Here is a 72,089-nt window from a genome sequence, read left to right as displayed (position 1 = left end):
TGTTTCCGTGGTCCATATGTACTGCTTTGTTCGTTGTTGCTTCCTGTGTGCCTCCTATTTTATTTCTTTTATTGTTATTGGCATTTATCCCACCTAGTCGGTATTGTGATATGTATGCTCGGTGAGAAAGAGATAAATGCATGAAGGGTGTTTCCGTGCCAATTGATTTGATTATATATATATATATATATATATATATATATATATATATATATATATATATATATATATATATATATATATATATATATAGGTTAGAATGAGACAGGTGTACGAAGGTATCACCGTGTCATTCGATGTAATATCTTGAATATATTTCTCACACCAGGAAAATTATGAATTTGCTATTGTGATTTCTCCTAGTAATCATTTTCTGCCTCATATAGTTGTTTCATTATACGCTTATCTGTTATGTTCTATAATTGTTTCTATTGTTAGTATATTGCACAGGTTATAACGGTGAGTATCATTTTACTAAAACTCCTTGTCACTACTTCGACGAGGTTAGACAAAATACTTACTGAGTACATGGGGTCGGTTATACTCATACTACACTTCTACATCTTGTGTGCAGATTTTGGATGCTGACATTGCGGTGTATGACGGGAGCTGGCATTGAAGATGTTTCCGCAATCCTGTCATAGCTGCCTCTTGTTCTTGGTAGCTTTAGAATTATTAATTTGTTCATGTATATTTCAAACAGATGATGTATTTTATCTCATATTAGCTTTGCAAATTCTAAATCTTAGAAGCTCATGATTTGTACTATCAGTCCTTGTGGAGTGTATTAGAGTCGGTTAAATATTAATTGAATCAAATTGTTGTTATTTGGCTTACCTAGCGGGTGAGTTTAGGTTCCATCACGGCAAGTTGGATTTTGGGCCGTGACAAGTTGGTATCAGAGCTCTAGGTTTATAGGTTTCTATAAGTCATTAGCAAGTGTCTAGTAGAGTCTTTCGGATCGGTATGATGATGTCCATACTTATCTTCGAGAGGCTACATGTCATTTAGGATAATTTTCCATCTTTCTTTCCTTATTATGTGGAATTGATTTAGCTTGAAACATAACTCTTTGAATTCCTTTCATGTATTTGTGTGCGCATGTGAGCGCTCGGTATCAGCCATGCATCGCCGGCTTGTGATTCCCGGGATGAGGTGCAAGATATGATTTCTGTGTTTTGGTGATGGGCCAGTCTGTAGGACTTGAGGCTAGGGTTAGTCTGCAGCTTAAGCTCAGTAGTTTCGGTTGTGAAAACTTGTGCGTTTGGACTTATGCGACTGGTAGTGTCCCTATGAGTGGAATTTGTGCCTCGATGAGCGGTTGAATTGCCTATGTGATGATTTTGATGTGACTACGTGATGTGTTCATATGGCTTGAATGTGATGGAAAAAATAGGCTATTGGGTGCTTGGTGTCTGTCTTGATTTGATGTATAGTCTCGAGTATGAATGTGTTGAAGGATCTCTCACGTTGTTAAATTGTGGGACAAATTAAATTCTCATGTCTTTTAAATGAGTTTGGACTCAGAAAGATTAAGTGATTGCATAGTAATTGTGGCTGCAAAAGGGTATAGCAAGATGCCAATTTGAGGCTAAGCAGGTGGGTTATCTCCTATGGAGTAATCTACGTGGGTGTGTTCCTTATAATGTTGAGTGGAGAGTTTCTTTTCTACCAGCGGGGTGTGTGATGAGATTTGAATTTAAATCTGGTTGAGAAAGTTGACTTGCCTGTCAAGAAAATGAATGTGAGCTTAGCGGATGATTGAGGTATTATATGGTTTGTGTCACATGAGATCATGAAGGATTTAGTCTAATTTCGATGCGGTATTATGGCAGTAATAAAGTATGGGCATTGTGAGTTACCAAATATTTTATTCTACGGCTTTGAGCCAAGTGGGGGAGCCTGCTATTGACGATTTTATTTCATGGTTATATGTTAAATACTAGTTTTGGTCTGCGGCATACTTGTGAATCGGTTAAGACTTGCAGAGAGTGAGGTCGAGGATGACTCAAGAAAGGAAATTCCTGGATACAGGTTATATTACACTTTATGAGTATATGAAAATCATGGAATGATTAAATTGTTATTTGTGAAGGATGTAGTGCGCATGGAGTATGAAATTGATCGGTTGCGTTAAGGTGGAATCTACTTCTTTGGGTGTTGTCGTGCTGATGGGGCAAAAGTCTTTTGGTCGTTTGGGCGGTGCAATTGAGACTTGAGCAGAGTGGATGACTCTCGAAACATTTTCAATGGATTCAAGATGTATATGTAGCAATTGATAATTTTTCGGATTTGTATATGGCTAAGACCTGAGGCTTGTATTTGATGGTGCTGGGACTTGCAGTAATTCTGTATCATTATGGGTTCTACCCTTTAGTATCATAAAGGTAAAAAAAAGAACAATTTTAAAATTCACATAAGGTCTCTTCAGAGCGGGTGTCTCGATTGTGGTACTTATAGGGTGCCTAAGAAGCAATACAACGGCTTATGGGCCTTGGGGCGGTGTGTTTATATGCTAGGATCTCTTGTGGTGAGATTTGGGTAAGAATTCTATCTAAACTTGGTTGAGGCACTAGTTGCCTGAATTAATTATGATAACCATGCGCTATGGGTGTGCATATGTGTGGGCTTGAGCCCATGTGCGAGCACCAAGGAATTTATTCAAGCTCGGGGAAATGCTAAGGCTAAAATATGCGTAGAGTTGACTGTAAGCTTAAAGCTATAATGTTTTCTCATAATTGTACCATTGTTGTGAACTATTTGAGCTACACTTGAGGTTATGAAGAGGTTAACTCCCTGAATAAATTTGGTAATTAAAATTGTTGTGTTAACGTGCCGATTAGAGCTATAATAGCACACATTGCACGTGCCTACACTTTAGCATGTCATTTATACCAGTCCAGGAGCATGAGAATCTTATTTCATTCATCATATACATGTATACTTGTTTAACTGCTCTTGTATGATATGTTCGTACTGGAGGCCTATGACTATGCCAGGCGGATTATGTTATTGGCACGTGAGTTATCCGTGCGGATTCATATATTGATATTATTGACACGTGAGTTGTCAGTGCGGGTTCTATTGTTAGAACGTGAGTTGTCCGTGCAGCGTGTGGAATTTGCGTTTCCTTGATCGTTTATCTGATTAATTATTTCTTTCCTCTTCATGCTATGATATTTCCTGATCAGGGCAATTTGAGAAAATTATACACATGTACACACAGATATTCTTCTCATGGAATTTGATGAGTTTGTTTTAAATAATGTTCTGTGCCATTTTTTAAAAAGGCAGGATTACATCGGAATAGCTAGAATAATTGTGTTTGATGATATATGGTCATTGGACCTAGAATGGATACTATCAGGTCTGATTACAGCGTGTTGGAAGAATAATTTAGAATTTGGCTTAAATAATTGGCTATGGTACTTGTTCAACGAGGGAAAGCTCTGTGACCTGTTGATCTGGTGAGTGGTTGTGAGTTCCTGTATGTTTATTTCATTATCCATAGTGTACGAAGGTTTTGGAACGAGGTTGTGTGGAATATGGGGTTTAATACTAGTACTTAGTTGGTTTAGAGTAGTTACTGTGATCAGAATGGTACTGCGAGCATACGAGTTGTGTAGTATATTATGTGATTATATCTAGGGTTATGGTTATGGCTTGATACAGCTTGTTCAGACTTATACAGTGTGTAGATGTGAGATTCGTGTCTTGTAAGAAATTCTGGATGTTGGAAATTTGGGTTCTAAGTTTTACGGACTAAGGTTAAAGTAATGATTTTCAATTATATTGTGTTGTCATGCCTATATGGAATAGGGTAGCATGGGATCACCCCCGGGTATGTGCGTGGTAAGGTGGAATAGTGATTTGATGGCTTGGAAACAACTCTTAGCACTTCAAGGACGAACGTATGTTTAAGTGGGGGAGAATGTAACGACCCTGTAACACCCCATGTTTTCGTACGTGAAAGTACGCCATAAATAAATTGATAAAAGCTCATAAATGAGACGTTACATCTCGTATTTTCGTATGTTAACGTTTCATCGTAAGTTAATCGACGTAAGTTTGGAAATGGGATTATTTTGAGATTATAAGAATTTTTCTATTTCAAATAAGTGACGAGTAAATTCGTGAAGGTGAGAGGGTAAGCAAATCGAAGAAAATGAATTTCGTCGAAGTTTGAAATTTTGGATAAAATACGACCCGAGCTAAAATACCCGGTATTTATGGACTAGTATCATACAAGGTACTACATGGCTGTAATAGTAAGGTGTATAAAGTGTATTAAAAGTGAGAATTATTTTATGTAATTTGAGATAATTTTTAATTATGTGAGTAATTGGTTAATTACTGGATTAGTAGGGGATTAATAAGTTAATTAAGCTAATTAAATAAATCAAGATCTTGGATAAGCTTGGCCAAAAACGTGGCAGCCAAAAAGCTTTATCTAAATATGACTCTTAAGTCATATACTTGGTGTCACAATTAGGATATTTTATGGCCAAGTCATCACAAAAAGGTGAGGTCCACAAATCTCAAATAAGAGGTTTTTAATACATCTTCTAAGTGACAAAAAGTTGTTATTGCTAAGATAATCGAAACCTCAAAAGACAAGAGCTTTTCATACCTTGATTGCTTAGGAGTTTTCATACGGATAGAACTCAAGTAATTCATTTGAAACTTCTTGATGCGATAAAGCGTGATAGTTGCGATTCTAAGGGAGTACGGTGCAATCTTTCTCAAGGATATCATACGAATTTTCCCTACTTCGATCCGCCGTTACGTGTTTCGTCGCAAAAGACGGTGTTAAAGGGATTGTCAAGAGAATCGGTTCAGGTATGTTAAGGCTATGTCCTTCCTTCATTTTGGCATGATCTCGTAATAATATGTGTTTGATAACGAGGCATAAAGAGAAGTTCATACTCCCGAATTTATATACATTATCCTAGTCTCATAAATTATAGTATTCTTCTTATCGGGACTTCATATTTAATTGAGTAATGTCTTCCTCCAGTCAAGAGAGTAGAGAGTCTATATATACAGTATTACAGTATTTTCATTACCATCGAGCTATAATCGATGAGCAGGCCCCTATTGGGCAACCTCTTATTAGATGGTAAGTTATATACCGAGCCTACTATGGGCGAGCGCCTATGAGCGAGCCCGGTTGGTCGAGATACAGAGCCTAGTATGGCCGAGCACCTATGAGCGAGCCTACTACGGCAGAGCAGTTATATATATACAGAGCCTTATAGGGTCGGACAGCTATTTTACTTACTATATTGAGAGAATTGAGTCGGTATCAACAGGTAAGCATATCTTCAGATTATCAATGACTCCCAGTTACTTTCAGTTATTATATTATCAGTTCCGTTTCAACTTTCAGTATATTTCCTTACATATTCAGTACATTATTTTGTACTGACGTCCCTTTTCTGTGGGCACTGCATTTCATGCGTGCACGTTTAGACAGACAGACGGGTAGACCTCCTCATTAGGTGTTACCTGAGTTCAGCTTGATCGGTAAGCTCCATGCCCTTCGGAGTTGCCAGGTCTAGAGATGTATGTACATCTTGTGTATATATGTATATATGTTATGAGTAGGTCGGGGCCCTGTTCCGATCATAGTATATCCATCAGTAGAGGTTTGTAGACATATCTTGTTAGTTAGTGCAGTATGTTGGGATTGTTGCCATTTTATGTATATTTTATTGGTTTGACAGCCGTAGTAGTTATGACGGCCTTGTTTGCCCAGATTTATATTGATGTTTAGTCAGTATTTGCAATTGTCTTGCAATGTAGCCCATGGAAAAAGTATGACATTATATGTTCAGAGTCCCTTAGTCGCAAGTTGGTACGCAAGGATAGGTGAGGCACAGGGTGCCGGTCTCGCCCCCCAGGCTCGGGGCGTGACAAAAGTGGTATCAGAGCAGTTCTGTCCTAGGGAGTCTACAAGCCGTGTGTAGTAGAGTCTTGTTTATAGGTGTGTCGTGCACCACACTTATAAGCCGTAGGCTACAGGGCATTTAGGACTGTCACTCTTTCTTCTTACTCTAGATCGTGTGGTAGAGCTCAGTTGTAAGAACTCAGTTTCCTAAACTCTATCTTATTCATAATACGACAATGCCTATATGTAGAAAGACAGTTGGTAAGAGATTGAATGTGGCTATGGAAGCGTTGAGTCAGAGGAACTCAATTTTTCATGATGCTTATGATAAGTAAATATAAGGTCTTCAGCAGATCATGTGTGTACTAAGATGTGTAAAACTTCTTGATAAGGATCCCTAAGGCAAAAATGTCTATCCACCGTTATGGTAAAAAGCAATGAGAGATTCAGAAGGTGGATACAAGCTTCAACAAGTAAAAGGAGCAAGATGAGAAGGGTACGAGGCACAAATTAATGAAGATTAACGATATTTATAACTCAGACAGAAAAATATAAGCATTGTGAGTTACCTTCAACAGTAACAGAGGTATGTATAATTGGCCACACACATCTCTGGTTATGCCCTATGGGGGCTAACAGATATAGTTTAAGAGAAGGACAGGATATTAGGATCTAGCTGGGGTTAGAGTAACCCAAAATAGTCGATGGATTGTTAGCGTTAGCTTACATTTTCGAAAGATAGTAAACATGGTTATAGTTCTCCTTGTGAGACACTCAAATGGTGCACTATAGAATATTACAATTAGATGTGAATACTAGCATGTTCATAAAATTCAGAAGATAGGCACTGAAAGACTGGAAGGGATAAATATTACCTTAGAGTGGCTTCCGTCCCTAGGGAGCTAAAAGCGAAAGCATATTTTGTTGAAGTTTTCAGAACAAAGTGATAGACAGAAATATTAGCAGGGAAATAAGAAGAGAGATAATGAAGCAATATGAGTAAGATGTGAGACATGGATGACAACGGTAGATCAAAAAATATTTACAGTATTACAAAGTCTATAGTCAAGTGAATGAAGACGAGAGGTGACAGGCCTTGAGACAACAAAAGAGTATAGGACATAAAGTCATATCCTCATTTCGAGAAATAAGTTTGTGACTCCAACGCGATTACCAAAAGGAAAAGTTAGACCCCAGAGTAATAGAAATCAGTATGGGCTAGTGAACAAGATAAACTAAACATGAATTAGAGACTGAGTGATCTGATAATAGTCGGCATCATGAGAATTTCAGATTGCATTTTGGTGATAATAGAATGGACGACAGAAGAATAACTTTTAAAGGTCATTCAGGAAGACTCTTTCCTAAAACAAGCAATGTAAGCAAAGTTAAGCTTAAGGGATTGTATGTGCCAATTATACTAAGTGTCACCCTCGCGAGTAAGAAATTGTGTAATCCTTGGTACAGAAGGATTACCGCAAGGCGAGTAAGGGTCATCGAAGATGTGAAAGGGCGCCAAAGATGAAGAGGTAAAACATCTATAGGTAGGTCGTCGTAGCTCCAACTTGTAGTACTCCACTAAAGGGGGAATATGGAGTGATGTTGTATTAAGTCATAATTAAGTAGTTCTAGTAATTATGGAATGGTAAGGGAAGAATGCGATTATAAAATTGAAAAAGGGATGAGATTGCACTTATTCAAAGCCTATAGATATGCTACAATTCCAGAACATTATGCAAACACGGCGTCAAGGAAAGGAAGTAAGGGTCCTTGCCCGAGATGTTATTGATAGATAAGGAGCCAATGCGAGACGTAAGTTAAGACAAAGGAAATAACCCAAGATAGATTACGTGGAATACTTATATGAGAATGGGCCAACGAGTAGTTAGTAGTTGATTCAGGAAGAGCCTAGTTATGGCTAGACGAGAGGTTACAGAAAAATTAGTAGATCATGCAAGATGAACATAGTAAAACCCGATATAGTGAATTCAGCCTCGCAGTTATGACATTATAATACTTGAGAAATATTCAGATAGGAGTTGGGGTAGTTAAAGGTACTATATGAGTGTTATGAAGATAAAAGAGAGTGCCACTTGGAAGATAGTCAAATATAAAGTTCAGAAGCAACCCTACAAGCACAAGGACGTAGAGGTAAGTAACTACGAATAATTATAGGCAAGGAAAGGACATGAAAAGGTCCGTCGAGTATACAATGTAATAAGCTCACAGATTTACAAGAATTAGAGGATCCTCCCTAAGTACTACAATGAAAGACTAGCTGAGGAAATAAGGAAGAAGGCTTAAACCTAAGCTCAGTGACCTAAAGAGGAAGTGATCTTATAACAACAGTCTCATAACAATGTTGTATGCACTCCATAAGAAAGTGGCACCTACCATGGCTAATGGGCGGAAAGTAAAAATCAGAAGTGATATTCAAGATTATATGAGTTGTATGGAATTCCAATATGTATGGGCACAAAGATAAGTTAAGTATGCACGAAACAAGTGGCAGAACAACCAGGAAAAGCAATTGCTTGCATTTAAAGAAAGTTGAGAAGGAACGAAAAGAATTATTCGATTAATGATCCAGAGTTAGTTACATTATGAACACACTTAAGAGTTCAGAGTATTATCCATGCAGCATATATGTTGACATTCATACAGCCGTAGAAGACTCTGGTATAAGTTCAAAGAAAGAATTTAGCCCAGGGCATAGACAAAGGATTGAATTGTTAGAAGATTGTATCATGGATATTCCATAGTGCCCATGAAAGGCTAAAGTAATGACTAATACCAGGAGCTGCAGATCGGAAGATAGCTTAAGCCTACATGAAGGCTGATCAGAAGGAAGAGGAAACCAAAGAGTTTAATCAACTAAGTAAATCAGGAGTCTGATTATTGGACCCAGAGAATTATAAAAATCATGATTGAGAACTTAGTGGAATCAATCTTAATATCAGAGGTGCAATAGAGATAGAACAACAACCATATTCTATAATGGCTCTACGATAAAGCCAATTAGAAAAGTACCAGCCTCATAAGAAGTTAGTATGAAGCTCCCACCGGATTGCATATGCGCCAGAGGTGCAAGTATTATAATTAGAGTTTCAAGTTGTGGATGTAAACCATACCTATGTGGAAGTGGGGTTATGAAAGAGATAGAAGATACGATGCGAGATTTTAAGGTAAGCAAGGTAAAGATGAACAACATACGATATACTCAGGTGCAGAAGGCTGTGAATAATCCATACTTCAGATAGAGGGCTAGAAGTATTAGGATTCAGTATCCAGGAATGATAGCGGTGTCATTAGTGGCATATCTTCCAGCCTATGGTTTCTGGGCACCGAGAGATCTATTCAAGAGAGTAAAGAAGAGTTGGAGACGATACGATGTCTAGCTTGATGCTCCATAATAACACAAGGAAATCTACATTGCAAGGAAGTTGAAGGAAGGCTGCGAGTAGCATAAATGGATATGTATGGGTCGCAAGCTAAAGTATGATAGAGCGACAAGGTTTTAGGAAGACAAGAGTGAGGACAAAAAATGGTGAGTGAGAAGGTAACGAGAAACGGATGGGTCCTCGGGATTAAGCCCATGAAAACAAGATAGTTGATGGCTTCTCTAAGTTATAGAAAGCTCAGTATAGCCTGAATGAACTCAAAGAAATCTAAGACTAGTAGCAGTTGGAAGAGATGGAATACTGCCCTGGTAGTAGAATAAAGGTGTAATTGTGATAGATAAAGGATGACGGTTGAGCCTTCGATGGAGTAATGATTTCATGAATTGTACAGAATTAAAATACCCATGTAAGGTAAATCACATTGGGATGCTATGAAATACAATTATGGAAGTATAGTATCGTATCGACCCCAGGTGGATCAGGAAAATCACTTCAAATGTTCCACGATGCGATGCGAGCCCTAGTGATTACGTAAGAGATTTCAAGTTACCAGTGGTAGATTATAGATAATATTGAGATGAATCAACAATGGATGAACAAAAGTTACAAAGTATGAGATGAGATTAGGCCATCATTCTTAAGATGAACAGTAATGATGAAGCATTATAAGGACTTAGATTTATACATATAGGATGAGCAACGAGAGTAACCTGGAGTTTGGTAGCAGACCTCAGTAACGATAAATCAAAGTAAGAGTTACGGTATAGTATGACCTACCTTGGTGCAGTAAAGTCATACAGATGGATAAACGAATCTACTAAACAAGATATTGCAATATTCGTAAGTTCAACAAAGTATCGAGCGAAGAACCTCATTGTACTTATAGATCCCCAGAGGGACATCTTATTAAGCTCTGTATATGTTCACAAAATGAGGCCTAGATTGTCTAAAAACTGAAGGAAAAATGAGAGAAGAGTCGCATAGGCGCACATACAAGAAAAAAGTCGTACAGGCTGCATGACAAAAGGTAGCAAGAGTTACGAGATTGGAAGTATTCCGACCACAGACCGTGGTGTGAGAAAGAGGCCTAAAGGGGGGGAATGCCTTGGCCTTTGGATTTATTCAAAGAACAGTTGCCTAAATGGCAAGAAGAGTATTAAAGTATTCGCAAGAGCTATGGGTTACGACAATGATAAGTGCATCAGTCAACATTCGAGGACGAATGTTCCAAAGGGGGGAATGATGTAACACCCCATGTTTTTGTACGTGAAAGTACGCCAAAACAAAATTGATGAAAGCTCATAAATGAGACGTTACGTCCCTTATTTTCGTACTTTAAAGTTTTGTCGTAAGTTAATCGACGTAAGTTCGGGAATGGGATTATTTTGAGATTATAAGCATTATGCTATTTCAAATAAGTGATGAGTAAATTCGTGAAGGTGAGAGGGTAAACAAATCAAAGAAAATGAATTTCGTCAAAGTTTGTCATTTTGGATAAAATACGACCCGAGCTAAAATACTCGGTATTTATGGACTAGTGCCATACAAGGTACCACATAGTTGTGATAGTAAGGTGTATAAAGTGTATTAAAAGTGAGTATTATTTTATATAATTTGAGATAATTCTTAATTATGTGGGTAATTGGTTAATTGTTAGATTAGTGAGAGATTAATAAGTTAATTAAGTTAATTAAATAAATCAAGATCTTGGATAAGCTTATCCAAAAACGTGGCTGCCAAGAAGCTTTATCTAAATATGACTCTTAAGTCATATACTTGTGTCATAATTAGGAGATTTTATGGCCAAGTTAACACAAAAAGTTAGGGTCCACAAATCTCAAATAAGAGGTTTTTAATACATCTTCTAAGTGACAAAAAGTTGTTATTGCTAAGACGATTGAAACCTCAAAAGACAAGAGCTTTTCATACCCTGATTGCTTAGGAGTTTTCATACGGATAGAACTCAAATAATTCATTTGAAACTTCTTGATGTGATAAAGCGTGATATTTTTTATTCTAAGGGAGTACGGTGCAATCTTTCTCAAGAATATCATACGAATTTTTCCCTACTTCGATCTACCGTTACATGTTTATTCGCAAAAGACGGTGTTAAAGGGATTATCAAGAGAATCGGTTCAGATATGTTAAGGCTAAGCCCTTCCTTCATTTTGGCATGATCTCGTAATTACATGTGTTTGATAACAAGGCATAAAGAGAAATTCATACTCCCGAATATATATATATACATTATCCTAGTCTCATAAATTATAGCATTCTCCTTATCAGGACTTCATATTTAATTGAGTATTGTCTTCTTACAGTCAAGATAGTTGAGAGTCTATATATACAATATTACAGTATTTTCATTACCATCGAGCTATAATCGATGGGCAGGCCCCTATTGGACAACCTCTGATCAGATGGTAAGTTATATACCAAGCCTACTGTGGTCGAGCGCCTATGAGCGAGCCCAGTTGGTCGAGATACAGAGCCTAGTATGGCTGAGCGCCTATGAGCGAGCCTACTACGACAGAGAAGTTATATATATACCGAGCCTTATAGATCCGGACAGCTATTTTACTTACTATATTGAGAGAATTGAGTCAGTATCAACAGGTAAGCATATCTTCAGATTATCTATGACTCCCAATTACTTTCAGTTATTATATTATCAGTTCAGTTTTAGCTTTCAGTATATTGCCTTACATACTCGGTATATTATTTCGTATTGACGTTCCTTTTCTGGGGGCGCTGCATTTCATGCGTGCAGGTTCAGACAGACAGACGGATAGACCTCCTCATTTGGTGTTGCCCGAGTTCAGCTTGATCGGTAAGCTCCATGCCCTTCGGAGTTGTCGGGTCTAGAGCTTTATGTACATCTTGTGTATATATGTTATGAGTAGGTCGGGGCCCTATTCCGATCACAGTATATCTAATCAGTAGAGGCTTGTAGATATATCTTTTCACTTAGTACAGTATGTTGGGCTTGTTGGCCTTTTATGTATATTTAGTTGGTTTGCCAGCCGTAGTAGTTATGACGGCCTTGTCGGCCCAGCTTTATATTGATGTTTAGTCAGCATTCACAATTGTCTTGCAATGTGGCCCATGGCAAAAGTATGACATTATATGTTTAGAGTCCCTTAGTCGAAAGTTGGTACGCAAGGATAGGTGAGGCACCGGGTGTCGGGCTCGCCCCCCAGGCTCGGGGTGTGACAGACCCGACAGGTAGTTTTAAGTATTTACTCTCCTTTAAACTATTTTAAGTCTTGAATAGCTTCATATGATGTATTATGACTAGTGTGTATTATCGGATTTGGTTTTCAGGTGCTTCAAGATTAGTTCGGATGAATGAAATTCATGCTGGAAGCTTAAATGAAAAGGTTTGACTGGAGTTTGACTTTTGTGCAAACGACTCTGGATTAGAGTTTTGATGGTTCCAATAGCTCTGTATGGTGACTTCGGACTTAGGAGTGTGTCTGGATATTTATTTTGAAGTCCAAAGTTGAATTTGGCTTGAAATGGCGAAAGTAAGAAATTTAAGGTTTGGAAGTTTGACCGGAAGTTGACTTTTATTATATCAAGTCCGTATTGTGATTCCAGAAATTTTAGTATCTTTGTTATGTCATTTATGACTTGTACGCAAAATTTGAGTTCAATCTGGATTGATTTGATATGTTTCGGCTCGAGATTTGGAAGTTGAAAGATTTAAAGTTCATTAAGTTTGAATTGAGGTGCGATTCGTCGTGTTGATATTGTTATATGTGATTTGAGGCCTCGAGTAGGTCCTTAATATGTTTTGGGACTTGTTGGTATGTTCGGACGGGGTCCCGAGAGGCTCGGGTGAGTCTCGGGGTGGTTTCAGACCATTTCTAGGCCATTTTTAACTGCTGATTTTTTGGCTACAGAGGTGTGCATCACGATCGCGAATATTTGGTCGCGTTCGCGAAGGGCAAACAACAGTTTGGGGCCTTGTGAATCGTGAGCGCGAAAGCCTTTTCGCGATCGCATAGAACAAAATCTCTGTTGCACTGACCCGACTTTGAAAGCTTATATCTTGCAATCTATAAGGAATTTGAGATGATCCAAAAATAAAAGTTGTAGCCCTTGATGTCTAATTTTAAGAACGTCAAATCATTTTACATTTGGATTTTTGTACAAAATTTTATGACCATTATACTATAGGATATCTGGAAGAGTTGGGGAGTTTTTTCTTCACGATCGCGATTGGTTTTTCGCGATTGCAAAGGGCAAATTTTGGGCTGGAAAATTTTGTGCTTCACGATCGCAAAGAGTAAATGCCTGGACAGAAGCTATATTTTGAGGTTTTGGCCATTTTAACATATTTAGAGCTATGAAGCTCGGATTAAAATGAATTTTGATGCGATATTCACCATATGGATTGAGATAAGTGATTCTAACTCAGTTTGGTTAAATTACATGAATATATTGTTGTTTTCATCATTAAATTAGTGTTTTGGGTTGAAAATGGTAGAAAATTTCATAGAGTTTAATTGAGGATTTGAAGGCCGAGTTGGGGTCGAATTTGAGTAATTTTGGTATGGTTGGACTCGTGGTTGAATGGGGGTTCAGATTTTGTAATTTTTGTTGGATTCCAAGACGTGGGCCCCACCGTTGACTTTTCGAGCGGAGTTGAGAAATTTATAAATTGTTAAATTGCAAGCACTGGAGTATATTTTGATTAATTTGCACGTTTTTTGGCTAGTTTCAAATCGTTCGGCTTGGAATTGAGTAGATAGGAAGGCGTTCGGAGGTTGGTACGCGCGGAATGGAATTTCTGGAGTATTGTTTAGCTTACTCGGCAATGAATTCGGCTTGTTTGAGGTAAGTGTTTTGCCTAACTTTGTTTAGGGGATTTTTCCTACTAATTGCCATTATTTGTTACTATGACAACCCGGCCGACCGTCTTGAGAGTTATAGCCCCGATCCCCTATTAATTGCTTCTCCCATATCTATATCTGCTATTGTGACTTTCCGGGAGGTTTCATTTTGGTTTTTGGAAGTGTTTGGGACACTTAGTCCCTAAGTGGAGGTTTAAGCCTTAGGGTGGGCACCGTAGTCGGAACTGTATGAAGGCGACTCCGGAATAGAGTTCTGTTGATTTTGTTAGCTCTGTTGGGTGATTTTAGGCTTAGGAGCATATCCGGATTGTGTTTTGGAGGTCCGTAGCTTATTTAGGCTTGAAATTGCAAAAATCGAATTTTTGGAGATATGGACCGGTAGTGGAAATTTTGATATCGGGGTCGAATTCCGATTTCAGAAGTTGGAGTAGGTCCGTAGTATTGAATATCACTTGTGTGCAAATTTTGAGGTCAATCAGACGTGGTTTGGTTGGTTTCGGCATCGGTTGTCGAATTTAAAAGTTTCAAGTTTCTTTAAGTTTGAATTGGAGGGTGATTCATGATTTTGCCGTTGTTTGATAGGATTTGAGGGCTCGACTAAGTTCATATGGTATTTTAGGATTGGTTGGTATGCTTGGTTGAGGTCCCGGGGGCCTCGGGTGTGTTTCAGATGCTCAACGGGTGAATATTGGACTTAGGAAAGTTGTTGAGTTCTGCTGGTCCTGGTGTTTCGCACCTGCGGAGGGGAGACCGCAGGTGCGGACTCACACGTGCGGAAGACCAGGAGTAGATGCGGAAGTTGGAGGCTTGACCAGGGGTCACAGGTGCGAGGAAGTTCCGCATCTGCGATGCCCGCAGATGCGCCCAAGGTTTCGCAGGCGCGGAGAAAGACTGCAGGAGCGGACAGTGCTCCGCAGGTGCGGCCCCAATGCCACAGATGCGGACCCAGCCCCCTTAAGTCATATCCGCACCTACGAGGGATTTTCTGCAGGTGCAGCATCGCAGGTGCGACAGTAAGTCCGCAGGTGTGGAAATCGCTGGGCAGAAAAGGGGAAGAATCGAGGGTTGAGGTTCATATTCACAAATTTGATTTCTGAGCTCGGGAGAAGGCGATTTCTTGAGTGATTTTCAGAGAAAGCTTTGGGGTAACGATTCCTAACTTATTTTTGGTTGTATTTCATTAATCTATCGTTGTTCTCTTCATTTAATTAAGGATTTCGAGTGAGAAAGTTGGGAAAATGGGGGAAAAGTTCCCCAACCGAATTTCTGAGTTTTGAGTGGGATTTAAACATGCGGATTTGGATAATTTTGGTACGAGTGATCTCGTGAGTGAATGGGTGTTCATATTTGGTAACTTTTATCCGATTCTGAGACGTGGGCCCGGGGAGACTTTTTGGGGCATTTTTTTCTAATTTCTTGCCTTAGCTTTGATTTTGTTAGCTAGATTAGTTTCTTGTAGCTATATTTATGTTATGTAATTGGTTTTGGCTAGATTTGAGCCATTCGGAGTCGGGTATTCGTGGAAAGAGCATTGTGACGGATTGATTTGAACTTGGTTTGAGGTAAGTGGCTTGGCTAACCTTGTGTGGGGGAAATCCCCTTAGGATTTGGTATTGTTTGATATGTGAGCATCATGTACGTAAGGTGACGAGTACGTACACGGGCTATTTGTTGTAAAACTCCATTTTTTCACTAAGTCATAACTTGTTTTCTCCTTATTTGAACACACTAGCATATGTAACTATGTTGTTTAGACTAGAATATCATGCCTACTTGTTTAACTACTTATTTGAACTATGTGAAGCATGTTTAGTGAAATTTCCTGCTTTCCTTGACTTAAACTTAGTCTAAACTATAGAATTTCCTGTTGTAATTGTTATTTCAGTTGATTGCGCTGCATATTTACTTTGGGACTACGGAACGGTATTCCGGGAGATCCCCATGTACTGCATATTTATTTTGGGACTACGGAACGGTATTCCGAGAGATCCCCCTGTTTGCATATTTATTTTGGGACTACGGAACGGTATTCCAGGAGATCCCCTTGCACATTTACGTTTGGGACTACGAGATGGTATCTCAGAAGACCTGTTATTATCAATGTGTTCTGAGCTGTTGTCTTTCATTTGATTCTATTCCTACTAGGTTTCTGTATTTATTTTACTGTGATATTTCATTCTGCCTTATTTCATTATATTTTTACCAGTAGATCCCTGACCTGATCCCGTCACTACTCGATCGAGGTTAGGCTTGGCACTTACTGGGTACCGTTATGGTGTACTCACGCCCTTTCCTGCACATGTTTTTCGTATGCGGATCCATGTTCATCTTACCAGCCTCATCACTAGTTGCAGTCGTTGCTGCTTATTGGAGACTTCAAGGTACATCTGCTCGCGCCCGCAGATCCTCAGAGTCCCCCCCATCCCCCTATGTTCATCTTTCCTTCTTTTTGTAGAAATAATGTATAGAACGGTTAAGACTTCTTAGTAGCTTATGACTTACGGTATTCCGGGTTTTGTCATTGTGTTCATTGACGACATTCTGGTATATTTCCGGTCTTGGGAAGATCATGACCAGCACCTGAGGACAGTGCTTCAGACTTTGAGAGAAAAGAAGTTGTATGTAAAGTTCTCAAAATATGAGTTCTGGTTAGACTCCGTGCCATTTTTGGGTCATATTGTGTCGAGTGAGGGGATCAAGGTGGATCTGAAGAAAGTGGAAGCAGTGTAGAGTTGGCCCAGACCGTCCTCAGCTATAGAGATCCGGAGTTTTCTTGGGTTGGCGGGGTATTATCGTCGGTTTATTGAGAGATTTTCTTCTATTACAGCACCTATGACCAGGCTGACCCAAAAGGGTGCTCCGTTTAGGTGGACAGAGGAGTGTGAGGAGAGCTTTCAAAAGCTCAAGACAGCTTTGACCACAGCCCCAGTATTGGTATTGCCTTCAGGTTCAGGGCATTGTAAAGTTTATTGTGATGCGTCGCGAGTTGGCCTCGGTGCGGTGTTAATGCAAGACCGTAGGGTGATTGCCTACGCGTCTAGATAGTTGAAGGTGCATGAAAAGAACTATCTTGTCCACGACCTTGAGCTAGCAGCTATTGTTCATGCCTTGAAGATTTGGAGGCACTATTTGTACGACGTTCCTTGTGAGAGCTACACTGATCACCAGAGTTTGCAGCATCTGTTCAAGCAAAAGGATCTGAATTTGCGTCAGAGGAGATGGTTAGAGCTGCTTAAGGATTATGACATTACCATTTTGTACCATCCCGGGAAGGCCAATGTGATGGCCGATGCTTTGAGTCGTCGGGCAGAGAGTTTGGGAAGTTTAGCATATCTACTAGTAGCAGAGAGGCCTATGGTGTTGGATGTTCAGGCCTTAGCCAGCCAGTTTGTGAGATTGGATATTTTTTAGCCGAGTCGAGTATTGGCTTGTGTGGTCTCTCGATCTTCCCTTTATGATCGTATCAGGGAGCGCCAGTATGATGACCCACATCTTCTTATCCTTAAGGACACGGTCTAGCACGGCGATGCTACGGAGGTCACTATTGGGGAGGATGGTGCATTGAGGATGCAGGGGAGGTTATGTGTGCCCAATATAGACATTTGCGTGAGTTGATTCTCTAGGAGGCTCACAGCTCGTGGTATTCCATTCATTCGGGTGCCGCGAAAATGTATCAGGACCTGAGGCAGCACTATTGGTGGAGGAGGATAAAGAAGGATATAGTAGAGTATGTGGCTAGATGTTTAATTGCCAGGAGGTGAAGTATGAGCATCAACTACCGGGTGGGTTGCTTCAGAAGATAGAGATTCCGAAGTGGAAATGGGATCAGATCATTATGGACTTTGTTGTTGGACTCCTACTGACTCAGCAGAAGTTTGATGCAGTTTGGGTGATTGTGGATAGGCTGACCAAGTCAGCTCATTTCATTCCTGTGATGACTACCTATTCTTATGAGCAGCTGGCTCGAATTTACATTCATAAATTGTCAGACTTCATGGCGTGCCGGTATCTATCATGTCTGACCGGGGCTCGCAGTTTACATCACGGTTCTGGAGAGCCGTACAGCAGGAGTTGGGTACTCGGGTGGAGTTGAGCACAGCTTTTCACCCTCAGACGGACGGGCAGTCCGAGCATACTATTTAGATTCTTGAGGATATGCTATGTGCGTGTGTGATGGAGTTTGGAGGTTCTTGGGATCAGTTCTTGCCATTTGCGGAGTTTGCCTACAATAACAGTTATCAGTCCAGCATTCAGATGGCACCATATAAGCCTTTGTATGGTAGACGGTATCAGTCCCCAGTGGGTTAGTTCGAGCCGGGTGAGGCCAGATTATTGGGTGCAGACTTGGTTCAGGATGCCTTGGAGAATGTGAAGGTGATTCAGGACAGACGTCACACCGCCCAGTCCAAATAGAAGAGCTATGCGGACCGGAAGGTTCGCGATGTTGCATTTATGGTTGGAGAGCAGGTCCTGCTTCGGGTTTTGCCTATGAAGGGCGTTATGAGGTTCGGAAAGAGGGGCAAGCTGAGCCCAAGGTTTATTGGCCCCTTTGAGGTATTTTGGCAAGTTGGGGAGATTGCTTATGAACTTGCCTTATCTCCCAGCCTAGCAGGAGTTCATCCGGTATTTCATGTTTTGATGCTCCGGAAGTATCACAGCGATCCATCTCATGTGTTGGATTTCAGCTCAATCCAGTTGGACAAGGATCTATCCTAAGTTGAGGAGCCAGTGGCTATTTTGGACAAGCAGGTTCGGAAGTTGAGGTCAAAGAACATTGTATCAGTAAAGGTTCAGTAGCGGGGTCAGCTGGTCGAGGAGGAGACTTGGGAGACCAAGAAGGATATGCGCAGCCGTTATCCTTATCTTTTCACATCTTCAGTTATGTCTCTATATTCATTCGAGGATGAATGATTATTTTAAGAGGGGGAAGATGTGACGACCCGGCCAGTCGTCTTGAGAGTTATAGCCCTGATCCCCTATTAACTGCTTCTCCCATATCTATTTCTACTATTGTGACTTGCCAGAAGGTTTCATTTTGGTTTTTGGAAGTGTTTGGGACACTTAGTCCCTAAGTGCAGGTTTAAGCCTTAGGATGGGCACCGTAGTCGGAACTGTGTGACGACGACTCCGGAATGGAGTTCTGTCAATTCTGTTAACTCCGTTGGGTGATTTTGGGCTTAGGAGCGTGTCCGGATTGTGTTTTGGAGGTCCGTAGCTTATTTAGGCTTGAAATGGAGAAAGTCGGTTTTTTGGAGATTTGGACCGGTAGTGGAAATTTTGATATCAGGGTCGGATTCTGATTCTGGAAGTTGGAGTAGGTCTTTAGTGTTGAATATGACTTGTGTGCAAAATTTGAGGTCAATCGAACGTGGTTTGGTTGGTTTCGGCATCGGTTGTCGAATTTGAAAGTTTCAAGTTTCTTTAAGTTTGAATTGGTGGGTGATTCATGATTTTTGCGTTGTTTGATGTGATTTGAGGGCTCGACTAAGTTTGTATGGTGTTTTAGGATTGGTTGGTATGCTTGGTTGACGTCCCGAGGGCCTCGGGTGTGTTTTGGATGCTCAACGGATGAATTTTGGACTTAGGAAAGTTGCTGAGTTCTGCTGGTTCTGATGTTTCGCACCTGCGGAGGGGAGACCGCACGTGCGGACTCACACATGCGGAAAACCAGGCGCAGATGTGAAAGTTGGAGGCTTGACCAGGGGTTGCAGGTGCGAGGAAGTTCTGCATCTTCGATGCTCGTAGATGCGCCCAAGGATTCGCAGGTGCGGAGAAAGACCGCAGGAGCGGACAGTGCTCCGCAGGCAGGCACGCGCAGGTGCGGCCCCAATGTCGCAGATGTAGACCCATCCCCCTTAAGTCATATCCACACCTGCAAGGGATTTTTCGCAGGTGCAGCGTCACAGGTGTGACATCACATGTGCGATAGTAAGTCCGCAGGTGCGGAAATCGCTGGGCAAAAAAGGGGCAGAATCGAGGGTTGAGGTTCATATTCACAAATTTTAATTTTGAGCTCGGGAGAAGGTGATTTCTTGAGGGATTTTCAGAGAAAGCTTTGGGGTAACGATTCCTAACTTGTTTTTGGTTGTATTTCATTAATCTATCGTTATTCTCTTCATTTAATTAAGGATTTTGAGTGAGAAAGTTGGGAAAATGGGGGAAACGTTTCCCAACCAAATTTCTGAGTTTTGAGTGAGATTTAGACATCGAATTTGGATAATTTTGGTACGAGTGATCGCGTGAGTGAATGGGTGTTCATATTTGGTAACTTTTACTCGATTTTGAGACGTGGGCCCGGGAGACTTTTTGGGGAATTTTTCTAATTTCTTGTCTTAGCTTTGATTTCGCCAGCTAGATTAGTTTCTTGTAGCTATATTTATGTTATGTAATTGGTTTTGGCTAGATTTGAGCCATTCGGAGTCGGATATTAGTGGAAAGAGCATTGTGACAGATTGATTTGAGCTTGGTTCGAGGTAAGTGGCTTGCCTAACCTTGTATGGGGGAAACTCCCCTTAGGATTTGGTACTGTTTGATATGTGAGCGTCATGTACGTGAAGTGACGAGTACGTACACGGGCTATTTGTTGTAAAACTCTATTTTTTTCACTAAGTCATAACTTGTTTTCTCCTTATTTGAAACACACTAGCATATGTAACTATCCTGTTCAGACTGGAATAGCATGCCTACTTGTTTAACTGCCTATTTGAACTCTGTGCAGCATGTTTAGTGAAATTTCCTGCTTTCCTTGACTTGAACTTAGTCTAAACTGTAGAATTTCCTGTTGTAATTGTTATTTCGGTTGATTGCGCTGCATATTTACTTTGGGACTACGGAACGGTATTCCGGGAGATCCCCCTGTACTGCATATTTATTTTGGGACTACGGAATGGTATTCTGGAGATCCCCCTATTTTGTATATTTATTTGGGACTATGGAACGGTATTCCGGGAGACCCCCCTGCACATTTACGTTTGGGACTACGAGACGGTATCTCGGGAGATCCCCTGTTAATATCACTGTATTCTGACTTGTTGCCTTTCATTTGATTCTATTCTTGCTAGATTTCCATATTTATTTTACTGCGATATTTCATTCTGCTTTACTTCATTATATTTTTACCATTAGGGCCCTGACCTGATCTCGTCACTACTCGACCGAGGTTAGGCTTGGCACTTACTGGGTACCGTTGTGGTGTACTCACGCCCTTTCCTGCATATATTTTTCGTGTGCAGATCCAGGTCCATCTTACCAGCCTCATCACTAGTTGCAGTCGTTGCTGCTTATTGGAGACTTCAAGGTACATTTGCTCGCGCCCACAGATCCTCGGAGTCCCCCTATGTTCATTTTTCCTTCTTTCTGTAGAAATGATGTATAGAACGGTTAAGATTTCCTAGTAGCTTGTGACTTACGGTATTCCGGATTTGGGGAAATTGTTTTGTACATTTTATAGTGGTGTTAATTGTATATGCCGAATGGCATTCAGTTGCTTATTAGATAATTGTTACAGTTAGTAGTTAATGTTTGTGTTTTTGTTTCATTTTCGCAAAGTTTTAGGCTTACCTAGTCGTAGAGACTAGGTGTTGTCACGACGATTCACGGAGGGGAAAATTGGGTCGTGACAGTTACATGCGGGGGTGATACATATATGAGGTGATGGGCATATATGCATGTGCCAGGGTTAATCATGCTCGGGGGTAAATTATACGATTTATTGTGCTTTGTAGAATTATGTGACACTCTGGTTTCATGTTTTCTTTGACTTCTAGATTTCTATGAATATGACATTAAATGCTAGAAACTATGATTTGGCTTAATATAATTTGATTAAAAATCTTACGGATTTTTGTGAAAATTACTAATGTGCTAAATTCGGTCGTTATTATATTTAATCCTAAATACGACTCTACGACTGTTATTATTGAGATTTTGAATTCTATACATGAGTTGAAGATCATTTTTTAAACTTGTTGAAATACTAGAATAATAAAGTACTTGAAGTTTATTAAATTGTTATTGGCTTGAAAGTCGTGATTGATGTTGAATTTGGAACATTCATTTAAACACTTTTCTTGATTTTATTTATACTTTCTACCTTGCTTGTTAATGATATACATGTGCTTGGTAAGGAAGAGTGTAAAGCACGAAGGGTGATGTCGTACCATTTCATATACATTATCATGTGAGAAAGAGTGTAAAGCACGAAGGGTGATGTCGTGTCATTTCGTATATATTATCATGTGAGGAAAAGTATAAAGCATGAAGGGTGATGTCGTGCCATTCATATACATTATTATGCACGAAGGATAATACCGTGCCATTTCATTTACATTATCATGTGAGGATGAGAGTAAAAGAATGAAGGGTGATGTCGTGCCATTATTTTTATATTATCATATGTTCATGGCACGAAGGGTGTTTCCGTGCAGGCAAGAACAATAGACATACATTATATTGTGATATCTTTTCGTTGTGTATACATTTATGCCTTTATCTTGAGTTGTTATTGTGCACCTATATTTTCTATGTGACTTGTAGTCGTTATTCTTTCTGTGTTCTGTACCCCAAGTGTTGTTGTGTTATCCATGCCTTCTATTTGTTTAACTTGCAAATATTATGATTTTCTTCTTGTTTGTTATATTTGCATCTAAGCCTTCGACCATGCTAATTAGTGAAATTCATTTTTTTTTCTTTCCTGATTACTGTCATAATTTCTATGCCCCTTTTTCCCAGCCTGTTTCCGTGGTCCATATGTACTGCTTTGTTCGTTATTGCTTCATGTGTGCCTCCCACTTTATTTCTTTCATTGTTATTGGCATTTCTCCCACCTAGTCGGTACCGTTATATGTCTGCTCGGTGAGAAAGAGATAAATGCACGAAGGGTGTTACCGTGCCAATTGATTTGATCTACATATATATATATATTGGGTGAGAATGAGACAAGTGCACGAAGGTATCACCGTGCCATTCAATGTGATATCTTGAATATATTTCTCATACTAGAAAAATTATGAATTTGCTCTTGTGATTTCTCCTAGTAATCCTTTTCTGCCCCATATAGTTTTTTCATTATACGCTTATCTGTTATGTTCTATAATTGTTTCTATTTTTAGTATATTGCACAGGTTATAACAGTGAGTATCATTTTACTAAAACTCCGCGTCACTACTTCGACAAGGTTAGACAAAATACTTACTGAGTACATAGGGTCGGTTGTACTCATACTACACTTCTGCACCTTGTGTGCAGATTTTGGATGCTGACGTTGCGGTGTATGACGGGAGCTGGCATTGAAGATGTTTTCGCAATCCGGTCATAGCTGCCTCTTGTTCTTGGTAGCTTTAGAAGTATTAATCTGTTCATGTATATTTCAAACAGATGATGTATTTTATCTCATATCCGCTTTGCAAATTCTAAATCTTAGAAGCTCATGATTTGTACTACCAGTCATTGGGGAGTGTATTAGAGTTTGTTAAATATTAATTGAATCAGATTATTATTATTTGGCTTACCTAGCGGGTGAGGTTAGGTGTCGTCACAGCTAGCTGGATTTTGGCTCGTGATAGCTACAGATATAGAAGAAAAAAAATAGATTGTCCACTACGAGATTTGAACAATAAATTCATAACTTGCTTCTTAATTAATATCTAATGTTTATATAATTTTTATCTGAGAGGTTTATATTTTAAGGTATGAATTTGCACATGATTCAAATAACCTACATCACAATTTGACGGGCAAAGTGTACAATTAGCCACTAATAAGAGATGTATTTATTTTTAAGCCACTTTTTAAAATGTCTTTAGTCTTTAGCCGCTGCTTTAATAGACTTTTACCCGCCCGGACGAAAATACCCCTTACTATAATAATGTATTTTTCCTAAACCTATGCTATTTTGCTCAGCTTATTTACGTGCAGAGAGTTGAGAGAAACCTTCGCTCCTTCGCTCAATTTATTTACGTGCAGAGAGTTGAGAGAAACCTTCGCTCAAACTTTGATCGTCCAAATTACAGAATGTTTTCTCCTCCTTTCTCCTCCTATTTCAAACGGTTTTATGTGTTTGTGTGAATTACAATAACTTTGACCGTCACCATTAAATTACAGTAAGTTCTAAAATTTCAGATATCTCTATATGCTTTTATTTGTTTGTGTGAATTTTTATTTGGTTGCTGGAGAATAAGATGCAAGGGATTTGATATTATTATTTTCCTTTTCTGGATTGCATTGTATTGATAAAGTTTCCTGTATTTACAACTTGCATTGATAAAGTTTAGGACATCGTGTCCTTAACTTCATCATTGTTGTGTAAATATTAAGGACAAAGTGTCCTGTATTTATAACTTGTATTGATAAAGTTTAGGACATCGTATCCTTAACTTCATGACTGATGTGTAAATATTAAGGACACCGTGTCCTGTATTTGCAACTTGTATTGATAAAGTTTAGGACAAAGTGTCCTGTATTTGCAACTTATATTGATAAAGTTTAGGACATCGTGTCCTTAACTTCATGACTGATGTGTAAATATTAAGGATAAAGTGTCTTGTATTTACAATTTGTAATGATAAAGTTTAGGACATAGTGTCCTGAATTTCTCCTTTTTTTGACTTGCAGGATGGATACAACATGTATTATAGTTGCTTTCAATGAAAGATGGACCAAAGACTATAAGTATCTGGATCATCAAACAAAGCTTGTTCTAGTACCTGAGGCAATTCGATTTGAAGATTTCGTCAACCAGGTCTTTGAAGTTATTGAATTGGATAGATACAAGTTTGAAGCAATGATATGGTTTGATATCAACCTGGGAACAAGCAAGGGAATGCTTGTATCCAAAGATTTAGATCTTCACACATGTATATAGTTACTAAAAAGTCATTCACTCCTCAAGGGCTGTCGTTTCATTGTTGATGTTTCGGAAAGAGTTTTTGGCTCTACAAGCACCTTTGAACATGTAAACATAGAAACTCAACAAGACAATCAAGACAAATGTCAACTGATAATGAAAATAGATGTGGTTGAACCTGAACCAATAATTGAAGAGATGCTTCAAACATTTAATTCAATTCAAGTGGAAGGACAAAGCATTATAGAGATTGACAAACAACAAGCTTTGGGTATTCAAATCTTAGAGAGTGCACCAGTAATTGAAGAAGTTGCTGAAAAATCCTCTACTCAACTAACTAGACGAAGGTCAAAGTCGAAACAAAAAGAATCCACAAGTACAATATTGAGAGAAAATGCTTCGTTGGATGAAATAAAAGTGGGATCAATATTTGACAAAAAAAGAGTATAATTAACTATTTTTTGAATATAGCAATTAAAGGACATTTTGAATTCAAGGTTGTTAGATCAAGCTCAACAAGATATTCTTCTAAATGCAATGATGAAAAGTGTGGGTGGTGTGTGCGTGCTTTCAGAATTAAAGATTCAACATTATTCAAGATAGTAAAGGTTGAGAAAAATCATTACTGCTCAGTTAACACTATGAAAGCTGATCAAAGGCATGCAACTTCAAAGTTGATTAGTGGTTACATTATTGACAATCTTCGAGACCCAAGGTTTGAAGTTACACCAGCCTTTGTCATGGCCGAAATGCAAAAATTGCATGGACTAGACATTGGGTATCACAAGGCGGCGTGCTATTCAACGTGCTTCAGCTTTAATAAGAGGAACTCCTGAAGAGAATTATGAATTATTGTCTTCTTACTTGTATATGATGAAAAGTAAAATCTGGGAACATACACTAACATAAAGACAGACGACAACAACAGGTAAACAATCAAAAAGAGTTTATTAGTCTGTTTTAAATTGTAGGACATCCCGTCCTTAACTTTGATGTATGCAATGTAAATGTTAAGGACATGGTTTCCTTAACTTTGATGTCTGCAATGTAAATGTTAAGGATATGGTGTCCTTAACTTTGATGTGTGCAGTGTAAATGTTAAGGGCATGGTGTCCTTAACTTTGATGTGTGCAGTATAAATATTACGGACATGGTATCCTTAACTTTGATGTGTGCAGTGTAAATATTAAGGATATGGTATTCTTAACTTTGATGTGTGCAGTGTAAATATTAAGGATATGGTGTCCTTAACTTTGATGTGTGCAGAGTAAATGTTTAGGGCATGTTGTCCTTAACTTTGATGTGTGCAGTCCTAAATTTTTATAATTGAATTTTGGTTTATTTTTTCAGGGTTCTTTATATGTTTTATGCATATGGATCATTAATAGCTGGTTGAAATCATTGTAGACCGGTAATTGTTGTTGATGCAACTTTTTTGAAGTCAAAATATCGTGGTGTTTTAATAACTTCAGTTACAAAGGATGCAAATAATCAAATATTCCCACTAGCCTTTAGCATTGTAGAATCTGAAAATAACAACTCCTATGAGTGGTACTTTAGTGAGCTTCACAATGCAATTGGGAGCCGTGACAATTTAATTTTTTTATCGGATAGGCATCAATCTATTGCACATGGCATCGCAAAAGTATATCCTGAAAGCCACCATGAGATTTGTATCTATCATTTGGAGCAGAACCTAAAGCGAAGAAAAGTGAAAAGTGAGATCATAAAACGTTTTGAAAGTGCTGCAAGAGTATACAGGCGCAAAAAATTTGATCTCTACATGTCAGAGATAGAAAAAGTTGATAAAAAAACTTTTGACTACTTGATGGAAGAACCACCGAAAAGGTGGGCACGTTCTTGTTGTCCACGACAAAGATATGACATGCTCACAACAAACATAGTTGAGTCAATGAATTTTGTGCTATTATAAGTAAGGGAGTTGCCTATTTTGATAATGATGGATTTTATCCAAGTGAAGCTACAATGTTGGTTTTATGAAAAATGAAATGAAGCGAAAGGAACTTTTTTTGATGTTTTATGTTGGGTAGAAGAGGGATTGAAGAAAAAGATAGATTTAGCTTTTACTTTAAATGTAAGTATTATGTTCTTAGTTTAGCTTATTATTTTAATGATAATTTAACATAATGTACTAACTTATAGTTTTTCAACTTTGAAGGTCTTCCATGTTGATTCATGACGTTCTAGAGTTGAGGAAGAAGAAATACTTTCTTGGTGGACTTAAACAAAGGAACATGTGATTGTTTTCAGTTTCAATTTGATGAATTACCATGTATACATGTAATTGCAGTTATCGAGAAGAGAAACATCAAGAAGTCCAATTTCTACTCAGACTGGTACTTAAAGGAATCTTGGCTTAAAACATATGAAAGACAAATACATCTTGTAGGACATACGGATTCTTGGATTGTACCAGAGAGTGTTAAGTCATAAATTATTAAACCTCCATATTTCAAGGTCCCGCCAGGTAGAAGGCAGAAGGAAAGGCATATTCCAGCTACCGAATCATCAAAAATAACGTTCAAATGTGGACGTTGCAGAAGAATTGGTCATAATAGAAAATCTTGTATATATTCTCCGGCAGTCCACCCATTTTCAAGGAAGCATAGAGAATTATAAATATATCCACTTATGTTTATGTAGTCTTTTATATTTTTGCTATAAATTGGATTTATTTAGATTGTTTTTATTTGAGCAAGTAAGCTTTAGCAGATGGAAGTTTATCAAACTCTTTGTTTCTTTTTCTTTTGTTGGGAGTTTAAGTTTCCTTTGTCGGACCAATTATTGTTTATGTGATTATACTCTTGCCGTAAGTAAATAAGAAAGTCCTTTTCTTTGTAAAACTTGATGCCTACAGCTTGCTACATCTTATTTTGAAAATAAGATTGGTACAAGTAAACTTGAGGACATAATTTTTCGAAACATCCTGAAAGTTTGAAGTGTGAATCTAATATTAAGTACATAAATTTCTAAAATGTCCTTAACTTCTGGAAATGTCAGTTTAGTGTCTAGATTTCCAGAAGTTCAGGACATTTCAGAAAAATATGTCCTGAATATCATTTTTATCCTTCAACAAATCAGGACATTTATGAACATTATGTCCTGAAGTTCTACAACAATCAATGTGTGTTGCTTTGTCTATTCCATCTTGGAAATGTAACTACCCTACACTACCAACGAAATTCTGGACGAAATCTAAAAAACTTCTGGACAATTTAATCAAACAATGGCAGTTTGAAACTGTATAAAAATGGACAGATTGGTAGTAAACAAAAATAACCAAATTGGACTAATTAAATTGTCAATTATCAAGATGCAGATTTCATTAAAACTTGGCAGAACTTCTGAAAAAAATACTAGACAAAACTGCAATTGTGCACAACTGATCTGTCGAGGCAAGTGCAGTTGTTAAACTCTTCAATTCAATCCACAAGTGCTATCTTAATATCCTCCCAAAAAACTAGAAATCAATAACTACTTTGGAACCCTGCTAACAACCTGAAATTTCTGCTCAAATTCTCTTCAGAAAGACAGCTAAACAAAGCAGAATTACTACTTAAAAGTGCAGAATTCCTCCCAAATACTACAAGTTGAGCTCAAAAAAACTCACAAGGTTCAACTCAAAAATCAGAAACCAGTTATCAAAAATATTGATCACAAGATAAGCAGAAATTTACCTAGACAGTAGCTACTCAAATGGGCACATTGACCAGTTTCAACAATTAAAAATTCAAAAAGCTCACATTGACCAGCAGCAATATATACAAACTATTATTTGTCAAAGTTGCGACCAATAAATTTTGTTATGCAAACAAAATAAAGTGGCTTATGAACAATTTACAGGTAGTTTGAGAAATATATACTACTAGTAATTCCACTACATCTGACTTACTATACTACTACACTACAGCTCCTTTGGGCAAGAAGTTTCATTTTCACTATCATAGTCATCACCGACTTTTTCTGGTGGTGTTTCATAACCAGAATTTTTTTTTCACTCTCCATGTACCCAAAGATTTGCTGTAAGTTCTTTTCTAAAGTTTGATATGTCCTCAGAATGGAATTTCTCCACATCATTTTCCATCATCAACAACTCGACATACTTGATTAGGAATGCACCACAATCAGTCCTAAAAATATTTTAAGATAGGGAGTCAATCAAATAATATCTTTAATAAATAAATCTAAAAAATATATTAATTATATAGCAAATGACAACACTTACGATCAAGTTTGCTTCGGTGATCTTTGCCACTGAATATCAAATTTATTGAATGCATTTTCAAAAAACTTATAATTTTTCTCAAACTGTGAGAACTTTAGCAAGCGGGGGATCATGCACGCATACATTTTAATGTGTTTCAATCCATCCTTATATGGTTTACTATATATGGAATCGTACACATCAATATTTTTCTCATTCAAGTCCAATACCCCCAAAAGAAAATGCGTCACATCATTATTATCTTCTGAAGGTAGCCGACATGGAAAAAAGATTTTATCAACCTCTATCCAAGAAATTCCACATCTCTGATTTTCACCCAACATATGGTGTGAGAAATAATTGATTATCACCACACCAAAACTCATTTGAAGCATCTTCATTGAATTCCGTATACACAAGTAGCATATAGTTATGTAAAACTATATCTGTAGTTGTGCAACGAAATGGATGGGTGTAAGGGTGGTAGCATTCCTTCTTTCTCAAAAAATACAAGGCAATGTCAATATGCTTCATAAAAAGGCAAAAAAGAAGAAGAAAAATTCCATCAGTCATAAATAATTAAAAAATAATAAATTAAGAAGAAAGAAAAGAAATGCCTTGTAAACTATCAAACCTTATCATCAAGTACATAACTACTATCTAAAAGCTCAAGGAAGAACATTTTGCTACTGATTTTTTGATTGTACAATTTATATGGATTCTTTCTCACACCATTATCCTCAGCATAAATATAAGTTTGTTCCTTGAAAATTTGAAATAATATCAAAGTTAGAAATCATATAAGTTAGTCCTCAATTCCTAATTAGCAGCTCATAAGTTAAGGACACTTGGTCCTAAACTTAGAGTTGGAAGTTGTAACGACCCGGCCGGTCATTTCGAGAGTTGTAGCCTCGTTCTCCCATATACTGCTCCATTTGTGCTTTATAGCTGTTATATAACTTATCGGGTTAGTTGGTTTGGGTCCGGAGAGAATTCAGGGTGAATTGAGATACTTAGTCTCTTAATTGAAAGCTTAAGTTGAAAAAGTCGACCAGATATCGATTTATGTATAAAGGACCTCGGATTTGAATTTTGACAGTTCTGTTAACTCCGTTGGGTAATTCAGGACTTAGGAGCGTATCCGGATTGTGATTTGGAGGTCGGGAGTAGAATTAAGCTTAAAATGGCGAAAGTTAGAATTTTGGAAAGTTCGACCGGTAGTGGAATTTTTGAAATTGGATTTGAATTCCAATTCCGGAAGTTTCAGTAGGTTTGGGGGGTCATTTGTGACTTGTGTGAAAAAATTTAGGCCAATCCGACGTGATTTGATAGGTTTCGGTGTCGTTTGTAGAATTTGGAAATTTTAAAGTTTATTAGGCTTGAATCTGTGTGTAATTCAGGTTTTTGATATTGTTTGAGGTGGTTTGAGGATTCGACTAAGTTCGTATTGGGATATAAGACTTGTTGGTATGTTTGATTGAGGTCCCGGGGACCTTGGGTCGAATTCGGGTGATTAACGGGTCAGGATTTGAAGTTGCAAGGCTGCTGAAGTTTGGACTCAGCTGGTGTAATCGCACTTGCGGAAGTCTCATAGCAAGTGCATGCCCGCAAAAGCGGGAGGTAAGCCGCAGAAGTGGGAAGTAAGCCACAGAAGTGGTCAGGGAGTGAAGCAACAGAAGGTTGCAGGTGCGACGGTATTACCGCATCTGCGCGACCACAGATGCGGCAGAAGGGCCGCAGAAGCGGATTTGGCCTTGAAGCATGAGTCCGCAGAAGCGGATTTGGCCTTGAAGCTTGACTCCGTAGAAGCGGAGGATTGTATCGCAGAAGCGAGTGCACTGGTGCAGAAATATGGGGTGCAGGTGCGGAGTTTGGCTCAGAAGCAGACTATGGGGATGCGCCTGCGAGACCGCAGAAGCAGCCAAGTTGCTGCAGGTGCGGAAGGCCTGGGCAGAGTCTATAAATGCAAGACTTCGCGATTTTGGCTTCATTTCATCATTTTGAGCTCGGATTTTGGCGGTTTTGAGAGGGCTTTTCAAGTGGAATTCTTAAGGTAAGATCCTTGTGTCCATTTTTCTTCAATAATTATGTTTTCCCACTGATATTTCCACCTAGATGGAGTGTTTTTGAGGTGTAATTTGGGGGTTTGAGGCTAGGGATTTAGAGGGTGAACTTTGGGGATTTGGATGACCATTTGGTGTCGGATTTTGGTAAATTTGGTATGGTTAGACTCGTAAGTGAATGCGCGTTCGGATTTTGTGACTTTTGTCAGATTTTGAGACATGGGCCCGGGGCCGGGTTTGGACCGACTTCGGATTTTGGCTATAATTTCGTATTTTTCTTGTGGAATTGATTCCTTTAGCGTATATTGATTGTATTGTACTGCTTGTGGCTTGATTCGAGATATTTGGAGACCGATTTGAGGGGCAAGGGCATTTTGGAGTAGAGTTTTTCCCGGATTGAGGTAAGTAACACTTTCAAACTTGGTTCTGAGGGTTCGAAACCCCGAATTATGTGTTATGTGATTGGTATTAAGGTGACGCACATGCCAAGTGACGGGCGTGCGAGCGTGCACCATGAGAATGGTGACATGGTCGATTCCACGACACTGTCTAGTGGTTTTATTTTATTGATATACGTGTTTTCATCATGTGATAAAGTAATTGAGTTGTCATTCATGCTAGATATCATGTTTAGGCTTTATGTCAATACTGTTGGGACTCATAGTGATCGTTTCTTGCTATGATCTTACTAATTTCATTGATATTTCGTACTCAGTCATATTCATTTATTTCATATCATATCTCAGTCTCTGTTGTTAATTATTGATACATCATATCATTATTTTAGGGCTAGTATCATGACATTGTGAGCCCTGAGAGAGAGACTAGAGAGATTGATGACTGAGTGAGGCAGAGGGCATGATTATGAGTGACATTTATGGGATCGGGCTGCACGCCGCAGCGGTTATATTGATTTATGATAGTGCTTGGGCTGAAGGAGCCCCTTCGGAGTCTGCACACACACCCAGTGAGCACGGTTAATATTATTGAGGGATGGATCTTCCCTGGACATGGATCTTGTCCGAAGCATTTTATACCTGGAGATGGATCTTCTCCATGGGCTGGATTTTCCCTACTCGGTACTGGGTGACTGATGGTCAGTGATGTATATATCTCGGGATGGATCCTCCCTGAGCCGTTTGGGCCATATACAGTACCGAGTGATTGAGCATTTAAGAGCGTGAGCACATGAGGTTGTCAGCATGGTGCATCACATACAACATGAGCATTGGCATGGTAGAAGTAGGGGAGTTATATTCTTCATATCATTCAGATTTGACCCCTTTTACTGTTTTAAGATATCTACCGAACTTCAAAGCATATCTACATTTCTACACTGTTATTTTCTGTATTGAACTATGCCAGTTGAGTTTGTAACTACTTTCAGTCCACAGTTTTGGATTGTTACTTACTATGTTGGTTGTACTCACACTACACCTTGCACCTCATTTGCAGATCCAGGTACGTCGGGTTATGGCGGCCGTTGAGTGAGGAGTCGAGATCTCAGAGACTATTGAGGTAGTTGCATGGCGTTCGCAAGCCTTGACTCTCCTTTATTTTCTTTATCTATATTTCAGTTCTTATTTCCTCAGACATTGTAGTAGACTGTATCCTTGTATAGATGCTCATGTACTCAGTGACACCCCGATTTTTGGGAGCGATTTATTTTGCGTTGTGGTTTTATTTCGGTTTTTAAATGGTTTCTCAAATATTAACTGCTTCCATTTTATTTTCAAAGTTTCTACTTAGTGATCTGGTTGAGTAGTTGGCTTGCCTAGTTCCACGATAGGCGCCATCACGACGGTTGGTTTTGGGGTCGTGACAAGTTGGTATTAGAGCCTAGGTTACATAGGTCTCACGAGTCATGAGCAGGTTTAGTAGAGTCTTGCGGATCAGTACGGAGACGTTTGTATTTATCTTTGAGAGGCTATCGAACCCTTAGGAAATTTTACATTCTTGTATTCTTGTCGTGCGGATTATTGGTTCTGCTAACTAAACTTCTGTTATTCTATTCTCTCATAGATCGTGAGGACACGTACTACTGGGCAGGATGGACAGCCACCGGTACCACCAGCTAAGGCAGTACCTGCAGACCCACCAGTCGCTCCAGCTCAGGAGCAGGTACCCGATATAGTTAAGCCAGTAGGGCCAGCTCAGGCACCAGCTGTGCCCATTGTGATTCCAAACCTTCAGAAGGCTTTGACCCAGATATTGACAGTTTGCACTGGCCTTGCTCAGGTGGTTTCGGCTCAGGCCACACCTGCCACTTCTCAGGCCGGTGGAGGTACTCATACCCCTGTTGCCCGTACTCCAGATCAGGTAGTGCAGGGACTTCAGATATCGGGGGCATTACCAGCCCAGCCGGCTGCAGCTGCTCAGGCCCCAGTAGTCCCCGTTATGGCAGACGATGAGAAGAGGAGGCTTGAGAGGTTTGGGAGGCTTCGACCTCCATCATTTAGTGGTGTTGAACTAGATAGGTACAAGCGGATGCTTCGGACAACGGGTATTCTGGAGACTAGTGGGGTCTCGTTCACTAATTTTTAGTTTTCTAGGGCTGCCTTCAGGTGGTGGGAGGCTTATGAGAGGTGCAGGCCGGTCGGTGCAGCACCACTTACATGGCCGGAGTTCTCCGTTCTCTTCTTTGAGAAGTTTGTGCTGCAGTCTCGTAGAGAGGAGCTGCATAGACAGTTTGAGCACTTCGTTAGGATGGCATGTCTGTGATGTAGTACGAGATGAGGTTTTCTGAGTTGGATCGTCACGCAGTTTGGCTAGTTCCCACTGATAGGGAGAGGATTTGGAGGTTCATCGATGGCCTCACATATCAGTTGCGGTTGCTTATGACTAAGGAGAGGGTATCTGGTGCTTTTTTTATGAGGTTGTCGACATTGCCCGGCAGATAGAGATGGTCCGTAGCCAGGACCATGGAGAGAGGGAGGCCAAGAGGCCTCGTGGACTAGGTGATTTCAGCAGTGTTCCTTCAGGGGGTCAGGTTTACCGCGGCAGGGGTCGTCCTTACAGGCACGCTCAGACGGGTCGTCCAGTTCATCGTGGTGCATCATCCATCCATGGTTCATATAGTTATCATCAGGTCTAGTCATCTCTTAGTGACCTACCAGCTCAGAGTTCATCCCATGCACCTTCAGTTCAGGTCTCATCAGCACCAGGCTCGGGGGTCCCTACCGCCATTTGCAGGGAGGGGTTGTTTCGAGTGTGGAGATATGGGTCACATCAAGAGGTATTGTCCCCGCCTTACTGGAGGTCTAGCTCAGCAGAGGAGTCAGCGTACGACGCCAGCTCTAGTTACTTCACCACTTCACCACTTGTGCCGGTCAAGCCCGATTCTATGCTATTACTTCCAGACTAGATGTTGTTGCTTCAGACGCAGTGATAACACGTATTGTCTAAGTTTGCCACAGGGAGGCCTCTGTACTATTTGACCCTGGTTCCACTTATTAATATGTATCATCGTATTTCTCTCATTATTTAGATATGCCACGTGAGTCCTTAGTTTCATCTGTTCAAGTCTCTAAGTCGATGGGCGATACTATCATTATGGACCGTGTATATCGATCGTGTGTAGTGACCATTGGGAGTATGGATACTAGAGTTAATCTCTTATTGCTTAGCATGGTTGATTTTGACGTGATCCTGGGTATGGATTGGTTGTCTCTATGTTATGTTGTTCTAGATTGTCACGTTAAGACTGTGACATTGGCGATGCCGGTATTGCCAAGGATTGAGTGGAGAGGTTCTCTAGACTATGTTCCCAGTAGGGTGATTTCGTATTTGAAGGCCCCGCGGATGGTTGGGAAGAGTTGTTTATCTTATTTGGCCTTTGTGAGGGATGTTAGTGTTGATGCTCCTACGATTGATTTTTTCCGGTGGTGCGGGAATTTCCGGATGTGTTTCCTGCAGACTTGTCGGGCATGCCGTCTGAAAGGGATGTTGACTTAGGTATTGACTTGGTGCCGGGCACTCAGCCCATTTCTATTCCACTATATCGCATGGCACCAGCTGAATTGAAGGAATTGAAAGAGCAGCTTCAGGAACTCCTTGATAAAGGGTTTATTAGGCCTAGTGTGTCACCTTGGGGTGCACCGGTGTTGTTTATGAAGAAGAAGGATGTTACTATAAAAATTTGCATTGATTATAGGCAGTTGAACAAAGTTACAATCAAGAACAAGTATCATTTGCTGGGTATTGATGATCTGTTTGACCAGCTTCATGGAGTGAGAGTGTTCTCCAAGATTGATTTAAGGTCTGGGTATCACCAGTTGAAGATTCGAGACTCGGATATTCTGAAGACAGCCTTTAGGACCCGTTATGGTCATTATGAGTTCCTTGTGATATCTTTTGGGTTAACCAATGCCCCACCAGCGTTCATGCATCTGATGAACAGTGTGTTTCAGCCTTGTGTTGACTCATTTGTTATAGTGTTCATTGATGACATCCCAGTGTACTCTCGTAGCCAGGAGGAGCATGCCCAGCATTTGAGGATTGTGTTGCAACGGTTGAGGGAGGAGAAGCTTTATGCCAAGTTCTCCAAGTGTGAGTTTTGGCTCAGTTCAGTGGCATTCTTGGGGCACGTGGTGTCCAGTGAAGGTATTCAGGTGGATTCGAAGAAGATAGAGGCAGTTTAGAGTTGGCCCAGACTGTCCTTAGCTATGGAGATTCAAAATTTTCTCGGCTTGGCTGGTTATTATCGTCGCTTTGTGGAGGGTTTCTCGTCTATTGCATCGCCCTTGACCAAACTGACCCAAAAGGGTGCTCCTTTCAGGTGATCGGATGAGTGTGAGGAGTGTTTTTAGAAGCTCAAAACTACCTTGACCACAACTCCAGTTCTAGTTTTTCCTTCATCTTTAGGCTCTTATACAGTGTATTGTAATGCTTCTCGGATCGGCATTGGGTGTGTGTTGATGCAGGAGGGTAGAGTGATTGCTTATGCTTCGCGCCAGTTGAAGCCTCATGAGAAGAACTACCATGTTCATGATTTGGAGTTAGCTGCCATCATTCATGCATTGAAGATTTGGAGGCATTATCTCTACGGTGTGTCTTGTGAGGTGTTTATGGATCATCGGAGTCTCCAGCACATGTTCAAACAAAAAGATCTAAATTTGAGGCAGCGGAGATGGTTAGAGCTGCTAAAAGACTACGATTTCACCATTCTGTATCATCCCATGAAGGCCAATGTGGTGGACAATGCCTTGAGTAGAAAGGCGGTGAGTATGGGTAGTCTTGCATTCATTCCCATTGGGGAGAGACCTCTTGCAGTTGATGTTCAGGCCTTGGCCAACCAGTTCGTGAGATTGGATATTTCGGAGCCTAGTCGGGTTCTAGCTTGTATGGTTTCCTGGTCTTCCTTATATGATTGCATCAGAGAGCGCCAGTATGATGATCCTCATTTGCTTGTCCTTAAGGACACGGTTTAGCACGGTGATGCCAGAGATGTGACTATTGGGGATGACGGGGTATTGAGGATGCAAGGTCGAATTTGTGTGCCCGATATGGATGGATTAAGTGAGTTAATTCTTGAGGAGGCCCACAGTTCGCGGTATTCCATTCATCCAAGTGCCGCAAAGATGTATAAGGACTTGAGGCAGCATTATTGGTGGAGGAGAATGAAGAAGGATGTAGTGGGGTTTGTAGCTCGATGCCTTAACTGTCAGCAGGTGAAGTATGAGTATCAGAGACCGGGTAGATTGCTTCAGAGGGTAGATATTCTAGAGTGGAAGTGGGAGCGGATCACCATGGATTTTGTAGTTGGACTCCCACGGACTTTGAGGAAGTTCGATGCTATTTGGGTGATTGTGGATCGGCTGACTAAGTTTGCGTACTTCATTCCAATTGGTACTACCAATTCTTCAGAGTGGTTGGCTGAGATTTACATCCGGGAGATTGTTCGCCTTCACGGTGTACCAGTTTCTATCATTTCAGATAGAGGCACGCAGTTTACATCGTAGTTTTAGAGAGTTGTGTAGCGAGAGTTGGGCACTCAGGTTGAGTTGAGCATATCATTTCACCCTCATACGGACGGACAGTCCGAGTGCACTATTCATATATTGGAGGACATGCTACGCACTTATGTCATTGGTTTTGGGGGTTCTTGGGATCAATTTCTGTCACTCGCGGAGTTTGCCTACAACAACAACTACCATTCGAGTATTCAAATAGCTCTGTATGAGGCTTTGTATGGGAGATGGTGTAGATCTCCGGTGGGTTGGTTTAAGCCGGGAGAGGCTAGACTACTGGGTACTGACTTGGTTTAGGATGCCTTGGACAAGGTTAAATTGATTCAGGAGAGGCTTCGCACGGCGCAGTCCAGATAGAAGAGCTATGCCGACAGGAATGTCCGTGATGTATCTTACATGGTGGGGGAGAAGGTTTTGCTAAAGGTTTCACCCATGAATAGTGTTATGAGGTTCGGGAAGAAGGGCAAGTTGAGCCCTCGGTTCATTGGGCCTTTTGATGTACTTCGGAGGATTGGGGAGGTGGCTTACAAGCTTGCCTTGCCACCTAGCTTGTCAAGTCTACATCCAGTATTTCATGTTTCTATGCTACGGAAGTATATCGGCGATCCGTCTCATGTTTTGGATTTCAGCACGGTTCAGTTGGATGGCGATTTGACTTATGATATGGAGTCGGTGGCCATTTTGGATTGGCAGGTTCTGAAGTTGATGTGAAAGGATATAGCTTCAGTGAAGGTGTAGTGGAGAGGTCAGCCCGTAGAGAAGGCTACTTGGGAGACCGAGCGGGAGATGCGGAGCAGATATCCACACCTATTTGAGACTCTGGTATGTTTCTAGACCCGTTCGACGATGAACGTTTGTTTAAGAGGGGGAGGATGTAACGATCCGGCCGGTCATTTTGAGAGTTGTAGCCATGTTCCCCCATTTACTGCTCCATTTGTGCTTCATAGTTGTTATATGACTTATCGGGTTAGTTGGTTCATGTACGGAGAGAATTCAGGGTGAATTGAGACACTTAGTCTCTTAATTGAAAGCTTAAGTTAGAAAAGTTGACAGGATGTTGACTTCTATGTAAAGGACCTCGAATTTGAAATTTGATAGTTTAGTTAGCCTCGTTAGGTGATTCTGGACTTAGAAGCGTGTACGGATTGTGATTTGGAGGTCGGGAGTAGAATGAAGCTTGAAATGGCGAAAGTTGGAATTTTGAAAAGTTCGACCGATAGTGGACTTTTTGATATCGGGTTCGAATTCCGATTCCGAAAGTTGCAGTAGGTTCGTGGGGTCATTTGTGACTTGTTTGCAAAATTTGAGGCCAATCGGACGTGATTTGATAGGTTTCGGCGTCGTTTGTAGAATTTGGAAATTTTGAAGTTAATTAGGCTCGAATCTATGTGTAATTCATATTTTTGATGTTGTTTGAGATGGTTTGAGAATTCGACTAAGTTCGTATTGGGATATAAGACTTGTTGGTATGTTTGGTTGAGGTCCTGGAGGCCTCGAGTTGATTTCGGGTGATTAACGGGTCAAGATTTGAAGTTGTAAGGCTGCTGAAGTTTGGACTCAGCTGGTGTAATCGCACCTGTGGAAGTCTCATCGTAGGTGCATGCCCGCAGAAGCAGGAGGTAATCCGCAGAAGTGGTTAGGGAGTGAAGCAGCAGAAGGTCGCAGGTGCGATGGTGTTCCCCCATCTGCACGACTGCAGATGCGGCGGAAGGGCTGCAGAAGCAGATTTGGCCTTGAAGCTTGACTCCGCAGAAACGGAGGTTTGTCTCGCAGAAGCGAGTGCACTGGTGCAGAAAAATGGGGTGCAGGTGCGGAGTTTGGCACAGAAGCAGACTATGGGGACGCGCCTGCGAGACCGCAGAAGCTGCCAAGTTACCAAAGGTGCGGAAGGCCTGGGCAGAGTCTATAAATGCGAGACTTTGAAGTTGTAAGGCTGCTGAAGTTTGGACTCAGCTAGTGTAATCGCACCTGCGGAAGTCTTATCGCAGGTGCATGCCCGCAGAAGCAGGAGGTAATCCGTAGAAGTGGTTAGGGAGTGAAGCAGCAGAAGGTCGCAGGTGTGATGGTGTTCCCGCATCTGCGCGACCGCAGATGCGGCGGAAGGGCTGCAGAAGCGGATTTGGCCTTGAAGCTTGACTCCACAGAAGCGAAGGTTTGTCTCACAGAAGCGAGTGCACTGGTGCAGAAAAATGGGGTGCAGGTGCGGAGTTTGGCACAGAAGCAGACTATGGGGACGCGCCTACAAGACTGCAGAAGCGGCCAAGTTGTTGCAGGTGCGGAAGGCCTAGGCAGAGTCTATAAATGCGAGACTTCGTGATTTTGGCTTCATTTCATCATTTTGAGCTCGGATTTTGGCGCTTTTGAGAGGGCTTTTCAAGTAGAATTCTTGAGGTAAGATCCTTGTTTCCATTTTGCTTCAATAATTATATTTCCCCACTGATGTTTCCACCTAGATGGTGTGTTTTTGAGGTGTAATTTGGGAGTTTGAGGCTAGGGATTTAGAGGGTGAACTTTGGGGATTTGGATGACCATTTGGTGTCGGATCTCGATCGTGGCTTCGATAGTGGCTTCGATCAGAGGCTCGAGCCTAAACCTTGGTCATGGCCTCGATCATGGCATCGAGGTTGGGCCTTCGATCAGGGCATCGGGGTTGGGCCTTCGATCAGGGCATCGAGCATGTGCCTTCGATCGTGGCTTCGATCTCAAGCTCGAGCCTGAGCCTTGTTAACCCTGGGCTCGATACCTGGGCTCGATATCTGGGTTCGATCACAGCCCAGAATATCCAACAAAAGAGGAAAAATTGCAGCAGCTTTTAAGTCCAACTTTTGATCCGTTAACCATCCGAAACTCACCCGAGGCCCTCGGGACCTCAAACAAATATACTAACAAGTCCTAAAATATCATACGAACTTATCTGAAACCTCAAATCACCTAAAACGACGCTAAAGCCACGAATTACGCTCCAATTCAAGCTTAATGAAACTTAGAATTTCCAACTTCTACATTCGATGTTGAAAACTATCAAATCAACTCCGATTGATCTCAAATTTTGCACACAAGTCATAAATGACATAACGGATCTATAAAAATTTTCGGAACTGGATTCCGACTCCGATATCAAAAAGTCAACTCCCCGGTCAAACTTCCAAACTTAAATTCTTGTTTTTAGCCATTTCAAACCTAATTTCACTACGGACTTCCAAATAAAATTTCGATCACGCTCCTAAGTCCAAAATCACCATACGGAGCTGTTGGAATCATCAAAATTCTATTCCGGGATCGTTTGCACATAATTCGACATCCGGTCACTATTTGAACTTAAACTTTTAATTTTTCATCAAAATTCCATATCTCGGGTTAGGGACCTCAGAATTTGATTCCGGGCATACGCCCAAGTCCCAAATCACGATACAGACCTACCGAAACTGTCAAAATACTGATCCGAGTCTGTTTGCTTAAAATGCTGACCAAAGTTAACTCAGTTGAGTTTTAAAGCTCTAATTTCGAGGTCTTACAACACATAATTAATTATTAAATTTAAAGATGACATTTTGGGTCATCACATTTAGATAGCGAACTAAAATGAGTTTTGAATTAAGGATAATATTTTCGCTCATATTATTATAAAAATAATTATTATTGAAAAATAAAGGTTTAGAAACTGATAATTTGTAAAAAAAAAAAGATACAGGTACTTTTAGTAATTAGTAAAATATAGTTAAACCAGATAAAATAGTTTGTAATATAGTATAAATTATTTATAATTTTGCACTTTTTTGGTTTTCCACTCAGGTATCCACCAGTGGTTCGACTAATTCGTATTCGCGCAATGTAAAACCCATTTAAAAAAGAAAATGCTCCCTACCATAATTTTTGACCGATAATTTTGTATTGCTTTCAAAAATAAAATGTCACTTGGACTAAATTTTCTTTATCTCATTTATGTTTTCATTAAGTGAAAGGTAGCAAGATCAAAATTTGAAAAAAAAAAATTAAAATTTGAATCGATGATACTTTTCGAGCGGTGGTTAGCAAGATCAAAATTGAAAAAAATAGCTTTCTTTTAGGGGTTTCCTTTTCTATTAATGTCCTTCTAGTCAAACGAACCATTACCACATAATCCTCGAGTAGTTGTCTGTTAAATTTCTGAGAAAGATAAGAGTTTAGCATCGAAATTATGTCTGTTGCTTTTTATTGTCAAGTCATTCATAATTGTTTTAATCAACCTTTCTTTTTAAATTTTTTTCAGGCTTCATTAAGTTCAAATTCGTGCCGAAAATTTTATATTTGAGATAAAACGTTCACTAATAAAAGACGATTTTATACACAAATCTCGAATTTGATGCTTCTAGTTAAAGATAAAGACTACTTATCATTCCACCACAATATTTATTAGTCGTTTTAATTGAATTGTTTAGTTAGTTTCTAGTATTTTGTCAAACAACACTTCATTCCAATTTTGAATTGTTTAGTTAATTTTCAATAAAGAAATTGAGCAATACACAAGCTTTAGTTTTGAATTTGTTTCCTCATATTATGCTTTCCACCTTCCAAATATGTGGTCTGTCACCAATATTATTAAGTGATATGAGGTAATTCATATTCAATGTGTTACTCTTGTTTGGGACACACAATAAGAAAATGGTAAAATTTTAATCTTATTTCTGTTTGACAAAAGAAAAAAGGAAAATAATGGTGGTACTATGAGCCCGTTTGGACATAAGATTTTTTCGAATCAGTTTGGCCATAAAATTTTTAATTTTCACTTGAAAATGAAGTTTGGAATTTTTCGAAAATTTGAAAAACTTCAAAAACCCATTTTTCAAAGTTTTCACTCAAATCACTCTCAAAAATATCCAAAATTATATTCATATCCAAACACATCTCTAATTTTCAAATACTATTTCACTTGAAAAATAATTATTTTTTTTTTAAATTTTACAATTCTTATGTCCAAACGCCCACTAAGTTTTATAGAAAAAAGAAGAATAAGACTTGTAAGTTGAGTATCAAAACTAAAATTTATTCTGTACCAAAAATAAATAAATTTTATTTATAAATTTAAATGGCAATTACCAAAATCCGAGTTCTTAACAGTAACTACTATTCAATTATTAGAATTCCAATCAGTAAAAGAAACTAAATATAAACTTATTATTATTATTATTATTATTATTATTATTATTATTATTATTATTATTATTATTATTATTATTATTGTTCTTGGTAGGAATTTATCGATGCGAGTATAAATTAGTCCAATCAGTAAAATTCAAAAAGGGGATGAAAAGAATATATTGAGGGTGCTATTTAATTTTTCAGTGATGTAATTATTATAAATATCTTCTAGTTACTAAAAACAGAAAGAAGAAAAAAGGCAAATAAATAAAAGAAATAAAATAATAATTTACCTAAAAACAGTTCACAAAATAAATACTCCATAAACTTCTTAACGGAATTACCTGTTTCATTTTTGGCCACACCAACAGATACTACATACTCGTTTCTGAACTTCGCCGGAAAACCATGGCCGGAGTTCTGAACGTTTCACCGGCTCCAATTCTCCGGCCAATTTCAGTTCACAAACTCTCTAGAAATAACAGAGTCTTTTTAGTAAAATCAATGGCTCAATCTTCAGATAGTTCAAATGGTTCTGTGAGCACTAAAGAGGAATCCAAATCGGATTTTTCATTTTCAGCGCCGCCGAATTTCAAGGCGCCGAAGCCTAAGCCATTTACACCGAGAACTGATAAGATTTTGGACATATTAAGTGCTTCTCTTGCTTTGATTTTTCGCCTTGGTACTGGTGCTCTTGTTTCTGGGTAATGCTTTTTGCTCAATTACTTCATTCAGTTTAATTTCATCTTTAATTACCTCAATTTTTTAGAAAAATTGATCTTGTGTTTGTATGAGATAATAAACTCCACCTATGTAAGTTTGGTAGAGTGTAGTTAGTTCCTAGCTCGAATAAAATGAAAGAGTGTTGTAGTAGTAAAAAACAGTAGAGTTTAAGTTACTGTGTGAAAATTATTTATACAATCAAGTCAATAATTAGTTTATTACAGTTAAATTCCTTGATTAGCATTATTTCGTAATATGATAAAAAAATTGTAACTAACATGCTATCACAAGTTAAAATTCACTCCTAGTGTAAAAAAAGCTTTTATATTGCCGGTGTATATAACTTAAATCCAAAATAGTAACTATAATGAATCATCTGAATATGAATGGATGCAGAGAATTCTTATAGCTGACTCTAACTAATTTGGGATTTAGGCTAGACTATTGATTTGTATGATTGACGATATGCATATGATTCTAAATTGTAGCGGTATTTGTGAATTGGGGAACATTCAAGTTTTCTGATCACTTGGGAATAATGTTTCTGAAATTGGAATGACTTATAAGGATTATAAGACTTGTTTTGTCGAGAATTATTGTTAAAAAAAATTTCTGCATGCTTTTAGTTTAACTTGAGTTTAAGGAGTACAATGTCTGGAGCTAAGTAGTCGCAAGGTATAAGCATTGATATAATTTATTAGGCACTGTGATCTCTGTATCTTACAAGAACTTATCATTCTTCTTGGAAGCAGACTGCAACTGACTAGCTACTACAAAAGAATGTCCTGTATAACTTTAAAGTGAGAATATGATTCTCTCATTTCAGTTATTTGTACCTTCAGCGAGGCAGTTAAGTCTTTTTTTTTTTTGATGAAGTAATTTGTAGCGAGGCAGTTAATTCTTCTGACCACCAAATGACTGGACTTCCATAATGGGAAGCAAAGCACACCCAGTACAGCAGATCTGCTTTCTAATATGACATTTTTGTGAAGAAGAGGACATAAATTGTTAAGGAAAAATGAGAGTCAGCTTTTGTGATATACAGTTTTGAATAAAATTTTCTGATGACATTTTATGAAGTCTGCTATTTAATTACTCATACCTTCAGCAATCCAGGCATTAAAATTCAACATTCCTTTTCTTTTTTGTTATTGACGAGAGTAACATCTTCATCCCTTCTTAAAACCAATTTGCAGTAAGGCGCAGCTATCTATCTGTATTTAGAACTACAGATTTCTGTGTGTTATTACTTAATTTGGTTGACTATAAATATATTGTTCACATGACAACAGTAAAGAAAAACCCATGAACATGAAAATTGGAAGGCATGTTGCTTGTAGTATAGAAGTCCAAAATGGCTTGTGGTATGAGGAAAGCAAATAAAGCTGGCTACAACGAAACAAATAAACAATCTGCTAAATGTTAATTTTCTATGCAGAACAATCAGCGATTAGTTAAGTGTCTGTGGATCTCATTAAAATACAACAACAAAAACAACCCAGTAAAATCCCACAAGTGGGGTCTGGGGAGGGTAGTGTGTACGCATACCTTACCCCTACCCCGAGGGAGTAGAGAGGCGATTAGTTAAGTGTCCTTGGATCTCATTAAAATGTGATCCTTTATTTAGTTGAGAAGCATTTTGTCTTAACAAACTTAATGGAACTCATTAGTTAATCAAGAATGACATGTGCCCTATGTAGGGGTATTGATAGTTATAGTACGAGTCTGGAGTGGCTGGTGGAATTTTCAGCACAAGCATGTTATTTTTAGAGTTAATAAGAAGACCTTTGGTTCTTTCTTTTTTTGTACTTACTTAGGGGAAGAAATGGGATATCAAATTATTTGCAGAAGGTAATAACCAAAAGTAAGTAGATAGCGAGAGAAGATTCTGTTTTTGGTGAAATTAGTCATGAGTCAAATCCTAGAGATGCATCTGGTGGGGGTATATATAGCTTGAGAGAAGTGAAATTCAATATGCTTTTATGTGATAAAAGTAATTGGGATAAATGAAGAAGCACACTTACAAAGTTACAGTCAATGATACTTTTCTAAAGTTCAACTACTAAATAGCTGTACGAGACAATTCAAGGTGCTGCTTCAAGATGTGCAAAAACTGAATTGGAGTGTCAAGTTATCTTCATAAGTGGCGTACATAGTTATTCCTGATATGATTTAAATGGAAGTCAGAATGCTACTTGCTGTAACATTTTAGTCTTAGGAATGATGAGTCGAAGCTTAATGACATCTTTCTTTTGGGTTTTCTGAAGACCTTTGTATTTATTCTTCTGAATACTGATGTTGATACATTTGGTATGCTTATTCCTTATGTACAACTGCAGGTATTCAGCATCTTTTGTCTCCAAAAATGAGGTTCCAGCTGACCATTATGCACTTGGAATTGCTGGTTGTTATCATTCACTTTTTTCCTTATTCATTTTCATCCAAAACTTGTTAGGATGGTGTTGAGGGGAATTGGAATCAGTTATTAGACTTTACAACAATTATCAGCAAGTCTTGATACAGATACAGGTCATGTGCATATCAGAAAGTAGAGAAGCCAACATGTAAACTTCCAAAAAGCGGAAGTATTAAGAGTATAACCTTTACTTATCTGAACGCACTCCCGAGGAGAAAAAGAAAAATGAATCAAGACCTCATTCTATAAGAAAATAGAAGTACAGGCGAAGCTCCAAGTTGTTGTTCATTAGTTAAATATGTGATATGTTTTATTAGTTAAGCGATAGAAGACCATGATTATTTGTATCTTATTATATGTGTTGGTCTGTCAGGAAGTTAAACTTAACCACTTTACTGCTATATCTTATTTTGTCATTGTTGGAAATCCCCTAGTTTCAGCAATACCAAAGGAAATTTTTGGATATATTGCTGGTCGCTGGAAATATCCTTCCCAAGTTTTCCTATTAAAGGCATTGACTAACATTTAATTTGAACTTTTAGAGTATATGGCTTGAATAATTCTTTTCTGAAACTGAGATGTTTATAATAGGCTTCAAGGTGAAGGAAAGTTCAAAAGTAGGTCCTCGACCTGAGAAGCCAATCGAGATATATGAGTTTGAAAGGTATTTTTGCTGGGGAAGTATTTTAATGATCACTGTTACATTCAACTGTCAACATCTATTAATGTCAAATTTATGCGTGTTTCCTTTTAGCTTTTCCTATTTCCTATCCAAGTTTTAGACTTTATTATAGACTTGATTCACCTGTTTCTTCTCTTATGTTGCCTGGCATGGAACATGTGGGGATTTCTTCAGCTGCCCGTTTTGTAGGAAGGTAACTGCAGATGCATTTACTCTTTCTTTCTCCTTCTGATAAGGTTCATAGCTGTAATCTACTCTTCTACTATTGTTATGTGCATTAAAGCTAGAACAGACGGAAACAAGCTTTTATTTATATAAACCCAGTTATTGTTATCAAGCATTTCCAACGTGCCTGCATATATGGGAAGTTCTTTCAATTGTTAAATTGTTGATTAATGGAAGTTTACACTAATGTATGTAGAACTACTTTAAAAATAATATGTGTAGAACTACTATATTTTTATGCTTTCAACTTTAATTAGCCTACCAACTCTATGGAGCTTTAGGAAAAGAAAAAAGAATCTTGTGACATTCTGCTTCTGCAGACTGGTACTATATTTTCTTTTGAACATTATACACATTAAACTACTCATTTGATCTTTTTCTTTTGTTTTGTCCCTGATTTGTTAAAAGGTGTCAATTTATTGCAGGTTAGGGAAATAGTTGCTGTTTTAGACCTTGATGTCCTCTTTTATCCTTGCCCAAGAAATGGTCCGAACTTCCGTCCCAAAGTTGGTCAGATGGGTGGAAAGCAGCAGTTCCCCTATATGGTTAGATAACTTATCCTATTGCTCCCTGCAGAGAAAATTAGCAGTCAGAAGCTCACACAACCACAAATTTATTGCAAGCTTTAAAATGAAATAATTTTTTTTACTTGCCTTTTTTCCTTCACTAAAAATCAACCAATATGTTATTAAATGTGAATTAAAGAGCACCAGGTGTAATTCACCTGCCAAATAAGAATATCTAATACAGTAGATACTTTGAAATAAGTTACTAAAAGTTCTTTTTTATTTCTTGCTCCTTCCCGGGAGCTCCCCACTTTGCTCCCTTGGTGACTCGAACCTGCAACGTCAGAGTTGGAGGTTGAGGGTGCTTATCACTTGAGCATCCCTCTCTGGTCGCTAATTTTTTTTTTTTGAAGAAATCTTTATAAGAAAGGTTCTTTTGGAATCTACTCAATGCAATTATTTGATGGCTCCAGATGGTTCAAGACATGCTAAGTAGTTTCTTCCCTGGGCACTGGTGTCTCTCATGTTGCATTTACTTTTTGCCCATTCTTGAAATGCGAAAATGACTATCTATGCTGTAATTCTACTGAACTTGACTTCTTCAAAATTGTGAGAAGGCACGGGAGAAAATATGTTATTGATATTGGATTATGTTATTGATATTGGATTAACAATACAATACAAGAGGTCCTTATTTATAGCTATACTATACAAGGACATACTACTCTTCTACCAATGTGGGACAATACTACACTATATACATGCTGTAAACTAACTCTCCCTCAAGCAGGTGCATACAAATCATATGTACCGAGCTTGTTACATATATAACCAATACGAGGACCAGTGAGAGACTTGGTGAAAATATCTGCAAGTTGATCATTCGACCTCACAAACTTTGTAGCAATCTCTCCTGAAAGTATCTTTTCTCTGACGAAGTGACAATCAATCTCAATGTGTTTAGTTCTCTCATGGAACACCGGATTTGATGCAATATGAAGGGCAGCTTGATTATCGCACACAAGTTCCATCCGACTGATTTCACCAAATTTCAACTCCTTGAGCAATTGTTTGGTCCAGACTAGCTCACATGTTGCCATAGCCATTGCTCGATATTCTGCTTCTGCACTAGACCGAGCAACTACATTCTGTTTCTTGCTCTTCCAGGACACCAAATTTCCTCCTACTAAAACACAATATCCAGACGTAGAACGTCTATCAGAAGGTGATCCTGCCCAATCAGCATCTGAGTATCCAATGATCTGCTCATGACCTCGATCCTCAAAGAGTAACCCTTTGCCTGGAGCCGATTTTATATATCGAATAATGCGGACAACTGCATCCCAATGACTATCACAGGGAGAATTCATAAACTGACTTACAACACTCACAGGATAAGAAATGTCGGGTCTAGTCACTGTGAGATAATTTAATTTTCCAACCAGCCGCCTATAGCTTGCAGGATCGCTAAGCGGCTCCCCCTGTCCTGGCATAAGTTTAGAATTCGGATCCATCGGAGTGTCAACAGGTCTGCAACCTATCATCCCCGTCTCCTCAAGAATGTCTAAAGCATATTTTCTTTGAGAAATAACAATACCTGAGCTAGACTGGGCAACCTCAATACCTAGAAAGTACTTCAATCTGCCTAGATCCTTAGTTTGGAAGTGCTGGAAGAGATGCTGCTTCAGATTGGTAATACCATCCTGATCATTGCCAGTAATAACAATATCATCAACATAGACTACCAGATAAATACAGAGACTTGAAGCAGAGTGCTGATAAAACACAGAGTGATCAGCTTCACTACGAATCATGCCAAACTCCTGGATAACCGTGCTGAACTTACCAAACCAGGCTCGAGGAGACTGCTTTAGACCATAAAGTGACCGACGCAAGCGACATACAAGGCCACGAGACTCCCTCTGAGCAACAAAACCAGGTGGTTGCTCCATATAAACCTCATCCTCAAGATCACCGTGAAGAAAGGCATTTTTAATGTCCAGCTGATAGAGGGGCCAATGACGAACCGCAGCCATGGATAGAAAAAGGCAGACTGAAGCCACTTTAGCCACGGGAGAGAAGGTATCACTGTAATCGAGCCCAAATATCTGAGTATATCCTTTGGCAACAAAACGGGCCTTAAGTCGATCAATCTGTCCATCGGGACCAACTTTGACTGCATAAACCCAACGACAACCAACAGTAGATTTACCTGAGGGAAGAGGAACAAGCTCCCAAGTACCACTTGTATGTAAAGCAGACATCTCGTCACTCATAGCCTGTCGCCATCCTGGATGAGACAACGCTTCACCTGTAGACTTAGGGATGGAAACCAAGGACAAAGAAGATATAAAAGCATAATGGGAAGATGACAGACGATGATAGCTCAAACTGACATAATGAGGATTAGGGTTAAGTGTGGTCCATATACCTTTCCGAAGTGCAATCGGTGTACTAGGAGCAGGGTCCGCAGCAGAAGAAGGGTCAAGTGCAGGACGAGAACCAGTTGGGCCTGATGGAAGACGCAAACGACGATGATAAGTCAAGAGTGGTGTTCCTGTGGCTGGGGAACTAGGGGGAACAACACTAGACTCCTTAACGGTTGGTATGGATGAAACCTCTGTGGTCGAACGTGGAGGAGGAGCTATAGTAAACTCCTCAAAGGTCAGTATAGGTAAGACCTCAGATATATCATGGTGGTCAGCAGAGGTAAAGAAAGGTTTAGACTCAAAAAATGTGACGTCAGCTGACATAAGGTACCTACGAAGATCTGGAGAATAACAACGATATCCCTTCTGAACACGAGAATAACCAAGGAAGACACACTTGAGAGCACGAGGAGCTAACTTATCTTTCCCAGGGGCTAAGTTATGAACAAAACACGTGCTCCTAAAAACACGAGGTGGAAGATAGTATAAGGGTGACTGGGGAAACAATACTGAATGCGGAATCTGATTCTTGATAGGAGATGAAGGCATCCGATTAATCAAATAACAAGCTGTGAGAACTGCATCATCCCAAAAACGCAACGGAACACGAAATTCAATTAGAAGTGTGCGAGCAGTCTCAATAAGGTGTCTATTCTTTCTCTCAGCAACCCCATTTTGCTGAGGGGTATAAGGACAAGATGTCTAATGAATAATTCCCTGAGAAGTCATAAACTGCTGAAATTGAGAAGATAAATATTCTAAGGCATTATCACTGCGAAAAATGCGAATAGAAACACCAAATTGGTTTTTGATTTCAGCACAGAAACTCTGGAATATAGAAAATAACTCAGAACGATCTTTCATTAAGAAAAGCCAAGTACATCTTGAATAATCATCAATGAAACTGACAAAATAACGAAATCCCAAGGATGAACTGACTCTACTAGGACCCCATATATCAGAATGAACTAAGGAGAAGACAGACTCTGTATGACTCTCAACACTACGCGAAAAGGAGGCTCGGGTATGTTTCCCAAGTTGACACGACTCACAATCTAATGTAGACAAACTAGATAAACTAGGCACCATCTTCTGAAGTTTGGATAAACTCGGATGTCCTAAACGTCTGTGGATTAGATCTGGAGGATCTGTAACTAGACATGTTTTGGAAGGACTGAGTGAGTTAAGGTAGTAAAGGCCTTCTGATTCACGTCCTGTACCAATTGTCTGTCCCGTACTGCGGTCCTGCATAATAAAAGAATCGTCAATAAAATATATACCACAATGGAGGGCACGAGTCAAACGACTAACAGATGCAAGACTAAAAGGACAGCCAGGGACATAAAGAACGGAATCTAGGGTGATAGAAGACAAGGGATTAGCTTGTCCAACTCCTTTTGCCTTAGTTTGACATCCATTGGCTAAAGTAACAGTGGGAAGAGACTGTGAATATACAATATTTGACAAAAGTGATATATTACCAGAGATGTGATCAGAAGCGCCGGAGTCCATGACCCATGGGCCAAGAGTGCTAGACTGGGAAACACAAGCAAAAGAATTACCAGAAACAGAAGTATCAGTCTGAGCAACTGAGGCTACTTGTGGAGATGTCTGCTTACTTGCTCGATACTGAAGGAGCTCATTATATTCTTCTTTAGATAAAGAAAATCCTTGGTTACCTGGAGTCTCGGTCTGAGCAATGTAAGCATTTTTGGGTGGACGACCATGTAAGGAATAGCACATTTCACGAGTGTGTCCAAGTTTGTGACAATAAGAACACTTGGGTCTAGATCTTCCAAAACGACCTCCTCCTCGTCTATGCTCCATAGTTTGAGATGCCCGAACATCCATTGTCTGGGATGCAAGAACAGAGGAATCAAGTATCTGTGATGAGATCACTGGTGGACTTGGTGCTGCAGCAAGGCGGAGTAATCGAGAGAATAATTCATCAACTGTCGGGACAGACGGACTAGCCAAAATCTGGTCGCGTACTGAATCAAGATCATTAGGAAGTCCAGCGAGGGTAAGAACGAGAAACATCTTTTGTCGCTGCTCTTGTTGTTTTTCCACACTAGCAGAAACTGGCATCAACTTCTCAAATTCCTCCATGACTGCCTGTACTTGACCCAAGTAAGTAGACATATCCAATTCCTGCTTCTTTAAGTTTGTCATCCGTGATATCACATCATAGAAGCGAGATATGTCATTAGTGTATAAGGTGCGTGCCTTTGCCCAAACCAAATAACATGTCTGGAATGGACGAAACAAGGGCATCAACTTGGAATCAATAGATCGCCACAAGATGCTACATAACTGAGCATCGATTTTTGCCCAAAGTGCTATTGCCTTTTCATCTCCATCGCTAGACTGTTTGATTAGATGATCTTGAACACCTTGACCTCTACACCATAACTCGACAGATGAAGCCCAAGCTAAGTAGTTTGAACCTCCCATTAAAGGTTCCGAGGTAATAATAGCACTAGAGCTTCCAGAACTCATGTTTCTAGACCCAAAAGCATCAAATCCCAAAGACATTGTTGCAAATTATTACCAAATAGGAGAAAGAATCAACTGTAATCCACTAAAACAGTGTACGGAAACACAGAAACAGAATACTTAAAAACTGTAGCTGCCGGAATCTACTATAGCTGTCGGAATAGTACTGTAGCTGCCGGAAAAAAACTCAGAGTTGTCGGAATGAAATGAAAACAGTAGGGGTAGGATCGGAATTGCCAGGCGACCCAACTGTTCTGAAGGAAGATTTTCAAAAAATGGCCGGAAGTGGTCGTACGCACCGGCGCGTGAGCTTCTGGTGGCGCGTGGAGGTGCGTGAGGAGGCTACTGCCGGAGTTTTTCACTGGGGTTTGGTCGCCGGACAGTGACGTCTCTTGTGATAGTGTTGGATTTTGCACAACACTGACAGAAATAAAGCAGATAGAAAACAGCCTTAAAAAATACTGATTTCTCTTTCCCGGAATCGCTGGAATTTATGCACAGCGATAAGTCTCTCACAATTGCTCTGATACCATGTAAGAAGGCACGGGAGAAAATATGTTATTGATATTGGATTATGTTATTGATATTGGATTAACAATACAATACAAGAGGTCCTTATTTATAGCTATACTATACAAGGACATACTACTCTTCTACCAATGTGGGACAATACTACACTATATACATGCTGTAAACTAACAAAAATAATATGATTTTTTATTCTATTCGTTGATCATGTCTATCAAAACATTATGGCGTCTAATCATTTGTGTTATTCTGCTGCAGGTTGATCCAAACACTGGAGTTGCAATGTATGAATCAGATGAGATTATTAATTATTTGGTTAGAAAGTATGGTACGCAGCTGTAATGGCCAACTTATATTGAAAAGACATCTGAATTCTACTTCCTAAAATTACTATTTTAAATTCTTGTTAGTGCATTTAATCTATATATTGGAGCCCATGTAGTTTCTTATTGTTAAAAAATTAGCAACGTTTAGATTTAGGATTGACAGGAATGACAGTTGATTCCAATTGACCCATTTAAGATCATTTGATCTTCGTACTATTTCTCCATCATTCTGGTAAAATCTATTCTTAGTGAGTGCATTAATTAGGTTGATTTCCTTGTGCAGGTGATGGAAATGTCCCACTTATGTTGTCCCTTGGTCTTCTCACTGTAAGCAAACAAACTTATGGTCATCAATGAGTTAGATTAATAGAAAGAGTGTTTAATAGATGTACAATTTGTTAAATGTTGGAGCTTGTCCTCTCAGACACTTACTGCAGGCTTTGCCATGATTGGTCGAATGGGAAAGGTATATGCCTTTCCTCTCTGCTAATAAGTGTATGTGCTTTTGGTTCTATGACTTCTCGTCCATACAGTTTTATCTCCAAAAGTTAAAAGACTTCCTGAGGACATAACTTTGTTCACAGATTTAGACTTCAGTGTATAGAGTTGGTAGAAAACTATTAATATTGAGAAGAGGACACCAAGTTGATTTGCTGTGATTTTTCCAGGGGTCTTCCTATCGGCCATCTAAACTGCCACCGAAGCCACTTGAGATATGGGCATACGAGGTTAGCGCATGCTTACTTATAAAGCATTCTGCTGTTAGTTTGGTTTAAATGAATCTAAGTTAAGAATTCTATTAGATTTTTTCAATCATCATGTAAAAATAGTTCTTGCTGAATAGTATATCCATATTACATGACCTGCTTGCACTTGTGTCATTTTTCCAGCCTTCTCCATTCTGCAAAGTTGTACGTGAGGTGCTTGTAGAATTAGAGCTTCCCCACATACTTCACAGGTACATGTTACTATGAAATGGATGATGAACAAAATTTATATACTGTGCAATATAGGATGCCGTTGGCATCAAATGATAAGCTGATTAAATTATCTTTTAGGAGAATACCATCAAAGCTTATATTATATGAAGTCTTCTATAAGTTCATACATTTGATTTGGTAGGTTTCTGCTCAAAGAATTTAACTTGCTGCTTCAATTATCAAGACCTATTCTTATAATGTTTTTGTCCGAGAACTAGATTAAACGACATAGAAGTGATTTGACATTCATTCGAAGGGGTGGATAGAGGATCCTTCTCTCACCCCAAACAGGAGTATCTGAATCCATTTAGTTCGCTTGTCTTTTAAAGTATTTATTTATTGTCAAAAGTGCACTTTGCCACTGGTTTCAAGAATGAGATTCTTCTTATCTAGTTTTCTTCTTTACTCATTTAAAAACAAAAATTAGGATAAAGGTGACATGTCTATTCCTGTATACCCAACAACAATTTCAATGCTTTTGATTTTCTCTGACTGCATTAAACCAAATGGTGCAGTTGTGCTCGTGGTAGCCCCAAACGCCAAGTATTATACGAAAGAGTTGGACATTTCCAGGTTATGCTTTGCTTTATGTTAGCTCTACCTTTCGGATGTCTGTTAAGTGTTATGCACACTTCCATAAATAATGTGGAAAACTAATAATGACTTTGTTTTTAGGTCCCATACTTAGAAGATCCAAATACTGGAGTACAAATGTTTGAAAGTGCAGATATTGTGGATTATTTACAGGCAACTTATGCTCTTTAAGGAGTGAGGTTTTCTCCCTTTTTCAATAGTTTAATTTCCTAATGCCTCTGTAACAAATGAACTTTCTGCAATTTGTTCAGCTCTTTCACAACCAAGTTAGAGAGGTCAAATTTGTCTGAACTGCTTTCTTCCTGGATAATTTCACAGGATAGGAAACCAGCTATGAGGCTCAAAGTTTCTTCTCTTATTAGAGAGACGAAAGATGTCCCGTGGGACAGTGATGTTTCATCGACATCCTCATCGAATCTGCGACTTCTGTTGGTAAAAGTAAATGGCATGATACATCCCACAAGAGTGTCCTATGTTGCTTAAACCCAACAGGGAACTTCACTCACTTTTCGCATTGTTATTGATTCAGTATGTTATTATTCCATGTTGTGTTATTTGTATTAACAGTTCACTTCAGTTAAATATTTTGTGTTAGACCATGGATTGGTTATAGTGGCGACTAACATTGTATATATGCACTCTCTAGCGCAACTATTGGGATTTACCATGTATGACTTGTATATTTTACAACAACAACCCAGTGAGCAGCCTTTGGTAATATATATACATTCTGGCATTTTAGTTTTACCGGTCTTTGCTTTATGCTATTACAATTTTCGAATTTCCAGTTCATATAATTTTGTTTTTTCCTTTGCATTAATTTTTTACCGTGATTAATAGTTAATAGAATTAATTAATAAGTTATTTTATCAATTTTTTTTGTTGATCCAGCTAATTTTAGCCTATTGATCTGACATTCTATATTTTTATATAACATTTTACTTATAGTTATTATTTTAAGTGATTTGATAGTGTAAAATTTCTTTAATTTACACTATAGATATTAAACTTCTTTTCTTTACACTATTAAAAATAGCTGTTTTCCGACCTAAGCATCCGATTAAACTCAAAAGTCGACCAAGCCGGACGCAATAAGCAAAAACAAGTTCCAATTTGTTTGAATAAAATTCGATCGGGTTTTCAAGGCACTTTATTTCGAGTACAGAAAATATAACGTAAAATGAATATCTAAATGTGATTTAATGTGATTAATAAATCGCAATTATCAAATGTGACTTATAAATTGCTATTTCCAAATGCGACTCATAAATCGCTCTTTCTAAATGACGCTTGCCAAATGCGACTAAGCTATTGCGCAATGCGACTTATACATCGCAATTGTTGTACCGTATTATATTATCTTGAGTCCTTTAAGTTTTTAAAAATTGAGCACTTCAGTCATAAGGCCCATTAAAATTCACAAAAATATTACGTGTTTTCCACGTGATTAAAGTAGAAAAAGACTCTTGATAATATTTACTAGCAAAATATATAAAAAAAGTTCTGTCAAAAAGAAGTCCGTAGTAATAAAAATAAACTGCAATCAAGAGAAAATGAAATTGGGCAAGAAATTAGTGACCACATTTGCTATTTAGATTGGTCACATGGAAGACATATGACATAGTTTTATATGATTCATTTTGGAATTCCATCAATTAGACCAAAAATGCTCAACTTTTGCAATTTTGAAGGATTATATGTGTTCAGGTAATATAATAGGGATGAAAATAGACTTGTCGCAATTCACAAACATAAGGGCCGTTAAAAACTCAGTTATTTCTGCCCCTCTTTTTCTGGCTTGTTTTTTCTATAACGACAAAATATACAATTAAATATTTCTATAACATACTTGTTTTTTCAGATAGTGAAGTACTGATATAGAAAACAAAATAATATGAAAAATGGTTTTAAAAAAAATTTAATCGTTATAGTGAAGTGTTGTTATTCCCGTACAATAAATTTCACTCATCTTTTAAAGATAAAAAATAATTGTAATAGAATTAAAATCAAATATGAACATTAAATAAGATAAGATATGTCTCGTTCAAAATGAGCTCGAGTTCTATGACTATATCATCTGTAAGATAAAGCTGATTCAAAAGCAATCAACTTCAGACCTACAAGGAGTTCAGCAGCCACCGCATATAAACAACAACAACCCACTATAATTTTATTAGTGGGATCTGGAGAGGGTAGTGTGTACGCAGACCTTACCCATGCCCTGGGATAGAGAGACTGTTTCTGATAGACCCTCGGCTCCCTCCCTCCAAGAACTCCCCACCTTGCTCTTGGGATGACTCGAACTCACAATCTCTTGGTCGGAGGTGGAGAGTGCTCACCACTAGAGCAACCCACTCTTATCTAAGCCACTGCAGATAAAGAACAACTTAATTTTCTGGAATTACATTTTACTTATGATTGTTATTTATATACGCCATGAAGCAACATCATTAGCAATGATGCGGGTGGCGAGTTGCTGAGGAGCCTTTGAAGTTAGACTTGAGGATTAAGGGAAATATAGAAGTACATCACCTCGTAACGGGGAAAAGGGCCAATTATACTCCTCTACTTTCGAATATTGTCTAGCTTTAACCTCTATTATACTATTCGGCCAAATTTACCTATACCGTTATACTATCTGGCCAAATTTACCCTTATCATCATCAAACATTAAAAATTACTCATTTATCTGTTAAATTAATCCAAAATCTCCCAAATTCCTTGTATTTAAATCACTTGTTGTTGTTCTTGCTTCACTATTTTCAAAAATTACTATTGATGTGAATGCTAAAGTTACTAGACTATACAAATTATTCATGAATATTTTTAATTACCAATGCACCCACTTCTCTTCTTGTAATAATGAGTTTGAAATTGATTTAAAATTTTATTTATTTTTCAACCATATACACACTGTAGAATTCAGTAAGTCTATTTATTATGTATTATATGCAGCTGATCATCATGTATGTACATGTATATTCAAATATATTTTGTCATTGTCTGGTTATTATAAAGTTCGATCGACTTACTTAAGGGTACACAATGTGTAAACATTTGATTAAACCGAAGTTGAATTCGACAATGTAAAGTCTCCGAGGAACTTCAACTTCAATCACTAATACTTGCAAAGTCTCCATACATTTGGTGCAACGAATTCATTAAAATTGAGATGTTGTAAATACTTTTAGAATTTAGACAAGCTATCTAATTTAGATTCTTCAATTTACTATACTTTGTTTATTAACGGTTGTATTATTTAATATTTTTTCTCCAATTCAGAAAGCATGTAAATGTCAATTATTTTGAAAATAGTGGACCAAGAAGAAGAATTAGTGACTTAATTAAAATAATTTGGAAGATTCTGGGTCACCTGACGAACTGAGGGATAATTTTTAAAAGTGTGCTGATTGTAGGGGTAAATTTGACCGGATAATATAACAGAGATTAAATGTAAATAATATTTGTAAATAGATGGGTATATATGACCCTTTTCCCCCCTCATAATGATCATGCATAAATTATTATGTAAAGCGTTTAAGTTATATACAAAAGCGGGTCTAGATTTAAGATTATAGATGCACCTTTGACTTTAACATAAAATTGATGCTTGTCAGCATAATATTATCCAAAGTAATCAATATAATCTTGTTAATATTTTTCATTTATATTATCATTTACAATTTATACAATTATTGAATAATGTTCGTCTTAAATCTATTTTGTTTTCACCATCAAATTTTTTTTAAAAAAAGTAGAATGCTAATTAAATTTTGGTGCCATAAAAATTGAACACTTGTGCAAGTTTTAGGGCAAAAAGAAGTACGAAAATATCAAAAAGTCTTACAGATTCATTCTTTATATGTGAAATGCTTAACAAAAAAAGAAAACTACATTACGTTCAAAAGAAATTGGAGATAAAAGTTCAATAATTTGATAGGAGTAAAAACATGATTAAGCAAAAATTTGTTTGGAAATAGAAATAATGAAGCAAGTCTCTTCGTGCAACTTAGAGTAGATCTTATACTTACATAAATTATTTATAGTAGAAAAGACAAATCTCAAATAGAGGTAATCAATAGTTAATCTCCAAATTCTTAATTTATTGTTTATCATGAACTCTTGAAAAATTAATCGGGTTTGATGTAATTAAGGAGAATAAAAAAGGAAAAAATGATAAGAAAGGATAAAAGAGAAAAATATATGGGAACTTTACATAACTGTCACAATTTAAAAGAAATATAACAAATTCGTAGCATGAAATCCAATATTACAGTTGTGGCAGGAAAATATTTATATTTGTAGCACACAGTTCCATTAAAATAGGAATATTAATTATTAATCTCTAAACATAAACAATTTGAATGGAAAGTCAATAATTTTTTGTATAAAAATCATGCATTTTTTTCTCTTTATCTATTAGCTTTTCTTATTTTTCTTCATCTTCTTAATTTTATTTTCTACCGAAGCCAATATATTTTCTAAATTTGTTCCATTCGTTTTCTTTTTAATTATCTTTCTTAAGTTTTTCTCTTCCTTCTTTCTTTCTTTCTTAACATAAAGATCTTACTTCGATAATAATATACATTAATATATACAAAACGTATATAAAAAAAATATATTGAATTAACACATATAAAATATACATAAAAAATACATCTTTAATTAAGATGACACTTAGACATGTGAAATATACATAAAAAAAATATATCTTAAATTTAATTAAGATAGAATATAAATATGCAAAAAACATATATATAAAAAATACATCCTGAATTAAAATGTCACTTGACATATAAAATATATTTGAAATATACATTAAAAATACATCTTAAAATAAGATGGCACTTCACAAATAAATATACAAAAATTGTATACATAAAAATATATTTTGAATTAAAGTGATACTTGATATACAAAGTATAAAAGACGTATAAATCAATACATCTTGAATTTAGGTGGCATTCACATATGCATCAGATTTTAAAAAATGGAGTGAAGAAGATGAATGAATTTTGGGCTTAATTTTTGTAATATGCTAATAATGAAAAAAATGCTCTTTATGGAATAAATAATAAATGATGCTATTTTTTTTAAATAATAGTTAAAAAAGGATCAAGTGTGTAAAAAAACTCAAAAATGCAATATATATGATGGAAAAATAAAAGAAATCCAAGCTAAAAGCTTTAGATATCATATGCGGGGATGGGCTCACTTGCCCCGCAATCTTCAATATGGATCGGCCCCCTGGCTATATATTATTAATACGTGTAAATAAGCTTTTATATTACTAGGTCATTATCTAAAGAATATCTTCTACAGATAAGTCTCGTTAAAATGTGAAAATTTATAATCTTGAAAATACGATAGATAAAAGTAATATGATAATGTATATATCAAACTTATGTAAAATAGGTCATTTTTACATACAACTTGCTTTCAAAGGACTTGACGGTTTACATGAAAATTAATGAATTGACTCGATTAAAGTAGTGATAAATAAAATATGGTTTATTTTTTCAATTTTGTCATTGTTCACTTTCCAAATCTAATACACAAAAGTCGTTGTTCTTTGTTCTACTTTCCTTTTTGGAGAGGAAAGTAGTTAATAAGTTGTCTTTTCAAAAGGTACAAATTAATTAGGTTATGACTGATGAGCAGTTTCAAAAACTCCAAATTGAAGTTTTTACTAGAATTTCTTTTTTGTTCAAAATTTCATAGTAAATTAGAAGCAGTTCTAATTGTTTACTAGGAAAAGTTCTTTTATGCTAAGAGTGCTTTGCTTAAATGCATCAGTGCAACCAAAATTCCCTTAAGTATTGTTTTACACCTCACTGGTTTACAAACTATTTTATTTTTGTTAATGTAATTGTTCCTAGTATTAAAATGACCCATCGTCTGACTAAACTTCGTCATTTTAGTTTTGAGTTTTCCATTGAAAATAATTAAAAGAATTATCTTTTGCAATAAAAATCGCTGGAAGCGAAGTGCACCAATAGCCATTTTTAAACCTGTTGTTTAAAATATATTCATAATTTATAATGCATTTAAGGATTAGCTTTCAAGTAAGGGAGAATTTATAATGTATATATTCAAATTAGGAGCAAGACAAGCTTTCAAGTAAATTTTCATATTTTAAGTTCGAGAGATCTTAGCACCGATATACCACTGTGATCTTGAGCACGGAGTCCGATCAGGGCCCGATCGGCTAGGCCGTCTCACCCAAAGATATCAACCACACTCACAGTCATTAACTGTCACGACCACAAATTTTCTCCGTAGGAGGTCGTGATGGCACCTAGTCTCTAAGACTAGGTAAGCCTCTCAATGCGGAATAATCATAAATATCTGAAATAAATAAACTACAATTCAAATAATTACAACTCCCAAAACCCAGTAGAAATAAGTCACAAGCTTCTAAAAATTTATTCTCAATGTTTCTATGTATCAAGGTCTAAAGAAAAATAAGGAAGCAATATAAAATAATAGAAGGGGACTCCGGAGTCTGCAGACGCTGGCAGATATACCTCGAAATCTCCGTGCGCATGTAACTCACTGACATCTAGACTGGTAAGATGTACCTGGATCTGCACAAAAAGATATGCAGAAGCGTAGTATGAGTACACCACAGCGGTACCCAGCAAGTGCCAAGCCTAACCTCGGTAGAGTAGTGACGAGGTCAGGTCAGACCCTACTGGAGAATAGATAATGACATGAAAAAATGTTTAAACAATTTAATAAGATAAAATGACTATGGAAATGAATCAAATAGTATGTCACATTTAATGACATCAAATAATTGCAAATAATATCTCGTGGAATCAAAACAGAATTCCTTTCAACTTTATGAAAATCACAACAATTAATCGAAGACAACTATGGCCATAAATCAATATCAACAAGGGCACTACCGAGGTACCGCCTCGTAGTTCCAAATCATAAATAAATTCACAATATCTCATTTCCTTATCTCACCGCGGGAGCCTTCACAATTTATTTAAAAGAAAATATTTTTCCAAAAATAGCATCCCGCATTTTAGCCATCCTTATCACACCGCATGACTTCTAGTAGTTCACCCTACTAGCCACGCGTATAAAGCCACCCTTATCTCACCGCATGCGTTTCAATACTCAGACCTTATACTACCGCATGCGTATCAATATCACAATATATCACAATTTGCACCTCAAGTGCCCAAATATTTTAATTTGCCAAAATAAATCAACGATATTTTCCACAATAAAGAGCTCACGGCTCATACCAACATAAATCATCAATAATATTTTTTCACAATAAAGGGCCAACGACTCCATCACAATGAGTACAAAAATCTTACAAAAAATATTCAGGAATAAATAATTTGGCAAAATAATATTTCAAAATCTTTATTACGTTGCTTCAATACCAAATTTAAAATGTCAAATACTTCATATTAATAATATTTAATTTAAAAAAAATCAATTTCAAATAATGCACAGAATAAAAGAAACCAAATTTCAACCAAACAGGTAAAACAATTAGCAGGAAAAGGTCAAGCAAATTTAAAGTATACAAATCAAATCAATGATGAAGAATATAACAAGATTTAATAAATTAATTAATATGCAATAGTGATCTTCAATATTTAAAAATATAATCCTTCACATTTAGTCCGTGTACACACTCGTCACCTCGTTTACACGACTTTCATCACATTATAATTAATACCAATCCTAGGAAAAATTTCCCCCACACAAGGTTAGACAAGTCACTTACCTCGACTTGCTCCAATTTAACCAAGTAGTATGCTTTTTTCTCGATTTTCCAATTCCGGTCGACTCGTATCTAGTCATAATTAATTCGATACAGTTAACAAAAATTATAGAATTAATTCTGTAAGAAAATACTATATTTTTCAATAAAAATCCGAAATTAACTCAAAAATGGCCTGTGGGGCCCACGTCTCGGAACTCGACAAAAGTTACAAAATCCGAAAGTCCATTCAATCACGAGTCTAACCATACTAATTTTATCAAAATCCGACCCCAACTCGACCCTCAAACCTTCAAATCTTATTTTCAAGTCCCCAAATTCCAACCCCCGATTTACACCTAAAAAACATGTAATCTAATCGTATTGTTTGATGATAATTCAATATTATAGAGTAGAAATGATCACAAGGGACTTACCTCAAGGTTTCCCGTGAAAATCTTGCTAAAAGATCGTCCAACGCGAGCTTGAAATGCCCAAAAAAAGGGCAAAAGCTCGGAACCCCTCTATTTTTGTACTGTCCAGGGATTTTCGCATCTGCGGCAACTTGGCCACTTCTGCGCCAACCGCATGTGCGGAAAAAGTCCCGCATCTGCGCCTTTGCCTGCATCTGCGCGCTTGTTTGCGCTCCTGCACAGGTCGCTTATACGCGCGTCCCTCCGCATTTGTGCTCAGGCAGGTGCGAAATTTCCCTCGCACCTGCGACCATTGCCCCATAGTCCATTTGCACATCTGCACTTGCCAGGCTCGCTTCTACGAGCTCGCACCTGCAATAGAATTTCTGCAGGTGCGAATGCAGCAGAGGGCAGAAACTTTAGCTATTTCTTCTAAGTCCGAATTTGATCCGTTAACCATCCGAAACTCACCCGAGGCCCCCCGGGACCTCAACCAAATGTATCAACAAGTCCTAAAACATCATACGAACTTAGTCGAGCCTTCAAATCACATCCAACAACACTAAAACACGAATCACACATAGATTCAAGCCTAATGAACTTTGAAATTTCTAATTTCTACAAATGACTCCGGAACCTATCAAATCACGTCCGATTTACCTCGAATTTTGCGCACAAGTCATAAATGACATAATGGAGGTACTCAAATTTTCAGAATCAAATTTCGACCTCGATAACAAAAAGTCAATCCCTCGGTCAAACTTCCCAAAATTCAACTTTCGGCATTTCAAGCCTAATTCCACTACGGACTTCGAAATAAAATTCCGATGACGCTCCTAAGTCCAAAATCACCATTCGGAGCTGTTGGAATCATCAAAATTCTATTCGGGGGTCGTTTGCACATAATTTGACATCCGGTCACTATTTGAACTTAAACTTTTAATTTTTCATCAAAATTCCATATCTCGGGCTAGGGACTTCAGAATTTAATTGCGGGCATACGCCCAAGTCCCAATTCACGATACGGACCAACAGGAACTGTCAAAACACTAATCCGAGTCCGTTTGCACAAAATATTGACCAAAGTCAACTCAATTGAGTTTTAAAGCTCTAATTCATATTTTAATTCATTTTTCACATTAAAACTGTCCAAAAAATTTTACGGACTGCGCACGCAAGTCGAAGAATGATAAATAGTGCTTTTCGAGGTCTTATAACACATAATTAATTATTAAATTTAAAGATAACATTTTGGGTCATCACATTAACTCGGTCTCAACCATTGTTTTATTCGTAATCTCAAACACAATCACCACCATGTGTGCAACATGGTGTACGATCACGACCCGACCGGCTAGGCCATCTCACCACAATGCCGTGTGGATTGACATCGCCCTTTTATAGCAATTATATCATCCCAGTAAAGGTGAATATTTTTATCACATCAATCTCATCCCCATAAAGGGGTACAATCACACTTCGCTCCTACACCGACACGTGTAGTTTTGGGGTTAGGTCATGTCACGACCCAAAATCCAAAAAAGGTCGTGATGGCGCCGGACACCACTGTCAGGCAAGCCAACCATAATCAATTAACGTAATTACCCATTTTAGTATTTTTGAAATAAAAATTTCTTTAATGAAATTGTAAAGATAAAACTCATAGAGTAAATGATAAATATTTTTAGCAACTAAATTTCTAAATAATTCACAACCATTCTCAAAACCCGGTGTCACAAGTGCATGAGTATTTACTAGGGAATTAAAAATAAAATACAACATCTGTTTAGAATACAAATCAGATAGGAAAAATATAATAACTCTGAATGAGACTCTGTTGGATGCGGATCGTAATACAGAAGCTCACATACGTCCCCAAAATTATTAACCACACCTCTGCGCCAACAAGGCCCGTAGACATATATGTACCTGCACAATAAAATGTGCAGCAAGTGCAGTATGAGTACGAAAATAATGTGTACCCAGTAAGCATCAAGCCTAATCTCGAAGAGGTAGAGACGAGATGACCGATTTTGACACTCACTATGGGTCAATAATATTAAATAATCATGAAATAAAAATATTTATATCAACGTGATTCACAAAATTAACAGTAATTTTATTGACCAGTAGAAATAATTAAATTCTTTCAAATGCAGTAATTCGCAATATATTAATTAAATTCTTTCAATTCCAATAAATTTCAAAATTTATCAATTAGTTACATTTACAGGAATAACAATAATTCCTTAACAAGCAGGAATAATAATTTAATAAATTCCAAAGATTTTCAATTTATCAATTAGCTTCACAAGCTGCAATAAACTATTAAGGTATCGTGTGATTATTATTATTAAGCACGATTTCTGCAGAGGACGTACGACCCAATCCAGAGTGTCGTGTACACTGCCGAGGGACGTGCGGCACAATCCATAGATGCATCTATCCTGCCGAGGTGTTCAGCCCGCTCCACAAGAAAGGAGGACATTTTCTTATGTACCTCCGGAAGGAGAGTATATTTATTAAGATAAATTCGGGAGGAAGAATAATTTATTTTAACAATTAATTAATTTAAACAGAAAAATAAGCATATGATATTTTCATCCTTTAATATCTTTATCTAACAATTCACAGCATATTCATATATATCAATTAATATTAATTAAACAAAGAATACAATTTACACAAGTAATTCATGCTTTGAGTCCTAAACTATCCGAACTTTAGCATTAATAGTAGCTATGCACGGACTCTCGTCACCTCGTGCGTACGTAGCCCCGCAATTAGCAACAATTATTCAATTTAATCCCTATAGGGTAATTTTCCACTCACAAGATTAGACAAGAGACTTACCTCGTCTCAAAGTCCACTTCTACCACGTCGCGTTGAATTCTCGATTCGACGCCAAAAATCCAAAACTATCCAAATATTATACAAAATAATTAATATATGCTAAATGATTCGAAAATTATCTATTAAATAAATTACCTTATCCAAAATGGTAAAATTCCTAAAATTCACCCCGGGCCCATGTGCTCGGATTCTGAAAATTTTCGGATGATAACGTTACCCATATTCTCAAGAACTTAAATATATTATTTATACCCAATTCCATAACTATTTTCATGCTTAAAATCTCATTTTTATAAAAATCTAGGTCTTTCATCTAAATCTTTGATTTCTAAGATTTACTAGTTATAATCTACCTATAATCTATGTATTTAACTCAAGAGGTGTGGAATTAACTTACCTTTCAATTGCTAGTTGAAACCCCCTTCTCAAAACTCTGAAATCACCCAACAATGGATGAAAAATAGAAAGAAATGGATTGAGTTTTCGTCCGTTTTAAGGTTCTGCCCAGACAGGTTTTTCGCACCTGCGAAAGGATTACCGCACATGCGGCTTTCACACCTGCGGAAATTCCTCACAGGTGCGCATTTTCCCTCTTTTCCTGGTTCTGCACCTGCGAAAGAAGAGCTCGTTTATCCGCAAACACAAGTACGCCCATTCCTTCACACCTGCACATCCCTCCACTTCTGCGCACAAGACATTCGCACCTGCGCATTCGCAGGTGTGCCAAATTACTCCGCATCTGCGATGGCTGGGCAGGCTCCTCTCTTTCGCACCTGCGATTAGTGGCTCGCACCTGCGGCTGTCCAAGCGCAGGTGCGTATATGACAGTAGCTGGGAGATTCAGTCCTTGATCAATTTTCCAAAATTGGTCCGAGCCTCGTCCGGTTAACACTCGGGACCACCGGGGCCCCGCCCGAACATACCAACAGGTTTGAAATCATAAAACGGACTCGCTCGAACTCTCGGAATGCATGAAACAATATCAAATCTACGAATCATACCCTAAACCAAATTGATTCAAACTTAAGAATTTCAAGTTCTTCAATTTACTTCCAATGCGCCGAAATATACTTAAACTACTCGGAATGATACAAAAATTTGCGTGCAAGTCTTAAATCACTATATAAAAATATTCCCAAACGCAGAATTCCAAACAGACTTCAATTACTCAAAATCCTACTCCAAACCAAATTTATAGAATTCAAATAGTTGATTTTTACTATTAAGCGTCAAAATGCTCCTGGGTTATCCAAAATCCGATTCGGACATACGCACAAGTCCAAAATCATCATACGAACCTATTAGAACCATCAATTCCCGATCTCGTTGTCGTTTTCTCAAAATGTTAACTGAAGTCAATACCCGGTCTTTAGCATTAATAGTAGCTACGCACGGACTCTCATAACCTCGTGCGTATGTAGCCCCCCCCCCCCCCCGCAATTAGAAATAATTATTCAATTTAATTCCTATGGGGTAATTTCCCCCTCACAATATTAGACAACAGACTTATCTCATCTCAAACTCCACTTTCCGATTACCACGTCGCGTTGAATTCTCGATTCGACGCCGAAAATCCAAAACTATCCAAATATTATACAAAATAATTAATATATGCTAAATGATTCGAAATTTATTTATTAAATAAATTACCTTATCCAAAATAATAAAATTCCTAAAATTTACCCCAGGCCCACATGCTCGGATTCTGGAAATTTTTAGATGAAAATGTTACCCATATTCTCAAGAACTTAAATATATAATTTCTACCAATTCCATAACTATTTTCGTTGTTCAAATCTCATTTTTATAAAAATCTAGGTTTTTCATCTAAATATTTAATTTCTAAGATTTACTAGTTATAATCTACCTATAATCTATGTATTTAACTCAAGGGGTGTGGAATAACTTACCTTTCAATTGCTAGTTGAAACCCCCTTCTCAAAAGCTCTGAAATCGCCCAACAATGGATGAAAGATAGAAAGAAATGGACTGAGTTTTCGTCCGTTTTAAGGTTCTGCCCAGATAGGTGTTTCGTACCTGCGGAAGGAGTACCGCACATGCGTCTTTCGCACTTGCGGAAATTCCTCGTAGGTGTGCATTTTTCCTCTTTTCCTGGTTCCGCACCTGCGAAAGAAGAGCTCGCTTATCCGCAAACGCAAGTACGCCCATTCCTTCATACCTACACATCCCTCCACTTCTGCGCACAAGACCTTCGTACCTGCACGTTCGCAGGTGCGCCAAATTACTCTGCATCTGCGATGGCTGGGCAGGCTCCTCTCTTGCGCGATTGGTGAATCGCACCTGCAAGCTCGCACCTGCGGCTGTCCAAGCACATGTGCGATTATGACAGTAGCTGAGAGATTCGGTCCTTGATCACTTTCCCAAAATTGGTCCAAGCCTCGTCCGGTTAACACTCGGGACCCCGCCCGAACATACCAACAGGTTTGAAATCATAAAATGGATCGCTCGAACTCTCGGAACGCGTAAAACAACATCAAATCTAAGAATCATACCCTAAACCAAACTGATTCAAACTTAAGAATTTCAAGTTCTTCAATTTACTTCCAATGCGCTGAAATATACTTAAACTACTCAGAATGACACAAAAATTTGCGTGCAAGTCTTAAATCACTATACAGAACTATTCCCAAATTCGGAATTCCAAACGGACTTCAATTACTAAAAATCCTACTCCAAACCAAATTTAAAGAATTTTAAACCTTCAAATAGTTAATTTTTACTATTAAGAGTCAAAACGCTTCTGGGTTATCCAAAACCCGATTCGGACATACGCCCAAGTCCAAAATCATCATACGAACCTATTGGAATCATAAATTCCCGATTCCGATGTCGTTTTCTCAAAATGTTGACTGAACTCAAACTTGGCCTTTTAAGTCTAACTTAAGGAACCAAGTATTCCGATTTTAACCCGAACACTTCCAAATCCCAAACCAACCATCCCCGCAAGTCGTAAAATATTAAAAACACATACGGGAAATTTAATTTAAGGGAACGGGGTTCTAACAGTCAAAACGACCGGTTGGGTCATTACAGGTCATTTCAACCTACCCTTCCTCGGTGACTAATGATACTCCCATGGTGTTTATTTATTTAAACGATTGACAACTCATTTCATTATATTTTATATACTATTCATTTCATTGGCACCAATGGCCATAACACAATGTCACTCTTGGTATGTTGGCCGTATTTCACACTTCATATTCATCTCTTTCACATTCGAACATTATCACAGATCATCAAAAACAAAGCATTTCTATTCAAGATTTTAAGTCCACATATTGAGCAAATAAGAATGTTAAACACATTGAGATTTCTTACATAATTTGGCATAACAGCCTTCATTTGAATCATGACTTAAAGATATAACATTTGGATATGCAACCCATGCTTCGAGCACATTTTCAAATAGAATATAACATAATAAGAACATTGGAACACATATTGAACATATATCTTTCAACACAAGGCTTATTCAGAATAATCAATTCATAATAAACAACTTGGGACTTACAAGGATATTGTGGAGTTCAATTCTAAGAGATGAGTTTAGCCAACATACCTTGCCTTTAGCTTTTAAAATCACTACAATGTTATGGAATTCTTAGCCTCTTTGATCTATTTAGAAATATAACAAAATTGAACATAAATTAGGAGAGAGTTTATGGTTCCAGCTCATTTGAGCATTTTATCAAACACTAGGTGGGTATTATAATTTCAAGATCGTCCTATGGTGAATTCTTCCATCCCACTACCCAAAGTCTACCCAATTTAGCTCAACATTCTTCTCCCAATCCTTGATAGTACATGCATGCATAATGGACAACTCCCACACCCAAGAATCTCTTTTCTCATTACCTAAGTCCACTTCGGCACCACGAAACCCCAGGTTTTAGGTAAAGTTTTACGGGGCCTTACACTCCCTACATCCCAATTTATGTGAACCTGTTTGACTGGGCACGGAGTTTAAGAAAAAATAAAGACTTTTGGAATTTGTGGTCCTAAACAAATCAAAAAAGGGTTCAGAGTATTTGTGTAGTTATAAAAGCTTCTCATTGAGGGTAGAATTGTTAGTTTAAGCTAAACTATTTTCAAATTTAGAAATGGGACGTTCTTATTGGAACGGACCACAAAGGAAATAGGTTCCCATAAACTGGAACAAAGGGAGTATTATTTACGGGGACAAAAAAACAGAAAAGATAAAGGTTAGGGAAATTGAAACTTGGACAAGGGGGAATTTTCACAAACATCCACTTTTCGGGGTACCATTAAAATTTTACCTGCATTACATAACATTTTGCAAAGTGTACCCGTTCGGATCTGAATTAGTTCGCTTTTTTCAATGCAACTTTAGAAATCAAATCTGAAGTTCTCCTTTCTTTCAACTGCAACTTCAGAAATTCAAATCTTAAGTAGTTCAATCTCTTCAATACAACTTTAGATTTTGAATCGAAGTTCTTATATCATCAAATGCAATGTAATGACCCAACCGGTCATTTTGACTTTTAGAAACCCGTTCCCTAAAATAAAACTCCCCGAACATGATTTTATTAATTTATGACTTGAGGGGATGGTTAGTTTGGGATTTGGAAATGTTTGGGTTGAAATCGGAACACTTGGTTCCTTAAGTTAGCCTTAAAAGGCCAAGTTTGACTTCGGTCAACATTTTGAGAAAGCGACCCCGGAATCAGGATTTGACGGTTCCAATAGGTTCGTATGATGATTTTGGACTTGGGCGTATGTCCGAATCGGGTTTTGGATAACCCGGAAACGTTTGACGCTTAATAGTAAAAATCAACTATTTGAAGGTTTAAAATTCTTTAAATTTGGTTTGGAGTAGGATTTTGAGTAATTAAAGTCCGTTTGGAATTTAGAGTTTGGGAATAGTTCCATATAGTGATTTAAGACTTGCACGCAAATTTTCGTGTTATTCCGAGTAGCTTAAGTATATTTCGGCGCATTGGAAGTAAATTGAAGAACTTGAAATTCTTAAGTTTGAATCAATTTGGTCTAGGGTATGATTCTTAGATTTGATGTTGTTTTACACATTCTGAGAGTTTGAGCGAGTCCGTTTTATGATTTCAAACCTGTTGGTATGTTCGGGCGGGGTCCCGGGGGCCCCGAGTGTCAATCGGACGAGGCTCGGACCAAGTTGGAAGTTGGGAGCCAAAACTGAAGCTCCCAACTACTGTCAGAATCGCACCTGCGCTTGGCCAGTCGCAGGTGCGACATTCGCAGATGCGGTAGAAGCTCGCAGGCGCAGAACTCGCAGATGCGAGATTTCTTCGCAGAAGCGGAAAAGGGAAGGGGAGGCCATCACCGCAGATGCGGAATTTTGGCGCACCTGTGATCGCGCATGTGCGAAGCAGCGTGTGCAGATGCGAGTTTGGCCGAGGCTAGTGAGACTCGCACCTGCGAGGATTTTCCGCAGGTGCGGAAGCCGCAAGTGCAGAAGCCGCAGGTGCGGTAAGCTGTCCGCAGGTGCAAAAATCATTGTTGGGTATAATGTGTTAAAAATCGGGGCTCAATCATTTTGAGCCCATTTTCTTCCATTCTTGGGCGATTTTGGAGCTTTTTGAGAGGAGATTTTAACTAGCAATTGAAAGGTAAGTTATTTCCACACTCCTTGAGTTAAATATATAGATTATAGGTAGATTATAACTAGTAAATCTTAGAAATCAAGGGTTTAGGTGAAAACCCTAATTTTTTTTATAAAAATGAGATTTTAACCGCGAAAATAGTTATGGAATTGGGTAGGAATTATATATTTGAGTTCTTGAGATTATGGGTAACATTTCCATCCGAAATTTTTCAGAATCCGGGCACGTGGGCCCAGGATGAATATTAGAAATTTTACCATTTTGGATAGGGTAATTTATTTAATAGATGAATTTCGAATTATTGAACATATAGTAATTATTTTATATAACTTTTGGATAGTTTCAGATTTTTTGGCATTGAATCAAGAATTTTACGCGACGCGATAATCGGAAAGCGGACTTTGAGACGAGGTAAGTCTCTTGTCTAATCTTGTGAGGGGAAAATTACCTCATAGGGATTAAACTGAATAATTATTGCTAATTGCGGGGGCTACGTACGCACGAGGTGATGAGAGTCTGTGCGTAGCTACAACTAATACTAAAGTCCGAGTAATTTAGGACTCAAAGCATGAATTACTTGTGTACATTGTATTCTTTGTTTAATTAATATTTATGGATATATATGAATATATTGTGAATTGTTAGATAAAGATATTAAAGGATGAAAATCTTATATATGCTTGATTTTCTGTTTAAATTAATTAATTGTTAAAAGAAATTGTTCTTCCTCCCGAATTTATCTTATAATAAATATATTCTCGTTCCGGAGGCACATAAGAAAATTTCCTCCTTTCTTGTGGAGCGGGCCGAACGCCACGGAAGGATAGATGCATCTATGGATCGTGCCGCACTTCCCTCGGCAGTGTACACGATTCTCTGGATCAGGCCGTACATCCTCGACAGAAATCGTGCTTAATAATAATAATAATCACACGATACCTTAATAGCTTATTTCAGCTTGCGAAGCCAATTGATAAATTTGAGAATTTTCAGAATTTAATGAATTATTATTCCTGTTTGTTAAGGAATTAATTGTTATTCCCGTAAATGAGATTTAATTGATAAATTGGAAATTATTTGAATTTAAGGAATTTAATTAATATATTGAGATTTGTTGCATTTGAAGGAATTTGATTATTCCCGCTAGTTAAATAAATTATTGTAAATTCTATGAATCATGTTGATTTAAATATTTCA

At 38.1% G+C, this 72,089-nt stretch overlaps 1 protein-coding gene and 1 long non-coding RNA gene across 4 annotated transcripts; both read left to right on the top strand.

Annotated features, from left to right (window-relative positions):
• The first annotated feature begins 24,343 nt into the window (after nucleotides 1-24,343).
• Nucleotides 24,344-27,700, top strand: LOC104106259 (uncharacterized). The gene is made up of 2 exons (XR_688567.2): nucleotides 24,344-25,921; nucleotides 27,173-27,700. It is a non-coding gene; the product is annotated as an uncharacterized lncRNA (long non-coding RNA).
• Nucleotides 27,701-42,698: 14,998 nt separating this feature from the next.
• On the top strand, nucleotides 42,699-55,020 carry LOC104103757 (uncharacterized). Of its 3 annotated transcripts, none has more exons than XM_070179757.1 (13): nucleotides 42,699-43,072; nucleotides 45,431-45,495; nucleotides 46,099-46,171; nucleotides 46,364-46,382; nucleotides 46,840-46,959; nucleotides 52,632-52,701; nucleotides 52,983-53,026; nucleotides 53,124-53,165; nucleotides 53,368-53,427; nucleotides 53,590-53,657; nucleotides 54,195-54,252; nucleotides 54,355-54,447; nucleotides 54,592-55,020. In XM_070179757.1, exons 1-12 carry the CDS (start codon nucleotides 42,777-42,779, stop codon nucleotides 54,442-54,444), a joined length of 1,005 nt encoding a protein of 334 aa, XP_070035858.1. In that variant the 5' UTR covers nucleotides 42,699-42,776; the 3' UTR covers nucleotides 54,445-54,447; nucleotides 54,592-55,020. The 3 variants fall into 3 exon arrangements, with proteins under 3 accessions (XP_070035858.1, XP_070035859.1, XP_070035860.1); XM_070179758.1 differs by having other exon boundaries at nucleotides 54,525-55,020; XM_070179759.1 differs by having other exon boundaries at nucleotides 54,355-54,452.
• The last annotated feature ends 17,069 nt before the right edge of the window (nucleotides 55,021-72,089 follow it).

This window comes from Nicotiana tomentosiformis, chromosome 7 (genome assembly GCF_000390325.3).
Source record: "Nicotiana tomentosiformis chromosome 7, ASM39032v3, whole genome shotgun sequence".
NCBI classification, from domain to species: domain Eukaryota; kingdom Viridiplantae; phylum Streptophyta; class Magnoliopsida; order Solanales; family Solanaceae; genus Nicotiana; species Nicotiana tomentosiformis.
The sequence above is the reverse complement of the archived record's forward strand: the minus strand, read 5'-3'. Positions and strand labels throughout refer to the sequence as shown.

Coding starts and splice junctions, on each gene's coding strand:
- LOC104103757 (XM_070179757.1), top strand. CDS start 42,777: ATGGCCGGAGTTCTGAACGTTTCACCGGCTCCAATTCTCCGGCCAATT. Junction 53,027..53,123: donor TGTCCCTTGGTCTTCTCACT/GTAAGCAAACAA, acceptor TTGTCCTCTCAG/ACACTTACTGCAGGCTTTGC. Junction 53,658..54,194: donor CTTCCCCACATACTTCACAG/GTACATGTTACT, acceptor CAAATGGTGCAG/TTGTGCTCGTGGTAGCCCCA.